Below are 67014 nucleotides of genomic sequence, written 5' to 3'. Positions count from 1 at the left end.
ACATTACATTTTATGAGAAAGAAACATCTTTCATGTATTTAAGCTTTACTCTTAGAACTGCATAAACCAACTTTCTCTTACTGAGAAAGAATATTTTCTTTGCTTAGTTGCATTAAACACAGCATTAGTGTTCTTGGAAAGTTTAAACTAGTGATTTTCTGCATTGAAACTTTAAAATGACTTCCTCTGCAAAAAGCTCCAAAGCATGAAAATCTGTCTTCTCTATTGCAAATAACATTACATTTCATGAGAAAGAACATTTAATGTAAATAACATTACATTTTATGAGAAAGAAACATCTTTCATGTATTTAAGCTTTACTCTTAGAACTGCATAAACCAACTTTCTCGTAGTGAGAAAGAAGCTTTTCAGCATGTGTTCCCCCGCATTCTCTTATATTTGCAATAAACACAGCATTAGTGTTCTTAGAAGCTTTAAACTAGTGATTTTCTGCATTGAAGCTCTAACATGACTTGTTCTGCAAAAAGGTCCAAAACATGAAAATCTGTCTTCTGCACTGCAAATAACATTACATTTCATGAGAAAGAACATGAAATGTAAATAACATTACATTTTATGAGAAAGAAACATCTTTCATGTATTTAAGCTTTACTCTTAGAACTGCATAAACCAACTTTCTCTTACTGAGAAAGAAGATTTTCTTTGCTTAGTTGCATTAAACACAGCATTAGTGTTCTTGGAAACTTTAAACTAGTGATTTTCTGCATTGAAACTTTAAAATGACTTCCTCTGGAAAAAGCTTCCAAACATGAACATCTGTCTTCTGCATTGCATATAATAACATTACATTTCATGAGAAAGAAACATCTTTCATGTACTTAAGCTTTACTCTTATAACTGCATAAACCAACTTTCTCGTAGTGAGAAAGAAGCTTTTCAGCATGTGTTCCCTCGCATTCTCTTATATTTGCAATAAACACAGCATTAGTGTTCTTAGAAGCTCTAAATATCGATTTTGTGCATTGAAGCTCTAACATGACTTGCTCTGCAAAAAGCTCCAAAACATGAAAATCTGTCTTCTGCACTGCAAATAACATATTTCATGAGAAAGAAACATCTATCATATACTTAAGCTTTACTCTTAAAACTGCATAAACCAACATTCGCTCACTTAGAAAGGAGCTTTTCAGCATCTCTGCCCTCGCATTCTCTTCATTTGCTTAGTTGCACTAAACACAGCATTAGTGTTCTTAGAAGCTTTAAACTAGTGATTTTCTGCATTGAAACTCTAACATGACTTGTTCTGCAAAAAGCTCCAAAACATGAAAATCTGTCTTCTGCATTGCAAATAACATTACATTTCATGAGAAAGAAACAGCTTTAATGTATTTAAGGTTTACTCTTACAATTGCATAAACCAACTTTCTCTCACTGATCAAGAAGCTTTTCAGCATCTCTGCCCTCGCATTCTCTTCATTTGCTTAGTTGCACTAAACACAGCATTAGTGTTCTTAGAAGCTTTAAACTAGTGATTTTCTGCATTGAAGCTCTAACATGACTTGTTCTGCAAAAAGGTCCAAAACATGAAAATCTGTCTTCTGCACTGCAAATAACATTACATTTCATGAGAAAGAACATGAAATGTAAATAACATTACATTTTATGAGAAAGAAACATCTTTCATGTATTTAAGCTTTACTCTTAGAACTGCATAAACCAACTTTCTCTTACTGAGAAAGAATATTTTCTTTGCTTAGTTGCATTAAACACAGCATTAGTGTTCTTGGAAAGTTTAAACTAGTGATTTTCTGCATTGAAACTTTAAAATGACTTCCTCTGCAAAAAGCTCCAAAGCATGAAAATCTGTCTTCTCTATTGCAAATAACATTACATTTCATGAGAAAGAACATTTAATGTAAATAACATTACATTTTATGAGAAAGAAACATCTTTCATGTATTTAAGCTTTACTCTTAGAACTGCATAAACCAACTTTCTCGTAGTGAGAAAGAAGCTTTTCAGCATGTGTTCCCCCGCATTCTCTTATATTTGCAATAAACACAGCATTAGTGTTCTTAGAAGCTTTAAACTAGTGATTTTCTGCATTGAAGCTCTAACATGACTTGTTCTGCAAAAAGGTCCAAAACATGAAAATCTGTCTTCTGCACTGCAAATAACATTACATTTCATGAGAAAGAACATGAAATGTAAATAACATTACATTTTATGAGAAAGAAACATCTTTCATGTATTTAAGCTTTACTCTTAGAACTGCATAAACCAACTTTCTCTTACTGAGAAAGAAGATTTTCTTTGCTTAGTTGCATTAAACACAGCATTAGTGTTCTTGGAAACTTTAAACTAGTGATTTTCTGCATTGAAACTTTAAAATGACTTCCTCTGGAAAAAGCTTCCAAACATGAACATCTGTCTTCTGCATTGCATATAATAACATTACATTTCATGAGAAAGAAACATCTTTCATGTACTTAAGCTTTACTCTTATAACTGCATAAACCAACTTTCTCGTAGTGAGAAAGAAGCTTTTCAGCATGTGTTCCCTCGCATTCTCTTATATTTGCAATAAACACAGCATTAGTGTTCTTAGAAGCTCTAAATATCGATTTTGTGCATTGAAGCTCTAACATGACTTGCTCTGCAAAAAGCTCCAAAACATGAAAATCTGTCTTCTGCACTGCAAATAACATATTTCATGAGAAAGAAACATCTATCATATACTTAAGCTTTACTCTTAAAACTGCATAAACCAACATTCGCTCACTTAGAAAGGAGCTTTTCAGCATCTCTGCCCTCGCATTCTCTTCATTTGCTTAGTTGCACTAAACACAGCATTAGTGTTCTTAGAAGCTTTAAACTAGTGATTTTCTGCATTGAAACTCTAACATGACTTGTTCTGCAAAAAGCTCCAAAACATGAAAATCTGTCTTCTGCATTGCAAATAACATTACATTTCATGAGAAAGAAACAGCTTTAATGTATTTAAGGTTTACTCTTACAATTGCATAAACCAACTTTCTCTCACTGATCAAGAAGCTTTTCAGCATCTCTGCCCTCGCATTCTCTTCATTTGCTTAGTTGCACTAAACACAGCATTAGTGTTCTTATAAGCTTTAAACTAGTGATTTTCTGCATTGAAGCTCTAACATGACTTGTTCTGCAAAAAGCTCCAAAACATGAAAATCTGTCTTCTGCATTGCAAATAACATTACATTTCATGAGAAAGAAACAGCTTTAATGTATTTAAGGTTTACTCTTACAATTGCATAAACCAACTTTCTCTCACTGAGAAAGAAGCTTTTCTTTGCTTAGTTGCATTAAACACAGCATTACGGTTCTTGGAAACTTTAAACTAGTGATTTTCTGCATTGAATCTTTAAAATGACTTCCTCTGGAAAAAGCTTCCAAATATGAACATCTGTCTTCTGCATTGCAAATAAAATTACATTTCATGAGAAAGAAACATCTTTCATGTACTTAAGCTTTACTCTTAAAACTGCATAAACCAACTTTCTCGTAGTGAGAAAGAAGCTTTTCAGCATGTGTTCCCTCGAATTCTCTTATATTTGCAATAAACACAGCATTAGTGTTCTTAGAAGCTCTAAATAGCGATTTTGTGCATTGAAGCTCTAACATGACTTGTTCTGCAAAAAGCTCCAAAACATGAAAATCTGTCTTCTGCATTGCAAATAACATTACATTTCATGAGAAAGAAACATCTTTCATGTATTTAAGCTTTACTCTTAGAACTGTATAAACCAACTTTCTCTTACTGAGAAAGAATATTTTTTTGCTTAGTTGCATTAAACACAGCATTAGTGTTCTTAGAAGCTCTAAATATCGATTTTGTGCATTGAAGCTCTAACATGACTTGCTCTGCAAAAAGCTCCAAAACATGAAAATCTGTCTTCTGCACTGCAAATAACATATTTCATGAGAAAGAAACATCTATCATATACTTAAGCTTTACTCTTAAAACTGAATAAACCAACATTCGCTCACTTAGAAAGGAGCTTTTCAGCATCTCTGCCCTCGCATTCTCTTCATTTGCTTAGTTGCACTAAACACAGCATTAGTGTTCTTATAAGCTTTAAACTAGTGATTTTCTGCATTGAAGCTCTAACATGACTTGTTCTGCAAAAAGCTCCAAAACATGAAAATCTGTCTTCTGCATTGCAAATAACATTACATTTCATGAGAAAGAAACAGCTTTAATGTATTTAAGGTTTACTCTTACAATTGCATAAACCAACTTTCTCTCACTGATCAAGAAGCTTTTCAGGATCTGTGCCCTCGCATTCTCTTCATTTGCTTAGTTGCACCAAACACAGCATTAGTGTTCTTAAAGCTTTAAACTAGTGATTTTCTGCATTGAAACTCTAACATGACTTGTTCTGCAAAAAGCTCCAAAACATGAAAATCTGTCTTCTGCATTGCAAATAACATTACATTTCATGAGAAAGAAACAGCTTTAATGTATTTAAGGTTTACTCTTACAATTGCATAAACCAACTTTCTCTCACTGAGAAAGAAGCTTTTCTTTGCTTAGTTGCATTAAACACAGCATTACGGTTCTTGGAAACTTTAAACTAGTGATTTTCTGCATTGAATCTTTAAAATGACTTCCTCTGGAAAAAGCTTCCAAATATGAACATCTGTCTTCTGCATTGCAAATAAAATTACATTTCATGAGAAAGAAACATCTTTCATGTACTTAAGCTTTACTCTTAAAACTGCATAAACCAACTTTCTCGTAGTGAGAAAGAAGCTTTTCAGCATGTGTTCCCTCGAATTCTCTTATATTTGCAATAAACACAGCATTAGTGTTCTTAGAAGCTCTAAATAGCGATTTTGTGCATTGAAGCTCTAACATGACTTGTTCTGCAAAAAGCTCCAAAACATGAAAATCTGTCTTCTGCATTGCAAATAACATTACATTTCATGAGAAAGAAACATCTTTCATGTATTTAAGCTTTACTCTTAGAACTGTATAAACCAACTTTCTCTTTCTGAGAAAGAATATTTTCTTTGCTTAGTTGCATTAAACACAGCATTAGTGTTCTTGGAAAGTTTAAACTAGTGATTTTCTGCATTGAAACTTTAAAATGACTTCCTCTGCAAAAAGCTCCAAAGCATGAAAATCTGTCTTCTCTATTGCAAATAACATTACATTTCATGAGAAAGAACATGAAATGTAAATAACATTACATTTTATGAGAAAGAAACATCTTTCATGTATTTAAGCTTTACTCTTAGAACTGCATAAACCAACTTTCTCGTAGTGAGAAAGAAGCTTTTCAGCATGTGTTCCCCCGCATTCTCTTATATTTGCAATAAACACAGCATTAGTGTTCTTAGAAGCTTTAAACTAGTGATTTTCTGCATTGAAGCTCTAACATGACTTGTTCTGCAAAAAGGTCCAAAACATGAAAATCTGTCTTCTGCACTGCAAATAACATTACATTTCATGAGAAAGAACATGAAATGTAAATAACATTACATTTTATGAGAAAGAAACATCTTTCATGTATTTAAGCTTTACTCTTAGAACTGCATAAACCAACTTTCTCTTACTGAGAAAGAAGATTTTCTTTGCTTAGTTGCATTAAACACAGCATTAGTGTTCTTGGAAACTTTAAACTAGTGATTTTCTGCATTGAAACTTTAAAATGACTTCCTCTGGAAAAAGCTTCCAAACATTTTTGTGACATCAGCTTCATGAACATTGTTAAAAATTTATGTTGCATACAACATGCAAAAATAGGCTTCTCTGCAAACAACTGGATTGTGTTTAATCTCATGAAATTTTAAATTGGTTTAATAAGCCTGTTGAATAACCAGCATTTCTAAACAAACATTCCACACAGTCACTTTAATTTATTTATTTAAGAATTTGTACAAACATATTCAAGAACATTCAACAGTAGGCCTATCTACAGTACATAACAATTAAGGCTAAGACATAAAAAACATATAAAAAAAAAAAAGATTTTTATCAATTTAAAAAAAAAGTATTAGAAAATGAATAAATAAATACAAATTATTTAATGTAACAGTTGTACTGTTCATATTAGACCAAAATTCTTTCCTGGATAGGTTATACAGTAGACTAGGTTGCAAATTACCCGAGTGAATTGACGCGACCAGACTGTATTGGTGTGCTCATACAATGTGCATGGGGCGTTGAACCTGTACGCTGTTTGCGTGCCCAATCTGGCTGTGTGAAACAGTTCAAGCCAAACAGTGACAACAGCGCCTCCTAGGGTCACAGAATACGATAGTCACAGAATTTAGTGTAAGTGGCGGGGATTACGGGGAAACGTAGTGGGCGTGGTCGACCTGTGACTTCAATCGAGAGTGACCAAATAGAAAAAGGCCTTTCATCCTGGTGGGTAAAGACCACCCACTGAGATACAGCTTCATGCGCAAGCAAAACTTTTAAACTCGCAAACAAATGTTTTAGACCCGCAAAAAAAGAGAGCAACATTTGTGGTTTCGTGATGAAAAGTGTTTGAAGTGCACATAGAAAAATATGATTTTTTTCAAAGATTTACATGCACTGCAAATTATTTTGTTTTCAATTTCTTTATTTTTTGAGGCTCAAGAATAATTTTTTTTGCAAACTTTTTTTTTAATTACAAAATGATTAGTTTTGCTCTCAAACACAGTATGTTTGATTGAATAAAAAAAGACACAAAATAAACTCCATACAAATGTCTCTGTTATGTTCGGGATCCTCGCAAATGCTCGTCAATCTTTAGCTCCGCCCACGGCGCGCCTCCAGGAGCTCGGCTTTTTTCGGAGAGAATCGTAAAGCTGTATCTTTCTTTTATAAATATGAGAAAACCAAAGACTTTTTGGAGGTATGCAGGATGCAGTACTACTCTATAGGTACTCAAGATTAACATGAGATTGGGTGAAACCACTCCATACAAATGTCTCTGTTATGTTCGGGATCCTCGCAAATGCTCGTCAATCTTTAGCTCCGCCCACGGCGCGCCTCCAGAAGCTCGGCTTTTTTCGGAGAGAATCGTAAAGCTGTATCTTTCTTTTAGAGAAAACCAAAGACTTTTTGGAGGTATGCAGGATGCAGTACTACTCTATAGGTACTCAAGATTAACATGAGATTGGGTGAAACTGTGTGTGTTATGCCCCCTTTAAAATTTTTACATTGTAATGTAGTGTAGGTCAAAAACCCTTGCTACAACTACTGCGTTAGATTTCATTTAGACCAAGTCGTTAGACTAAAATGCTAAAATGTAAATAAAGACATTAATTTATTCGAGACCTACTACAGCGCATGCGCGTAAAACATCCACTACGTAGTGGATATACTGTAGTCCAGCTACATCATCGCTCTATAGGCTGTGGCCCCAAAAGTGCTTGCCTACACTTATTTTTCCTTTACATATTTTAACAACAAAAACATCATCAGAACTATAAAATAGCACAAATGGAAGCAGATGGAAATAATGTGGCGACCAAAAATGTTCAACAAATCAATTTATTTGATCTGTACTTGAAAAAACATTTTAAAAGCGGTATTTCATGACAAAACACTATAACGTGGAAAAACTACACGTAAGAACCTAATATATTTTCTGTCCTACTAGCCAGACCTTTCTAATGTGTCATATAGCCAAGATCCTTGACAAAAAATATAGCCTACTATTCAGAAGGCGCATTCTATGTTTGTTCATCATATTCAAATCCTGCCATGTGTGTACTAGAGACGAGCTTGGCCGCGTCTCAAAACATTGTAAGCTGCCAACCAAGAAAAGCATTTAGAAACCTCATAAATGCGCGTTCCGATTGCTTTGTGAACAGGCAGCTCACTAGGTTTTGAGTCACAGCCGCGTGTGCATATGCCCACCCCGCCTCTATCCAGCTGATGCCCGCGCCCTGTCAATCTATATCCCAGCAGAGAGAGGACGGGGGAAACCGAAACATAGCGGGTCCGAGGGGGGAAGAGGCGCATGAAAACATCCATGGGTGGCTGTGTGGGCAGTCATCATGATTCTTCAGGCAGTTTAAACGAAAACTCGGACGGAACCGGAGGTAGGAAACAAAGCATTTCCTGGAAGTGCGAGTCAAACTGTGCTGTTTTGGGTCTGCGCGGCTTCCCTGTCTCCTTCTCGGCTCGTTGGTGCTTTGAAACATCGTGGTGGGGTTTGCGTCGTTTTGTAAGGCTCAATCACTCCTATCAGACCCGCGCCTGGCTATATGAATAGTTAAGACTAATTTTGTGATTATGCAAATATTTTCATAATTCTCCCCCAAAGCCCTTTGCCGTTGGTCAGTAAGTCGTTTTGTATAAAACACCTTCCTTCTAGCTGGTTAGCTTTAGCTGTGTTCTAGATAAAGAAGTGTGTTAGCTGCATGGCTAGTGTGGCTCTGGTTTTCCTTAAAATCAAATGTAGGTCATGATTTTGCCCTTGGATGTAGAAACACTTCGGGTTAATCTTGTATTTATAAATAATTTCCCACCATTAGGCTTTACACATCATGTCACACAGTTTCAGCTGTATTGGCATTGTTTATTTAAGCAAAGTCACACTCATGAGTGCTGTTGTACTGAATATTAACATGGCTGTAATTTGGTTGTAAAAATCTTAAAGCCATGCTATTATTTAGACCAACAGCACAATTGGAAGTGTGATTTGCTTTAGTATCCACAGCATTATTAGTACCTAAAACTTTAGTAGCTAAACAGCATTTGAGGGGAAATGTCACATGAATTGGAGTGAAGAAGATACTGTCTAATTATTTATAGTCCAACGTAAAGTCCATTTGAGAAAAAGTTAGTACAGGATGCTCAAGTTGTTATGTACACTAACACTTAACAGGTCACGTGCTGCCTTAGTCCAGACAATGACATCACACATACTGTATTAAGAATGTTAACAAGGGTTATTTACAGTGTGAAATGTCTGCTTATGAATACAGAGAATTAACCGTTAACCCTGGGTAAATTATGAGCAGTGCGAAATATGAAGCTAAATAATCCAGGATTCTGTTTACCTGGGGTTTAGAATGACCCTGGATTAACCATTAAGTGTAAAAAGGCCTTATAAGTGAAGTTGAACAACAAAGATTCCCCTTCCCCTGGAATACAATTTTTTCAGGATTTAAAGCGGCAGACTGTAGGGTGTATTTATAGTAAACAGAACCTTATCATCCCTTGGTGTGGATGCTTTATAGGGCCGCATGATAAAATAAAATAAAACTGAAATTGCAATATGGTTTAGTGTAGCAGTCTTCAGCGTTTTTCAGGGCAAGGACCCCTTAGGTGATAGAGACATGGAGTTCTGGTACATAATGTGCAGAGACACATTAACAAAATTCACATTCACAAATTTACATGTAGATGTCACTTCCAAAATTGTGTGGCGTGTAATTGGCCATCAGTCTTTTTAGCAGCATGAAAAACAATACTTTTATATAGCTATATATTCTTGAAAGTGTGAAAGACCGCTCACTTTATCACTAAAAAGCTGTAACTCATCTTAGTTCTTAATCTCACAACATTCCATTAAAATCACTAAAGTTGCCTACACTGTAAATTAATGTCTTTCTTACGAGGATTCGCGAGAGCGAGCGTAATTCGGCACTGACCAGAAACTCCTGCATTTTGAGTTATGAGTGGATTTGAACTTAAACACCTTGATTACCCATTGTTTTCAAGAGATCAATATATCTGTGATTGGCTACATTTCTCACCCCTGTAAATAGGAACATTTCACGTTCTCCAGAGCTAAAACTCAAAAACATAATGAAGCATTTGCTAAATCTGCTTTGCCAGGAATATTATTTCATTACGTTATCAACTGAGGGTGCTCGTGCTCTCATTTCAGGGTGCTTATATTTAAAATTGGCTTTGTGATGTTTTTCTTTAACCTATGTTTACATTTACATTTTGGATCTCTCAGGGTTTAGAACTTAATTGGAGTAAGTCATGTTTACTTCCCCTCAATTCTAAAATTGATTCTGTGTCCCTTTCTATATCTATTCCATTGGTTCAAAACTTTAAGTGCTTGGGGATAGATGTTTTTCCTTCCCTGCAGGAAATCGTCTAAAAAACTATAATGATATTCTAGCTAAAGTATCCTCCGATTTAGAAAATTGGTCTCGTCTTCCTACTTCTTTTCAGGCCCATATATCGGTGATTTAAAATTAATGTTTTGATTCATAAATTGAATCAATTTCTTTTCTTCCATGGTTCTTCCATGGCTACTGGAACAAACTAGATGCATGTGTTTCACGGTATATATGGGATGGGAAACGTCCTCGTATTAAACTGACTACCTTACAATGTTGTAGATTACATGGAGGTCTTTCTTTCCCTAATTTTAGACTGTATGTTCAAGCCTTTTCCCTCCACCCTTTAGCAGTTTGGTTTGATCCTGACACTTCTGTGTCTTGGAGAGCAATTGAGGAATCTATTGTTTATCCGTATAAATGGATGCATCTTGTTTTTTCGGGAGTTCCGCTTAGGCAGTGTAAATCTCAGTTTGGTCCCATTGTAACCCACCTCCTCTCCACATGGAGGGATGTTGAAAGACGTTCACAACTAGCTACAAAATGGCATAGGCATTCACCTATTTTCCACAATAACAACCTTTTGTCAGGCAGTACTCCATTTCATTGTCCACAATGGACTCATAGTAAAGTAAACAGTCTGGGAGATATCTATGATGATAGTGGTTTAAACTCCTTCCAGAATCTTAAAACTCAATATAATCTGCCAGGCACCTCCTCTATGTATTTGCGTATTCGATCGGCCCTACACGCATATGGGGTGCCTTGGATCTCTCAACTGCCTGTTCACCCTTTGCGCAAACTAATCCTTCCTTCTGAGGAATCTCCCTCCTCTGCTTCAGTAATCTATCTCTTTCTTCTTGAGCATTCATACAAACCTTTATCTATTACTACTGTTTGGGCTTAGGATCTTAATGATGATGTGCATGTTTTTATTTTCCGATCAGGTATGGGGCATGTTTAAATTGTCTTCTAAAAACCCTAATCACCAAATGATTTATTGGAAATTGCTGCATAGGGTTTACTTGACTCCAATGAAACGTTTTTATATAAATCTGTCGTCTTCTCCTAAATGTAATCTCTGTTCCCAAGGAGTTTTAGGCACGTTTTTGCATTTTTTTTTTTTGGGAGTGCCCCTCTCTCTCTCACCTGTTTGAACTTAGCTCTCACTGGACCTATGATATTTGTTGGGTACTGAGATATCAGATGAACCTGGACTGTGTATTTGTTGGACATTATCTCGATGGAACTCTCTACTTCTCGTATACATGGATCTAACGTGAAAACTGTTAATTCATGGCATTCAGCTTTTAATGTTGTCTTTTCTAAAATCTTTGTAAAAATTATTTTATTATTTATCTATTAATATTAATTAATATATTTTTATTATTATTTATTTTATTATATATATATAAGTCTACCAGGGGGTGAGTGTCACGTTCCCTCTCGGGAGACAAGGGGCGCGGAGACGAGGAGATTCCAACAATAATCCTTTATTGAAACACACACAGGACGAGGAGCTTGAGGAGAGACGAACACATCTGACGTTCAATACCGGACACGGGCAGGGAAACACAGGGCTTATAAACCCAAGAAAATCAACGGACACAGGTGTGGACTAATTAAACAGGGCTAGGGACTAATCAACTCATAATGACAGGAACAGGAAGGCAACATAGAGACACGGGAGGAGGGGGAAACAAGACACAGGACTGACATTACACCCCCTCCGCAGGGCGTGTCCTCACGCCATACCATGGGCGCTCTGGAGGCCTCCAGGGATCAGGGGCCAGGGTTACCGGCCTCCAGAGCGGGGGCCCGTTCCCAGAGTCATGGCGGGACGGGGGACTCGGGAGGCCATGGCGGGTCAGGGGACTCGGGAGGCCACGGCCCTATTTTCTCGGACCGCTCGAGGGGTTCTGTGGCCTTGGCCCTTGGCCTGGCCACACAGGCTGTGACCCTCTTACCCCCCCCAAATCAGACTCTGTCGGGCGCTCTTGCAGCGCGGAGCTGGACGGAACCAGCGGAGACACAGGAGGGCACGTGCGAGGAGCCGGCACTGGAGGGCGCTCTGGAAGCGCAGACACTTTGGGGGCGCTCTGGAAGCGCAGACACTTGGGGGCGCTCTGGAGGAGCTGAGCTGGACGGCACCAGCAGAGACGCAGGAGAGTGGGACGGCATCAGCGGAGATGCAGGAGAGTGGGACGGCACCAGCGGAGACGCAGGAGAGCTGGGCGGGACCAGCGGAGATGCAGGAGTCCACCTGCGAGGAGCAGGCAAAGGAGGGCGCTCTGGAAGCACGAGTTCGCGGGGGCGCTCTGGAAGCGCGAGCGGCGGCGGGCTCGGGAGAGCGCGGACGACGGTGGGCTGGCTCCGGGGTGGAGAATCGCCGCGTCATGGAGCTCCGAATTCCTCGCGAGCCCGCAGAACTCCTCCGTGTACTCCACCAATGGCAACCCGCGGAGTATCAGGGTGCAGAGGTGGGCGGCGAACTCCATCGCTGTGGAGGGGGAAAAAACAGGAACAGACAAAAACTAATTCAAAACACGGAAAACAAAATGGGGAGAAGCGCCGCTTATGTTTTGGGTCCGGTATTCTGTCACGTTCCCTCTCGGGAGACAAGGGGCGCGGAGACGAGGAAATTCCAACAATAATCCTTTATTGAAACACACACAGGACGAGGAGCTTGGGGAGAGACGAACACATCTGACGTTCAATACCGGACACGGGCAGGGAAACACAGGGCTTATAAACACAAGGAAATCAACGGAAACAAGTGTGGACTAATTAAACAGGGCTAGGGACTAATCAACTCATAATGACAGGAACAGGAAGGCAAGATAGAGACACGGGAGGAGGGGGAAACAAGACACAGGACTGACAGTGAGATGGGTTGGGGTGGGTTCTAAATTTGTACAGCTGCTTTTTGTTTTGTACTACTGTTCCACAGAATAAAATTCAATATAAACAGTTGTTAAAGAAAAAAAAAGAAAACCGATTTTCATTCAAGCAAGTCGACGTAAACTAGTCAATTCACCTTTATTTATGTAGCGCTTTTAACAATGCAAATTGTATCAAAGCAACTGCACAATATCAAAATAGGAAAATTGTGTCAATAATGTAAAATGACAAGTTTAAACACTCAATTTTCAGTTAAAGGCATTTCATTATTGAATTCAGTGATGTCATCATCCAGCTACACATTCGAGTTAATCGATTTATCACCCAGCCCTAATATGTTGTATTGCGTGCTACAGATTGTGCGCAGTTTTTTTTTTTTCTCTCTCTCTCTCTCTCTCTCTCTCTCTCTCTCTCTCTCTCTCTCTCTCTCTCAATTCAATTAAATTCAATTTGTGCTTTATTGGCATGACAATTGTTACAATGTATTGCCAAAGCATAGTGTTTACATTAAATATAGAACACACATGTATTTAAAAAATAAAATAAATAATATTAATAAATAAATGCGTGTGTGTGTGTGTGTGTGTGTGTGTGTGTGTGTATATATATATATATATATATATATATATATATATATATATATATATATATAAATTTAACAAAATAGAACACATCAAAACTCTCTCAATTCAATTCATATTGCTTTAATTCATATTGCTTTATTGGCATGACATACTTGGATACATATTGCCAAAGCATTGTACATAGCAGAATAAAAACAAGAGAAAAATACATATAATATATATCCATAAATAAACAAATCAAAATACATGTAAAATACATCCATATATATATTTATTTAAACATTAATGTTACTACTAATAATTATGTGTTCACTCTTTACTTCTTAGTTTGTGGCATTTATAAATATGTTGTGCTACCAAAGAGGAAGCAGGTCCTTCACCAAGTAATATTCTTAATTTTCATAGAGTGACTAGAACTCAGGAATAATCTGCTGTATTTGACAGTACAGTGCGTCTCTTAAGGACGTGTATTTGTCACAGTGGAGGAGAAAGTGTTCCTCAGTCTCAACTGATCCAGATCTACATTTGTTACAGATTCGCTCTTCTTTAGGTAACCACGTCTTTTTATGTCATCCTCTTTCTATGGCCAGCTGGTGGTCACTCAGTCTGTACTTCGTCAGTAAATGTCTGTGAGCTATATTCCTGACTGAGACCAGATAGTCAGCCAGACTGTACTCTCTGTTAAGTTTCAGATAACATTGGAGACGACTTTGGTCTTCGGTTTGTTCTTTCCAATGCTGTATGTATGTATTGTTCTCTTCATTCATAATATCTTTGATTCTTTCAGGTTTTTCAGGGTTGGTGATATTGAATGCTTTGTTAGTCAGATCTGACACCATTACACAAAGATTACTTTTTTTGGGCAATCATTTTTTTGTGTTTTTAGTGCTTTAAAATGAAGAGACTCTTCAGAACTAGAGTTTACGTGGATCCAGAACTTTAAAACTCTCTTTTTTTAAATGATTAGATTTAGGGGAAGACGGCCTAACTTTTTTTTTCTTTTTTTTTGGGGGAAAAAAAAGGGGATTTAATATCACAATTAAAACATTGAAGACATATTTTATAATTATTCCTTAAAAATAAGGTTTTAATCATTTTAGTAGACCATTTTAGTAGACGTACATTCTACTGAACAATAGGAATATATTTCTGCCGCAATGTCTACAATTGAAACCCGAATGTTTATTTTGACGGGTTGCTGCGAATACCTTTTACATTTCTGTGTATATGATATGAGGATATGTTTCCCCTGCCATTATCCACCCTAAGATAATGGCAGGGAAAACACTGGCTGTGGAGTTTATTCCCCTGTAACCCAGTACACAAGAGTTTTTGTTTGTAAATAATTATTTGTTATTTCTGAAGCAGTAGGTTGGAAATTGCCTTTTATTTTGTGAACCGTTTTCTCCAGGTTTTTGGCCAGCTAGGGAGTTAGGAAAGACTCCTGTATTTCTTTTGAGGATTTTCTTTGTTAGGAAATTTTAAACTTTTCTAAACCCTTAGTTAGTTTGAACTTTTGGTTTGTTATTTTGGCCTGGATCCCTTTCTGAAGTTATATGCTTCTACTAATTAATGATTTATAAAATAATAAACTTTTCAGCTTGTGAACGAACAAAGCCTCTATTGTGGTCATTGTGAGCTGGGACAGGAGAGAAGCCAGGCTATTCTTTCATTTTATTCTTGTCACTGGCCTTACCAACCCTAGAATGGTCAGGTCGTGACTAAATTTTTTATACTCTACCTCCTAGGGCTTAAATGCTACAAGTCCGAGCACAGATGTGTAGTTTGTTGCTATAGCTTTTCAGACTGATCAGACTTATGGTTTTTGTATAAATCATTTAAAAAAAAAAAATCTAAAATTACCCATAGACTTACATTTTCTGAGCAAAAAAACCCCTATAGAGGCCAATTGCAGTCCACTAGAGGGAGCTGCAGGATAAGAAATCTTTCAACTCCATGCTCTCTCTTAAAAATACTTACATTGACAAATAAATGCAATATTTTGCCAAGCTAAACCAACAGATCTTATCATTATCAGTTCAGGTCTCCACAATAATGACTGATAATGTCTACAATGATAATGTCTGATGGCCAGAGGCCAGTGTGAAAGAGGCTCAGGACAGATGACTGATCTGTCACTGCTCTGATAGTCTACTCCTACGCGTGCTGACGAAAGATTATCAAGGCTGCTCATGTTGGCTTCTCAAGCCAACATCAAAGTTTGTCCTCTACTAGTCACTCTGGTGTGCTAAAAAATGGAAATATACTTTTAAAGATATTTTACTACAAATAATTATGTACGGAAGAGGATTAGGGCCAAGCAATAATAAAAAAATCAAACCATCCCGAAATTAAAGTCATAATAATGTGAGAGAAAACTTATTAAAACTTGAAAATTTCAAGAAAAAAAGGCAAAATAAAATTGAGAATAAGCTTATTAAATTACGTGAAAAAACTTGAAAAAGTTGATTTAAAGGCTAGTTCACACCACAGGATTTTAAGCCCGATTTGCAAATTAACAAGCTCGCCGACAGTTCGGGCTGTAATCGGGGGAAAATCTGCAGGTGATCGGCGCTTTGCGATCTTTGTGTGAACTACACAACGATGCATCAAAGACGCTCGATGACGCGTCGCCTACACCTCGCCGACGCCAAATAAATATCTAGCATGCCAAATATCTGGACCGGTCGGCCGACTCGACATCACGTGGTGTCAGGTGTGGTGACGAGTTACGCCCGTTTCACATATACTCTGTGTGCAGTGCGTTTGCAGTGCGTATTTTTTTCCGTACCCATGTTAACAGGTTAGAGCTTTCACACTGCACGCGGTTGCAGTCCGTCGATCCGTTCCAGTTGCGGTGCGTATACAGCTGTGCAGCGATCGTTTCCGCACCGAGTCTATTTTTGCTGTGCTGCACCGCAGTGAATTAAAGTGGCAGCGCATTGTTCACATTAAAATAAACACAGATTGACAAGAAACTATAATAATTTCATCATATAAGCATTTATAATTGCAGTTAATGTGTTCTACAGTTAATAAATTACAGGGTCAAGAAGTAAAAAAAAAAGTAAAATCAGTATAGTCCCAAGAGTTGCAAAATGCGATCAGATATTACTATTTTTTCCCCTCAAGAAATACATAATATATATGTTGGGGAGGGGTTTGGGGGGAACACTCGCTGGCAATCACGTGACAGGCTGTCGGACAGAAAAGTACTCAAAAAGAAGGTGATATGGATGACACTCGTCTCATCGTGGAGGTGGAAAAACACAAAATTCTTTATGACCCACAGAATATGTTGTACAAAAATTTTTGAATTTGTTGCACACAGAAACTGCGGATCAGTAGCGCACTGCAAACGTGTGATGTGTGAAAGCACAATGGCTCGTCATGCTTCCGCACCGCATACGTACTGCACACGAAGTATGTGTGAAACGGGCGTTACAGCCAATGAAAGAGCAAGGCATGGGTTGAGGTCACTGGAAGAAAAACAACAGCAACAGCTACGCTGAAAGAAAATGCTTATATTTTTGCACATAAGCTTCTTACACAGGCTTTTGGCTGCTATATTTTTTTATTAACCACCAATAGTTACTGTTGCCATGACCGACAAACACTACACTACACTCCTGTTCTCACGCAGTGACAAACACATCGCAGAGCAAAGAGGAAACTGACCACACACTGACAGAAGACAGCAGGTTACTGCTGATATGAAACAAGGTCTCAGGACTCTCCGCGTTTAAATCGAGTAATTTTTAAAGAAATTCAAACAATAAATACCTTTTTGTGGCTCTTCAATGTGTCGTGACAGATCACTGTATTGCCTCAGTTCAAACAGGTGAACCGATCATCTTTTCATATTTACTTAATGCACGAAATGAACATGAATAAACATCAGAAGGTGTTTAATTTCAACCGCGGAACACCATTTTAAGTCCACCGAAGTTAATCTCCACCTGTCTGATTTGGGGTTAAGGCTAGAAGAGATACAGCTGCGGCTACTGGGCATGCGCATTTACATATTTTCCGAGCCCACAATATAACGTGAAACCTATGAAAATGGTTTTAAAAAGCACATAGCGCCATAGTTTCATCACTTTGCGAGTGTCGTAGTGACGGTCTTTTTGCAGTAAAGGACCTGTCACAGTTTAATGAGTGGAAGATGACATGAAGCTTGCGGTTAACCTGCATTGAAAACGGATGAGCGCACATGTGCATATACAGCTCCCGATCGGGGCGAAATTCACGGGATTTTGTCCACAGAATGATAAGAGCACACTTTTTTAACATATTATTTTATTATTTAACACTCAGCATTTAACTTGAGCGCTGCAAGCTATGCATACAGTGCATGACCAGATTTTCTGGTAAGCAAAACTGTACTTTTAAATACCTCAGCTTATTGCCGTTACCGTGGCAGCCAACAACAGCACAGTTTAACCCTCAGCACGTATTTATATTTAGTTATATTGAAAAAGTTTCAATTCAGTCGATCTTTTTCACCCCGTTTTAACATGTATTTCTATGAAGACTGGGCAGCTGTCAGGCAAGATGGCGGATAGCAGTGGTTCTGATTGGTCAGATCGCCTGTCAATCAAGCTCTTTGCGAACGGTAAATTCTCGCGTGTTTTCATGACAAAGCGTGGTTTAGGGACCGAATCCAGTAGTTGGGTGACAGAGTTGTTGTCAGCTAGTGTAGTGTGTAACCCCTGGTTGCACATAATTTACATAAGAGTCATGTAGTGTGAACACCACACTACATGACTCTTATGTAGTGTGGTGTTCACACTACATGACTCTTATGTGAACACCACAACGTTCACACTACATGACTCTTAGTGTGAACACCACAACGACTAAAAGACAGACAATCAAGTCATGTAGTCTGAACGGCACAACGATCTGCCGACGTGTAAAGTCGTGTAGTGTGAACTTGGCTTAAACTAGTTTAAAGGCAGCTGAAACAGCACTGACATTTTCAACAACATTGACGCGGAAAACAGGAGAAACGCTGTGTTTTCAATCTACAAATTAATATTTATAATGGATTTACTGTAGCCAGGGCCGGATTATCCATAGATGGGATTGGGCGAGTGCCCTGGGGCACCAGCCAATAGGAGGCTCCAAGTGATTAAGATAATGTCCAGACCTTAAAAATATTTTTCATGTTTTGTATATATATATGTTATTTTGCTGGAAGAGATACAGATACTTACAAAATGAACAGTTAATGATACAATACAGAGAGAATATAAAATGCATGCATATAATGAATTGCGATTGGGTCAGGTCACAGTGTATTTGCCCCCTCCACACAGGCGGAGTCGAGGCCAACAAATTAAAATATTAAATTCACAATGGATAGGTCTTATTTACCATTATATGGAGGGGGTAAGCAATTCAAATGTGCTTACCCTAGGGCACTACACTGTTAATTCGGGCCTGCCTGTAGCAACATTAAACCTATCCAATTAATACATTATTATTAAACACTCATCAAACAATTTATTTCCACGTTTCCGATGTGATATGCGATGAGAAAAGGAAGAAAAGCGAGCTCGGCAAAAGACTGATTCGAACCCTAGTCTATTGTATCATATGTTACAGTGGTGGCCATAATTGTTAGAACACTATTTTCACCAGCTAAAAATGGTTTTAAGTCAGTTATTTATATCTTTTGCAGTGTGTCAGTAGGAAATGTTAGTTTATTTTCAAACATTCACTTTGCCATTAATTCAAATAATCCAGTGAGATTTTTGTTTGCACAAGGAGTCTGACAACAGCCAGTGTTCCACACAGAGATCTGATCAAACGGAGACCGATTAAATCCAGAAGAACTGTGGCAATGTCTCCAAGATGCTTCAAGAAACCTACCTGCAAAGCTACAGTAGTCTTAAAGGTTTTAGGCACTTGTGTAAACATGCTGTAAAATGAGGATGCTGTCAAAAATAATGTCAAAAATAGATTTTCTTTATCAATTAACTTTTAACTAAATTAAATCAACATTTGGTGTGACCATCCTTTGTGTTTAAAGCAGCATTTGCCCTAGGTGCAGTTGCACATAGTTTTTCAGGTACTTAAATAATTTATTATATATATATATATATATATATATATATATATATATATATATATATCTTAAAGTTGCCCCAAGCCCTTGTTAATTTTCGACCGTGGTGCTAGTTTATTTTTTCTATTAATATGCAACATTCATCAAGTACCATATTTAGCCTATTTACCCACTATTCAAGGGTACAGTCTGGAGCTGAAGTTACTGACAGGCTGATCTTGCTGTTAACCCTCCTCCTTATTTTCACCATATCTGTTATACAAACACAAACATGGAGAGCAAATCATGCTTTTTCATTAAACACATTCAGTTTCTTCCATATGTTATCAGCTCATCAAGGATAACTTATATAGTTCTGTCTCTAAAATCGGATTGGTTAAGCCATGGAAAAAGTTATCATTTGACAGGCCTAATAAATGTATTTATCGAACATGTCTTTTGTTGTGTGGGTTTCTTCCGAGTGCTCCGGTTTCCCCCGCATTACAAAGACATGCAGCATAGGAGAATTGGACACTATTAATTGCCCGTAGGTTTGAGTGAGTGAATTTGTGTGTCTGTGTATGAGCCTTGTGATGGGTACTCGCGTCACCAGTGATGTTATGATATTTGGATCATGTGTCACTTAAGGTGTGGTTAGGAGTACATCACATAAGAAAGATTGGTGGGATGTCTAACTTGTAGAACCTCTTTTTGTATCATCAACACAAGGAAGACACAAGTGTAATAAAATACATTTAATTAATAATGAGAGATAGCCTAGAGTAATCACAACTACTAAATGAATACGATGAATGAAAAAGTAATAAAGTGCATAAGTGTAACGGAGTCAACGAAACGGGAGTCGAGTGGATCCAAGTGCAAGCTTTTATTCCTTAACATGGTCATAAAACACAGGCAAAGAGAGATCCAAGGCAGGCTATAAACTTCAGGCCATGCAGAGATCAGACAAGAAACGAGATACACAGGCTAGGATAAAGATACGAATGACTCAGGCAATAGACTAGATAAACTAGACTTAGACTCAGAAAACACGGAAGGGCTCTGTAATGTAGCTATCATTGAGAGAGCGATAAACGCTCCAATATTCGGCAGCTTGAGAACGATCTGAGTGGGTATAATATAGTGTGTGTGTGATTGACTGCAGGTTAGTCCAAATCAGTGCAATGGAACATGGGAAATGTAGTTCAGGATGATATGTAACAGTCTGCGTGGTGTGAGAGTCAATATGATGGAAGAGCGTCCTCTGGTGGCGAGTGGACGGAAGACCACGAACCGGATTCATGACAATAAGATGCATGAAATGCAAGCGATTCAGTTGGGTGTTGCTATGCCAGAGTTACATTATCTTAAGTAAAGATAAACTGTTGCTACTCTGAAACAAATAAGGTGAAGAACCTTATTATGCATCAGACTATTACGTGAAAGATTATTTGTTATCAATTGCAATTAGACATATAATATCTGATGTAAATTAGAAAAATCATATACTGATAATACACAACAATGTCAAGGTCTCTGGAAGAGGTTTGGATGAGTGATCCAAAGTGATCCATTCTCTGTGGTTGAGTGAGAAGTCCGGTGGCGGTGACTTCCACTGGTTGTGCTGATAATAATGCAATGTGGAGCAGGAATCTTGTTTCAACAGTCTTGAACAAGAAGCACTGTAGGATACTGATCTCCTGGAGCACCAAAGGGTCCTAAGATCTGGAACATGCAGATGTGGCCCTGCAGTAGGTGCAGAAAGTCCTTGCCTGGAACACACAAGCAAAATTACCTTGAAGTGAAGGTTTGCTCTCTGGAGCTTAACCTTGTTGCAATTGAAAAAGATTGAACTCATGTCATGCATGCATTCATTTGCCCATTAACAGCTGAGTTTGTGTAAGATGTTGCACTACACATCGCTGTCACTCAGAATACTTATTTCTCTATATAAATGAGATGGGTGTGTTGTAGTTTGCATCAGTTTTAAGGTTTGAAAACATAGTTTCCAGCTCAGACGAGCAGCCATCTGCAGCCTCTCAGCGCTAATCACAGACCCGCTTGTCAGAGTGGCAGTACAAAGCGGCAAAGGCGTTGGATGGGGGTTTGGGAGGTGAATGCATATCTGTATATAAGTGCGTATATGTGTGTGTGTGTGTATGTGAGTTTGTGTATTTGTAGGCCTGGAGATCCGCCACGCTGGTATTCAAAACAAGTTGTCTCAGTCCGCAGATTGTGATAGCGACACAGCAATTGCCATGGAAACGGCCTTGATCGGAACCCAGACGAAGTCGACAATCACCAGTTGTCTCTGGGAGGGGTCAGGAAGCAAGAGCGTCTCACTGCAGTGCTCTTCCGGGGGGTTGTTTTCAGCACGACCTTGTCCGAGGCAGTTCTGGTTGTTTAGGGAAGCCGAAAGAAGATAAGATTGCAATTGTTTGGTCTTGGTGCGAGCAGCTGCGTACCAATTTCACAGCTACTCTCTTTGTCCATTCTGGTCTCCAAGTCCATCAATTTTTCTCAGCAAAGCCGTGAGCTTCTCCGTGATAGAATCCATATTGCGGTTGATAATTTCAGTCTCAGTGCTGACCGCTCTGCCCACTGCTTCAATCATGACGGGCAGCCTTGTGAGGCTTTGGACAGCTGTTCCCGTCTTCTGAATTCTCTGATAACCCAGGGCAAATCCAATCAGCAGAAAACCCATTATCATGGTTCCGAATAGGTAGATGTCTTCAATGTCCTCCACGGAAAGAGCCGCCAGACACACGACCTGCCATCTTTCCCATGCGTCCATCGTGTAGCCAGTAGCGAACGTTCCGGCCGGACAATTGGGCTCCCCCGAACCCAGGGCTCTTGTAGAGAATATGGTGTCAATTGCGTTGAGAGACCAGTTGATCAAATCAATGATTTTTCGGTTTGGAGAGCAGTGCAGAAGAGTCTCTCAAGTGTTAGATAATAGACAAGACGAGAAGCAAGCAGGGAAGATAAGGGGAGGAAAAAGCGTCCACCTTCGCTGAGAGCCAAACGAGAAAGTATGTTAGTCCTACAAGATCCAATCAAAATGTAGCAAATCTTTGTCCACTATTGTGGTTAAAGAGGAATGTGGAATGTGCTGTCCACTACACTAGCATTTTATATAAGCCACAAGAACGGTTGCACTATATTACAGTGCTTTTACCAGAGTTAAGGAGGTTTCAGGCATTCACATTTAGATAATTTGCTTTATTACATTGTTGGCTACAGTGATTGTACATATCTTGGACATCCTATTGGATCTTGACCTTTTTGTCTCTGTTTTGCAGTTGCTCTGGGGCGAAACCAGCCCCTGAAGAGAGAGAAGCCCAAATGGAAGAGCGACTATCCAATGACCGACGGGCAGCTCCGCAGCAAGCGTGATGAATTCTGGGATACGGCACCAGCTTTTGAAGGCCGCATGGAAATTTGGGATGCACTTAAAGCGGCTGCCCAGGCCTTTGAAAGCAATGACCATGAGCTTGCTCAAGCCATAATTGATGGTGCCAGCATAACATTACCACATGGTAAGAGGCGCACGTCACAGATTCACAGGTGCTTGGCATGTATTCGGATGGTTTTATTAAAATCGTCTATATCATGGCATCGGATTGTTTTCCTTAAAGGGATAGTTCTCCCCAAATTTTTTTTATTTGTTTTACTCACCCTGAGACCATCCAAGTTGTATGTGATGTTTTTCTTGAGTAAAACAGTAAAGAAGATTTTGCCATTTTGATTTTACCTAAAATCATGGTCCTTAGTGATTCATAAAATATAAGTCAGCAGCAATTGTTTTTTGAGAATAAAAAAAAAAAAAAAAAAATTTCAAGGAACACAAAATTCATCGCCATGACTCCTGATGATATATTGAGGTTTTATGAATCTAAACAATCGGTCTGCGTGAGAAACTGATCATCATTTACATCATTATTACCTATAATCCATAGTCTCAGGCAATGGGAAAATCCGATTATTTTCAGTGAACTGGTTCTTCCAGACAGTTTGTTTCAATTAACTGGTTCAGTTCACCTGTTTGTTTACGAAATCATGCAATTTTGTTATGTATATACAATTATTTTATTAAAGCACCCAATAATGATGTGAAATGCGGTTGTTTTGTTGTGATGTCTAAACCATTTGAAGTGAATAAATATGTCTTCATCAGCTCACCTTTTACATAAACAATGTGAAACCATAAAAACTTTAATTTCACAGCTTCATTCAAGTGCTCGGTTCACATGTGCATATCACCATCAGTCTTCAGTCTGAGTTAGAAATATTTCCTTTGTTCAGAGTAATGTTGGAAGAACTGGAGTACTGAATGAGTTGGCAAAAAGCAGCATCATAGGATCATATACGCTAGTTATTTGGCTCATTTTGAATCAAAGTGACTGTCTGGCACATCTGAAAGTGAGTTTCGATTAAGTAACTTGCATATCTGTGCTGCCAAAGCCACTAGATGGCAAGCCTACAACCATTAGCCAAAAAAGCGTAATGGCTAAAGCTAACGCTTCCGGTCTGGCAGTACCTCCTTGGAAAGGAGACCAGATGGCGTGTTTTTTTTATGGATGTCAATGGATGAGAGTCTTCATTACACTAAACAAACAGCTTTTTAGAGGAAATGGCTCATCATTTGAATTTGAATTTATTGAAAGTATAGCTCCTTGAGATGTGACATCTCATTTTCAAGGGGGTCCAAAAAACTAAATAGTACAACATAAACAAAACAACCATACAAAACAAGTACACAAACTAGAAGACATGCTCAACCAATCCCCCACACCCACAGCAGGATGACTAAACAATCAATGTCATACATAAACAAAATCAACATAAGAAAACTTACAAGCATGAGAATGAGAAAATAGAAATGACCTAAAGCAATAAAGGGAAGTTACTGATCTCAAAGATTGGGGACGATTATTCCAATCGGAAGGAGCTTTATATTGAAAAGACCTACATCCGGCTTCACTAAAAATTCAGGAAACAAAGAAAAAAGGAAATTGCATACAGTCAGGTCCATAAATATTGGGACATCGACACAATTCTAAAATTTTTTTGGCTCTATACACCACCACAATGGATTTCAAATGAAACGAACAAGATGTGCTTTAACTGCAGACTGTCAGCTTTAATTTGAGGGTATTTACATCCAAATCAGGTGAACGGTGTAGGAATTACAACAGTTTGCATATGTTCCTCCCACTTGTTAAGGGACCAAAAGTAATGGGACAATTGGCTTCTCAGCTGTTCCATGGCCAGGTGTGTGTTATTCCCTCATTATCCCAATTACAATGAGCAGAGAAAAGGTCCAGAGTTAATTTCAAGTGTGCTATTTGCATTTGAAATCTGTTGCTGTCAACTGTCAAGATGAGATCCAAAGAGCTGTCACTATCAGTGAAACAAGCAATCATTAGGCTGAAAAAACAAAACAAACCCATCAGAGAGATAGCAAAAATATTAGGCGTGGCCAAAACAACTGTTTGGAACATTCTTAAAAAGAAGGAACGCACCGGTGAGCTCAGCAACACCAAAAGACCCGGAAGACCACAGAAAACAACTGTGGTGGATGACCGAAGAATTATTTCCCTGGTGAAGAAAACACCCTTCACAACAGCTGGCCAGATCAAGAACACTCTCTAGGAGGTAGGTGTATGTGTGTCAAAGTCAACAATCAAGAGAAGACTTCACCAGAGTGAATACAGAGGGTTCACCACAAGATGTAAACCATTGGTGAGCCTCAAAAACAGGAAGGCCAGATTAGAGTTTGCCAAACGACATCTAAAAAAGCCTTCACAGTTCTGGAACAACATCCTATGGACAGATGAGACCAAGATCAACTTGTACCAGAGTGATGGGAAGAGAAGAGTATGGAGAAGGAAAGGAACTGCTCATGATCCTAAGCATACCACCTCATCAGTGAAGCATGGTGGTGGTAGTGTCATGGCGTGGGCATGTATGGCTGCCAATGGAACTGGTTCTCTTGTATTTATTGATGATGTGACTGCTGACAAAAGCAGCAGGATGAATTCTGAAGTGTTTCGGGCAATATTATCTGCTCATATTCAGCCAAATGCTTCAGAACTCACTGGACGGCGCTTCACAGTGCAGATGGACAATGAGCCAAAGCATACTGCAAAAGCAACCAAAGAGTTTTTGAAGGGAAAGAAGTGGACTGTTATGCAATGGACAAGTCAATCACCTGACCTGAATCCGATTGAGCATGCATTTCACTTGCTGAAGACAAAACAGAAGGGAAAATGCCCCAAGAACAAGCAGGAACTGAAGACGGTTGCAGTAGAGGCCTGGCAGAGCATCACCAGGGATGAAACCCAGCGTCTGGTGATGTCTATGCGTTCCAGACTTCAGGCTGTAATTGACTGCAGGATTTGCAAGCAAGTATTAAAAAGTGAAAGTTGGATTTATGATTATTATTCTGTCCCATTACTTTTGGTCCCTTAACAAGTGGGAGGCACATATGCAAACTGTTGTAATTCCTACACCGTTCACCTGATTTGGATGTAAATACCCTCAAATTAAAGCTGACAGTCTGCAGTTAAAGCACATCTTGTTCGTTTCATTTGAAATCCATTGTGGTGGTGTATAAAGCCAAAAATGTTAGAATTGTGTCGATGTCCCAATATTTATGGACCTGACTGTATGTCTAAGTCAATTCGAAGATCTATATGGAATCAAATACTGTTTCAGATACCAAGGACAATCATAATAAACATTTAAAAATAAACAGAAACCAATGAAATAGTCTTCTTGATTTAGGGTGTAACCATTTAATCATTTCATACATATGACAGTGATGAGTACGATATGGACACCATAACACAAATCTACACAGAGTGTTATAAACCACATTAACAGGCTTCAAATAAGTATCAGAGGTATTTAAATAAACTATATCGGCATAATCAATAAGAGGTAATATAACCTGAGAAATAATTATTTTCCTAACTTGACATGTAAAACAATTAATTGAACGATAAAGTAAGCGCAAACAACCATATGTTCTGTTAACAATATAATCGATACGAGGCTTGAAAGTAAATTGTGGGTCAATCCAAAGACCAAGATATTAAAATGAATCAATAGTCTCAAGAGATAAAACATCATCAAAAGTAATATTCAAATCAAAAGAAAAGGAACGGCACCAACATGTGCCAAATAACATACAGCAAGACTACTTCTTGTTCAAGTTAAACAGGGTTGCAGCAATTCAATTTCACATTGTATATCCAGGAGGAAAAAACAAGAGGAAACAAAGCCGTATAAGCCCCCAACAAATAATGGATTTGGTGATACCAGTTCACAGTCAACAATCACACCGTGCAACCCACAAAAACTGGTAGGAGGTCTGTTTAATTAAAAAATAAATAAATACATACACACACAAATGTAGGAAGCTACCTCAGCTGCCTAAAAAAGAAAAGAAAAAAACCTTAAAAAAAAAAGTAAATACAAAATAATAGGGAAAGAGAGAGAAAAACATAAGAGAACAGTGACTAGTAATTATCACCAAACAACCTTAAAGGGGCACAATCAGACAAATACAAAATGGTCCTGAACTTATTCCATCAGGCAAACACATTCTTTACTTGAAAAGACATACAACAGGACACCTGAACCTGTACAACTCCTAGCTGGAGATTCTTGCAGGCAGTTGTCAATATTTCCTGAGCTGGACTGCCTGCTGTTGATTTGTAGGATATCGATTCGATTTTTGAACTGGAGTTTAAATAGCTGCTATGATCAGGTAGAACAGCATTAATAAATACATAGACATACATTAATAAATAAATATAATATATATATTTGTTTTTTTACGTTGATGCATTTAAAGTCTTTTTGAACTGGAAGTCGCTGCAGACTTTATTTCAGTATAGTGATGTATTTCTCAGCTGAACTGGAATATTGAATAGAGAGTCAAGTCAATATTATTTGTATAGCACTTTTAACAATGCATATTGTGTCAAAGCAGCTTTACATCAGCTTGAGATAAAGCTGGGTGGCTTTACATCAGCTTTACAGTATTTAGACGGGGAAATAGTTTGTCGAAATAGTGCCATTCTCCTCTGGCCAGACAAAATCAGCAGTTGAAATCTAGGCTGCGGCAGAGTCAGATTGTGCAAAGGACTCATCTGGTTCCTGTGGTCTTGTCCCGATGGCCGTCTAGGAGACCGGGTCTTCACTGGGGATCGGTCTCTGGTGCTCATCTAGTTGTCCTGGTCACCGCTGATGTTCAGGGCAGTAGAGGTCATCTCTAGGTGCTGATCCACCATCTGATCTGGATACAGACTGGATCCGGGTGGCTGCAGTGACCTCGGAATAAGAAAGAAACAGACTAATATTAGTGTAGATGCCATTTTTCTAGCGATGTAATATGTACATCGGGTGTTTTGGGAAGTGTTCCAGGTTCGGGTTTACCTAAATAATGCAGCCTAACAATCCTTTAACGGATTTGAATTATAGAAATGCAATAGTGTATTATGTGTTAAGAGAGACAGGTTAAAGAGATGGGTCTTTAATCTAGATTTAAACTGACAAAGAGTGTGTGCTTCCCGAACAGTGTTAGGTAGATTGTAGAGAGGGGGTTTTATTTTTGCACTCCTCCTCTCCATCTCTCACTTGCAGCAAATGGTTGGAGGGACGTGGTTAAGAATATTTTGTCCAAGCCAAAGCCCAAGCCATCAAACTGACATCATCAGAGAAGGAGTGCCATTCCAGAGCAGAAGCAAATGTTCAGATTTTGATTAAATATTACCAAGACAATTTATTTATTTGTATTTTTTTTCAGGTGATTAACTTGCACGGATTAATTGATCACCTCAAGACTAGCGATGGGTGTTAATATTTAAAATTTTTATTTCATGCTGCTTCGTTTTTTTTTTTGGTTTTTTTTAAATAGTCATATGGGTGCGAAGTTATGATAAATGGCAATGTATAACGTGCATTTCCAGGAATGTACTCTACAGCTTCCAACAATTTCACATGATGGTGGTCTTTTCAGAAGCATAAACCCACCACTACATCGGATGACCAGGTGATGTCAAACACTAGTGTCACATGAGATTTTTTTTTCAGCAATGTAGTCATAGTGAGCATCAGCAGTTGTTTCAGCAGCAGGGGAAATTCCATCCACAGTGGTTTTAGGGGGCTCTAGAGCTGCTCTGCATGTCATGCATTGGGTCTGTGGTAGTTTGACTTGCACAGCACTCAGAGAGCAGCGTAAGCATATTTATAGCTCTGAGATTCACGCACCAAAAATGTCACAGATTGTAACAATCCTCCACTTTCTCTTAAATCTGACTGGTTGTGAGTTGACAGAGATGGGTTTACATAGTTAGTTATTTTACTGTCTTTGAGTATTTGTGGTCAAGTTTATGTGAAGAGCAGTACCATTTGGTACCACTCTTTCTTTTTTTTTTTTTTTCTCAAATCACCTTATTGGAATTTAATCGCATTGTTCCCATAATATACAGACTGAAAACTTGGATATTTTAGAGCTCATTAGCATAGCAGAGCTCATTTGCATTTAAAGGGAAATGCACTGAAACGGCTTGCTGTGAAAAGACTTCTTTTTGACAGGGTAAAAAAAGTGTTGTTTTACACTTTCATTTAGAAATTTTAACCAAAGTATGTTCTAGACTTTTCATTAAGAACCATGACATCTTGTGGAAAATGGGCATCCGATGGCCCCTTTAAAAATTTCAAATGTAAACCGACTTCTGGCAGTCAGAATCAGATCAAGAATATCATCGTTATTTAAAACAAAAATTTACATTTTTATTAATTGTGATTAAAAACAAACATTTTTATTAATTGTGATAAATGTAAAATAAAATATAAATATTATAGGAAAAACTTAAATTACACAATTAGAAATTTTGTCTTGGCACTGAAAGACTGTCATGATCCCTGTCTTTGTGATTAGGACTTTTGTGTTGAAATGTTTTCTGTTCACCTGCTGTTTCTGTATTTGCTTCCTGGTTTCTGTTCCTGTTTGCCTCACTGCCTCTAAGTGTTGTTTTTGGCGGACTGTTTTAATTTTAGTTTTAGTCTAGTCTTTGTGTGAAGCTGTCATTTTAGTTTAGTCAAGTTTCAGTCAACTAAAAGTCTGAGCATTTTAGTCTTATTTTAGTCAGAATTATCCATGACTATTTTCGTCTAGTTTTAGTCAACGAAAACTGATAACATTTAGTCTAGTTTTCGTCAATGAAAATTGTATTTTAGTCTCTTTTTAGTAATACAATTCTATTTAACCCAGTCAATATAGTATAAGTACCTAGTAGTATAGACGAAACCAAAATTTTCTTTTAGCCAAACCCATTTCAAACAAGGTTATCTTATTATATTATTGTTACCTTATAGACTCAAGAATACATCCATTCCAGACACGGAAGACGCTCTGATTTGAATTTACAACATTTATTTTACCAACCAAATATGTTAGAAGTACACACACATCTCCCAAAGACGAACCCCGGCTGGCCGGCCATAGGTCCCTTTCTCAGTGTCAGACTTAACTTTGTTGTCATTTTCTTAAATAATGGCGCGAGTGGGGCTTGAGGAAGTGACGTCGCCTGCGTCTGCACAGTGCGACCTGATGCAGCCCCTGAAGTGAGACACCGGAAACAGAAATACTGCAAAATAATAATAATAACGTGACTAAACGAGACTAAATAACGTTATAACATTTCGTTTCGTCTCGTTTTGGTCAACGGAAATGAAGAGACATTTTAGCATAGTTTTTATTCTGTAAAACACATTTAGTCTCGTTTTTATTCGTCAACAATATTATCAATTTTAAATTGCATTATACATTTAATTATAGTCATCGTCACATGACCAGCATTTACGTTGCGTCTCGTTTTTGTCACGTGATAAAGGTTCGTTGACGACGATATTTAGTCATAATTTCCGTTGACGAAAGCAACACTACTGCCTTTAAGGCCTTTCGCACCGCGGGAACCTTTTCATAGTACCCGACTAATTGTGGAACTACCCACTTTTTGGCGTGTTCACACAACAGGAACTAGAAACGGTTTTAGTTCTAGGAACTCCGTTTGGAGGAACTAAATTAGCTCCTACTCCAGAGTAGGGTCTATAACAGTTCTAGGAACTGTCAGTGACGTAAGTGTACGCTGATTGGCCAAACGCACGCGAAACACCCAGACTTTTTAAAAAGCCATGTATACATATTTACTCCACGAACATGGAAAACAGCGATAACGGCATTTACCTGTTGTCAGCAGTGTTGTGTTCTTTTCTCAGCTTCGATAATATGTAACACTGCAAGTTGTCATTGAAATTTAGTCTCTTAGCCCAACTTTTTCCTCTTGCAATCGCGTAAATTGTGTGTTTACATTATCACGAAACCCACGACACACCACTAAAACAGCTCTGATCACCGCATCCTCCATTCACCAGTTGTTGACATTTGTTAATGTTCTAGTTCCAGGATTTAGTTCCTAGAACTACGTGGTGCGAAAGCCCCTGATGTTCCCTTTTCTGCCTTGTTTGTTTCTATGACTGTTTGTTGCTATAGTCACTAATTACTCTCACCTGTTCCTCGTCAGCCCTTTGTTTACCCTGTTTCCTTTGTTCAGTTGTCAGTTGATGTGTACTGATGTGTACTGGTTCATGTTTCCTATTTTCTTGTTTATCAGTGTTTGCATTGTTTTGTTAGTAAATCTTTATCTGTACATGGATCTGCGTCATCTCGCCTCTGCTCAGCTCCTAGCATTACAAAGACATTTAAGTTGAAGCACTAGCATTAAGTAAATTAAAATTAAAACTGACATAAAAATACACTAAACTTTAAAAAGTGATATGCAAAAAACAAATAAATAAAAAATAATAATAAAAGGGGGTAAATAAAAAATATACATTAATTTAAAATATAAATAAAAACTACAATAGTATATAAACAATACTGAAATAACACTGAATCAGACAATATTGGTTGCATTGTGGCCTATGTTTTAAAGGGGTAATGAACTGCATTTTTAGTGAAGTGAAGTGACATACGGCCGAGTATGGTGACCCATACTCGGAATTCATGCTCTGCATTTAACCCATCCAACGTGCACACACACAGCAGTGAACACACACCGTGAACACACGCCCGGAGCAGTGGGCAGCCATTTATGCTGCTGCGCCCGGGGAGCAGTTGGGGGTTCGGTGCCTTGCTCAAGGGCACCTCAGTCGTAGTATTGAGGGTGGAGAGAGCGCTGGACATTCACTCCTCCCACCTACAATCCCTGCCGGCCCGAGACTCGAACCCGCAACCTTTGGATTACGAGTCCGACTCTCTAACCATTAGGCCATGACGTCCCTGATTATTAGTTAAGTTTTAATTATTAATATTAGTTATTGCCTGTATGTATGTATATATACAAATACACACACACACACACACACACAGCTTTGAGGAAGGGGGGACAACAGAGAAGACTTGGAACAGCTCATGATCCAAAGCATACAACAGTGAAACATGGTGGAGCAGTGTGATGGCATGAGCATTGCTTCCAGTGGCACTGGGTTACTGGTGTGATGTGACGGAGAACAGGAGCAGCCAAAATAATTCTGAAGTGTATAGAGATATACTCTCTGCCCAGATTTAGTCAAATGGAGCAAAGTTGATTGGGCACTAGTACAAATGGACAATGACCCAAAACATACAGCAAAAGCTACCCAGCAGTTTTTGAAGGTAAAAGTAGAATATTCTGCAATGGCCAAGTCAATTTCCTGATCTCAACCTGATTGAGCGTGCATTTCACTTACGGAAGATGAAACAAAAGGCAGAAAGACCCACAAACAAACAACAACTGAAGTCAGCTGCAGTAAAAGCCTGGCAAAGCATCACAAAGGATTAAACCCAGTCTCTGGTGATGTCTATGATTTCCAGACTTAAGGCAGTCATTGACTGCAAAGAATTAATAATTTTTTACAATTATTTTCTGGTGCCATAAAGAGCCGTAATTATGAAAATTTTGCCAGTGTCTAAAATATACACGGACTTAATTGTATATTAGTCAATTATTAAAATGAATAAAAATACATCACGAGACTTTGTCATCTACTATGACTTAAAGTACGTAGGAAAGCCATCCTTTTCTATTCAGAAAGTCTTTATAGCTGTCAGAGGGCGGTAGGACGGGAATATGGGTTCCATCGATCAGCCCCATAATTTGAGGAATGTGGTACTTTTCTTCGAAACGTTGAGCACACTGCCTCATCTTCATTCGGTACTTTGATTAGATTTTTGATCTGTGATTTGACCATTCCCTTGCAGAAAAGATAAACAAACTTTTCACAGTACTTTTGTGAATTTCAAATTGATTGGAAATCACTAAATACTCTGTGCAAGAACCTAATTTATACAGGGCAATAGCAGCATGCATTATTGAAGGAATGGGGGCACACACTGTATATTTGGCAGGGCTCAAGTGTTCTTCCAGTACAAAAGAGATACAGCAAAAAAGAATGTTGCCATTCAAAATATTTTTTTCCATTCCACATATGTAAAGATATGGGTACACTCACATCTGGTCATTGAATGGGGAGGAACCCAGCGACTGACTAGCATTTTCTTTGCAGCAGTGAGAGCGGCTAAAAGGAAGTTTCTCTGTTGCGGAGACGGAGCCAATTCAGAGAAATAATTTAAGAAGAAAAGATCTGGAGTCAAAACCACATCCTTTTCTTATATGAATGATATGTCATGAGCAAGCTGAGTGCAGAGCATTCCCACAAAAAATTTAAATATGTACCGAGTGCATATACTTGTGGACATAAATTGCAATTTGGGGAAGGTGACACATGCATATAGAAGCATTTTAAAGGGGACAGATAGAGTCTATGTAGTAATTTCCAATGGATCATCTGATGATTTGTGTTTTTTGAGGATGATGTGATTTTCTCCTAAATTTGGTCAGAAAATAAAGTTTGTAAGTCACCACTGATATCCTTAGACCAGATAGTTGTTATGGATAATGGTTTGTATGATTGTTTAAAGAGTAAATAACTGAAGCAGAAATAACAGAATTATTAGTGGGGAGAATTACTTTCCGCAGGGGATGTACAGGTAATTGTGCATCCCAGAGAACTCCATATGCGCGAAGTGCTGACCTAATACGAAGATGCATGAAAAAGGAGGTTCCTGGTAGATTAAAGAGAGCCTTAATATCTTGAAATGATTTCAGTCCTTTATCATCATAATTGTCACCAAAGGAATTTACTTTACATTTAACCCATTGTGGACAGTAAAATGGGTTTTTACCTGATAAAAAAAATATTATTAAGGAACAAAGGTGAATGACGATGCCACCTCAAGTTTGGGTCTATCTTCCTGGTCACCGTTCTCCAAGTAGAAATAAAATGTGTTATGATAGGGCCAAAATGAAGTTTACATTGTCTAAGTGAGACACCAGCAATAACCAAATGCTCAATATTGTGTGGAGAAACAAGAGACTCTTCAATGCCTCACCATGAGGTTGACACATTTGGTTTAAACCAGGCTGACAGTGCACGAAGAGTAAAGGAGTCATATATATATAATTATATAATTTAAAATTAGGAAAGAACCACCCACCATCTGATCTGTTGCACTGTAAAGTAGATAATTTAATTCGGGGGCGTTTACCATTCCAAATATATTGAGAGATTACTGAATCAAGTTTTTTCCAATAGCCAGCAGGTGGGGGTAAAGGAATCAGAGGAATAGAAATTAACGCGAGGAAGGATGTTGATTTTAACAACAGATATTCTTGCATGGAAAGAAGTAGGACGATGCATCCAATTTGTTAGATCTGATGTGACTTTAGCCAAGTTTTTGTTCAAATTTTTTGGACGGACGGACAGATATCTACACCCAAGTATGTGAAAGAATGCACCACTGGAATAAAACCAGAAAATGTTGCAGACCCAACACAAAAATTGAGAGGGAGCAGATATGACTTTGTCCAATTAATTTTGTACACTGATAGATTACTAAACTGATTGAATAAATTTAAAATGTGGGGACTGATAGAACTGGATTGTCAAAAAATAGCAATATGTCATCTGCAAATAAAGATATATGATGTGAAGTGTTCTTAATGGATATAGGAAGTATACATTCTGACTGACGTACAGCTTGAGCAAGGGGTTCTAGAGATAAAGCAAATAGTAAAGGTGAAAGAGGACAACCCTGGCGGCTGCCTCTTCCAATTGATCTGCTATTGTCTCACCCTTGAAGGGCTCAGACTCAGAACAAGGAGTGTCTTTTGGAAAGGTACCTATTCTAGCGCTTCTCCATTTCCTGGCTGTGATTGGCTGTTTCCATTAGAGTGGGGGGACACGGTGTGGCCCACCCATCTTTCCTCCTGTGGAACTTATTTGCATAGTCAATACACACATTTAGAAAAGTGTCACACAAAAGCCCATACAGTAGAACCGCTTGCGGGAAAGTTGTGCAATTTGGCACACTGATAGAGGACAGAATCAACATTAACCATAGCAAATTTGGAGTCTCTAACTCAAACTCTCTAGCGCCACCACTTGTCCAAAATTCAAACATTGTAAGGTTTAGTTTATTCGCTATTTTCAATTGTTTGTAAAACCTACTTTTTCGAACACATCCTAGGCGGTTCGTCCTATTTTCACCAAAATTAGCTCGGATCATCCACAGACCATGCTGGCAAAAAGTTATGGAATTCAAGTCGATTAGTGAAACCTTTCTCTAATAACGCGCAAACAAATTTTACAAAAAGCACTCAAAAATGGATCTGAGTCCATTTAGGAGTCCATGTTTCGGCGCAGTGCCACCTAGTGGTCAGGAGATACGAAAAATGGCTATTTTTGCTTATAACTTCTCAATGGTTCTCAACTTCTCTTTAAATTCAGTGCGTAATGCAGAGTCGATCCATAACAAATTTTCCCATGTCGGCCATTTTGAATTTTGTAATCAAATGCTATATTTTACGAACACATTGACGTATCGTTACGAAACTTGGTATGGGTCATCAGCACGACGTCCTTAAGGAGCCTGAGAAGTTTCGAGCCAGCGCCACCTAGTGGTAAAATCAAATATTCACATGCTTATAACTTTGGGTGGGGTCGACTTATTTTCACGGGAGTCACCTTTTTGTAGACTCCTGAATCCTTGCTGAGTCCAGGGATACCAAACTTGCCAGGTTTTACCTTAATTCTAGTTAATCCCTAGTTAATTCTCAGCACATAGAGACTCCTTCACCTAGATATCACACTATAGAGACTGTGTCTGTTCCCCGAACTAGAAAATACAGAAAACATCCAAACCAAAGTAAGAGTAACAATTTAATTGATGTTCAACAAATAAAAAACAGATATAATACAGATAAACAAATGATAAAGCTTGGCTTATTGAATATTAGATCCCTTTCTACAAGAGCACTTTTTGTAAATGATATGATCACTGACCATAAACTAGATGTGCTTTGTTTGACAGAAACCTAGCTAAAACCAGATGACTACATTACTTTAAACGAGTCTACCCCCCCAAGATTACAGTTACAAACATGAACTGTGTCCAAAAGGTAAAAGAGGAGGCGTTGCTACAATTAATAGCAATATTTTCAGTATTTCTCAGATGTCGGGTTTCAAGTATAATTCATTCGAAGTAATGGTGCTTCATATAACGTTATCCAAAGAAACAAGTGTTAATAATAAATCCCCTGTGATGTTTGTACTGGCTACTGTATACAGGGCACCATACATTATTAAAGAATTTGCTGATTTTCTATCTGAGGTAGTGCTGGCTGCAGATAAAGTCTTAATTGCTGATGATTTTAATATCCATGTTAATAATGAAAGGGTTTCGTTGGGATCAGTATTTATAGACATTCTTAACTCCATTGGTGTTAAACAACATGTTTCAGGACCTACTCATTGTCGAAATCATACTCTAGATTTAATAATGTCATATGGAATTGATGTCAGTGGTGTTGAAATATTGCAGCAGAGCGATGATATCTCAGACCATTATCTAGTTTTGTGTATATTCCATATAGCTAAAGCTGTAAAGCCAACTCCTTGTTACAAATATGGTAGAACCATCACTTCTACCACAAAAGACTACTTTATAAATAATCTTCCTGACTTATCTCAATTCCTCAGCAAATCCAATAGCTCAGAACAACCTGATGATGTAACAGAAACTTTTGACTCTCACTTTTCTAGCACTTTAGATACGGTTGCTCCTTTATGCTTAAGGAGGATTAAGGAAAAGAGTCCAACACCGTGGTATAATGAGCACACTCGGGCCCTAAAAAGAGCAGCCCGGAAAATGGAGCGCAGCTGGAGAAAAACAAAATTAGAGGTATTTTGTATTGCTTGGCGGGAAAGTACCCTATCCTACAGAAAAGCATTACAAATTGCTAGATCTGCTTACTTTACGTCTCTTTTAGAAGAAAACAAACACAACCCCAAGTATTTATTTAATACAGTGGCCCCTTACTTTTCACGCTTTACATGTTACCCTTGGGAGATATCATTAGGAAACATGGTGTTAGCTTTCACTGTTATGCTGATGATACCCAGCTCTATATTTCTTTGTGACCTGATGACACTTACCAATTTGCAAAAGTAACGGAATGTATAGTTGATATCAAAAACTGGATGACTAGCAATTTCTTACTGTTAAATTCTGAAAAAACAGAGGTGTTAATTATTGGACCAAAAACGTTTGCATGTAATAACCTAGATCACTGTCTAATACTTGATGACTGCTCTGTAAATTCTTCGTCATCAGTTAGGAACCTAGGTGTACTTTTTGATAGCAATCTTTCCTTCGAAAAACATGTTTCTAGCATTTATAAAACTGCATTTATCCATCTTAAAAAATATCTAAATTATGACCTAAGCTCTCAATGTCAAATGCAGAAACATTCATTCATGCGTTCATGACCTAGATTATTGTAATGCTTTATTGGGTGGTTGCTCTGCAGTTTAATAAGCCAACTCCAGCTGGTTCAAAATGCAGCAGCTAGAGTTCTTACTAGAACCAGGAAGTATGACCACATTAGCCCGGTTCTGTCAACACTGCACTGGCTCCCTATTAAACATCGTATACATTTTAAGATCGTGGTAATGACCTATAAAGCCCTGAATGGTTTGGCACTTCAGTATTTGAGTGAGCTCTTATCGCATTATAGTCCTTCACGTCCGCTGTGAGCTCAAAACTCTGGCCATTTGATAATACCTAGAATATCAAATTCAACTGCGGGCGGGAGATCGTTTTCCTATTTAGCGCCCAAACTCTGGAACAATCTACCTAACACTGTTCGGGAAGCAGACACACTCTGTCAGTTTAAATCTAGATTAAAGACCCATCTCTTTAACCTGGCTTACACATTATACACTATCGCATTTCCATAATTCAAATCCATTAAAGGATTGTTAGGCTGCATTAATTGGGTCAACCGGAACACAGAACACTTCCCAAAACACCATATGTACTTGTTAAATCGTTAAAAGAATGGCATCTACGCTAATATTAGTCTGTTTCTTTTTATTCTTAGGTCACCATAGCCACCCAGATCTAGACTTATCCAGATCAAATGGTCACTGCAGCCACTCTGATCCAGTCCGTATCCAGATCAGATGGTGGATCAGCACCTAGAGATGACCTCTACAGCCAGGACACCTAGATGATCCCCAGTGAAGACCATGTCTCCAAGACGGCCATCAGGACAAGACCACAGGAACCAGATGAGTCCTTTGCACAATCTGACTCTGCTTTAGCCTAGATTTAAACTACTGATTTTGTCTGGCCAGAGGAGAATGACACTTTCAACAAACTATTTCCCCGTCCAAATACTGTAAAGCTGATATAAAGCCACCCAGCTTTATATCAAGCCGATGTAAAGCTGCTTTGACACAATTTGCATTGTTAAAAGCGCTATACAAATAATATTGACTTGACTTGACCTGGATGATGTGAGGGCAGCCATATTGCGCCAGAATGCCCACCACACACTAGCTTATTGTTGGAGAGGAGACAGAGTGATGAACCCAATCAGTGTATGGGGATGATTAGGAGGCCATGATGGTCAGAGGCCAATGGGCAAATTTGGCCAGGATGCCAAGGTCACACCTCTACTCTTTTTCGAAGGACATCCTGGGATTTTTAATCACCACAGAGAGTCAGGACCTTGGTTTAACATCTCATCCGAAGGATGTTAGGACCCACACAGACTGCAGGGTGAGCACTGCCTGCTGGCCTCAATAACACCTTTTCCAGCAGCAACCTAGTTTTCTCATGAGGTCTCCCATCCAGGTACTGAGCAGGCTCAGCCCTGCTTAGCTTCAGTGGGCAACCAGTCTTTGGCTACAGGGTGACATGGCTGCTGAATAACATGCATCCTCTTATAATAGTTTAAAAAAATCTAGAAAATGTATCTAAAGAGCCAAGTAATGCTTTTGTCATGAATATAAACACTTAGCCTAATGTAACACCTTTCATAGTCATTTTTATGTTAAGTTACCATGGCAAATGAGTTTATGTACAGGACATCAAAAGGCACCCTACAGTGATATTGAAATCATTCAGACTGTGACAGAATTACTCGGAGAAAACACTGAAGATCCAAATGCAGTTTAATCAAAGAAACAATGATCCAAAACAGGGCAACAGGCAGAAACAATAGCAAAATGTAGTCCACAACACAGCGTAACAGAAAACAATACTGAAGTAAACAAGGACTAACAGAACATGGCATATATATGGGAGCTAATATAACTAATGACACAGCTTGGAACAATAAGAACTAATAGACAGAGCAAAGGGTAATGGGAAATGAAGTCCAGATCCAAATGGCAATGATCCAAGTGGAGTGCCCTCATGTGGCTGCCATGGACACTCCAGCAGAAGGCTGTGACAGACAGTTTTTGTTAACTGGACCAACAAATTCTTTGACAAATCTCAGCACTACTTCTGTCATGAACTTTGATGAAGAGTTTGGAACAACATATGATGGTTAGTACATGATTGTTTCATAAACTATTCTTTGATCTGCTGAGCAGTAAAGAGTTTCACCAGAAAATATCTGAAGCATTTAATAAAATCATTGTCTTGTAAAACAAAACCTACTCATTTAAAACAAAATTTTAATTTTAATTTTAAAATCATGATAGTATGAATGTTAATTTTTTTATTTTATTTTTTTTACTCAATTCCATGGAGGTGTAGCTCATTATGATTAAAATGACTTACTTCCTCTTTGGAAGAAGCCAGTGATGTAATCTTATTGTTCCTCTGGTGTGAACCCTGTCTCATTGTCATTGATTCATTCCTCCAACTTCCTCTTAGGTTGAAAAGTTGACAGGTCCACAGTTAGTCCCTGTCATAAGCAGCATGCTCATCATGTGATGTTTGTTTGTATTTATTTTATCAAGTAGTATTTCAAAACAGCCTTTGTAGCTAACACTATGCATGCTTAAGGTAAAAATATGTAGTTACAAAATACTAAGTGTATTTTTATTCGTTAAGCAAAAGAGCCAAGCCTGTTCCACAGAATCAAGAGCCTGAAGGAATATTATTATTATGCTTAAATCATTCATTTAAGTTGGCTCTGATAGCCTCATGGGCAGTGCGCCGATATATGGTGCAGTTACGCTTTGGGTGTCCTGATTTCAAATCCTGCCTTGTGGACCTTTCTCGATCCCATCCCCCTGTCTCTCTTCCACTCACTTTCTGTCATATCTCCACTGTCATATCAAGAAAAATGCAAAAATAATAGTGTTAAATATGTGCCATAGTTTGTGCCAATGTATATTTGATGGGCTTCCCCATCTGAGTCCTGGTTCCTCCAAAGATTTCTTCCTATCTACTTGAATATCTTCAGTTTTCATCTGTACAGTCCACAAAACAGACAATGTAGGCTCATTTCGGAACAGTCCTATATAAAAACTGTACCAACATACCCTGATTTTAAAACTTATTTACTGTTGCATATGGTAATAAGCAGGTGTAGTGTACTGTTTGTCGGTGTGTTCTGTGACTTTTTTGTAATTTGTTATTTGCTTAAACTTTGTACAGCACTTTGGCCAACAGCTGTTGTGTTTAAATGTGCTTTATAAATAAATATGACTTACTGACTGACAGTATTTTATTGTTTTACTTGGGAGATTTCATTTCTACATAACACATTAATGTGATTGTCTTTACTGATGTTTTTCTATTATGTGTCTGTCTATAAATATGCCAAGAGCTGCTAAACTGTTGACATGTATATCTATTCTATTCAGATTGTAAGGATTTTTCCTTGCCACCATCACCTTTGGCTTGCATACTGTCTAAAACACTGTTGTTTTATAGAGATACTTTTGTAAATACGTATGTAAGGTGTTGATTGTGAAGGATGCACAACAATTGATAACCATATCGCCATCATAAAATAAAATGGAAAGTTAATGATTTTCTTTTTTCTTTTTCCTTTCCTTTAAATTTAAAATTTCATCCAGCAATTTGAGATTGATTCAAAGAACATCTTGTGCTTCAATATAAGCAAAGAAATCTGATCTTTAAATAAAGGAGTTCACATAATCATTGTCATAAAATGGCTAATTTTGACGTATATAAATGCTATATTACAATTTCATTGTACACTGTATCAAAACATTAGATAAGTCAACAAAAAGAGACTGAAAATGTGGCTTAAATGCTTCTTTTGTGTCATCTCCAGGTGCTCTGACAGAATGCTACGATGAGCTGGGGAACCGCTACCAGCTGCCTGTCTACTGCCTCTCGCCTCCTGTCAACATGATTGAGGGAAAAAGCGAGTCGGAGACCATTGAGGTCCCAGAAGCTCCAGCTAGCGAAGGCCAGGAGTGTCAGTTGCGTCTGCGTCTCTCCACGGGACGAGATCTACGCCTGGCCGTCCGCACCAGCGACAATGTCCAGCAGATGAAGCGCCGTCTGCAGACCCAGGAGGGTGTAGTGGCCACCAGCCAGCGCTGGTTTTTCTCAGGCCGACCACTCACCGACAAGATGAAGCTGGAAGAACTGAAGATCTCCAGAGACTATGTTGTCCAGGTGATCGTCAGCCAGCCTCCCACAACCCCACCACTACCGCAGAACCCCACTCCTGTGGAAAACTAATGACTCGTTGGGGGTATTAACCACCACACCAAGTGTGTAAGTGAGAGGATATAAATGTGCATGGGCCACAAGATTTTTCAGAAGATTTCTCTATTTTTGGATTGGTCATTCGAATCTAGAATGAACCTCTAGAGGCTTTTCCCTTCAAACACTCACTGCCTTTGATTTATAGCTTTTCTAAGGGAGTTGAGACTCAGATTCTCTGTTTAAAAGCCTCAGGTCTAGAAAAAAGGAGTCCTGAATTGAGGGGTCCAAAAAGTATGGTTTTGGCAAAAGAAACTTAATAATGCTTTATTTTAAAGACTATGGAGTTATAAGCTTCATATTCTTTTCTCCTTTTTTCTTGTGACGAGATCATATGTCTGCAAGGCAGACCGGAAGTGTGGACCTACCTGGGTCTGTTAGAACTTGAATTATAAAACAGAGACAATTGGGGCCAAAATGACATTTTAAACTGCTATTGGCATTCAGGTACAGGAGAATCACTTGTTGGACTGTTTTCTTATTTTTCATTTTTATTAGAAACTCTGTAACCAAAAATATATTAAAGATTTTTTAAAAGAGACTGTTACATGTCACAAAAACAATGTCAGTTTTGTTTTTTTCCAATTGTCCAGAATCTTTAATCTGTTTTTTGTTTTGTTTTCCAGATAAACTTTTGATTACATGAATTCTCTAAACAGCATTGATTCAACTCTTTCATTTCAAAAGAGGGTAAGATTAGTCATGTAGACAAGTAGATCAGCTGTTTGACATTTGCCTCCTTTTTAAACGTGCTTTTAGTGGAGGTGGTAGTTGTCATTTTTTGCAGATAGATTTCAGTCTAGACAAATATTCCAATCGATTTCCTACAACAAACAAATCTGATTTTCTCAGTCCCTGTAAAACTGTTTGCAGAAAAGTTAAAAATTGGAATGGGGCAACTGTTCGGATTCCTTGTAATTCAAGGTGCTTTTAAGAATTTATTCAGCTCTGCGAGGTTGCGCATTGTTTCGCACATCCTGAGGATATATAAGGTTGATAAGGGGGTCATCATGTAATAACTGTGTGTATACATGTGAATGTGGAAGCTACTGTATGAGTAAGTGATATAATGGAACGAAAAGACATGATGTAATATCTGAATGGAGCTGAATGTGGACTTTCTTACAGTTAATGCTATATATATATATATATATATATATATATATATATATATATATATATATATATATATATATATATATGTATATATGTTTTCCTTTATGTTGAGAGGCATAGCAGGGCAGGAAATGACGAGGAGCAGTGATATATAATTTTCTAATGGGAACCAGACTCAAAACCCCATCAATGCCGTAGTATGTGCGCTAAGTACTATCCCATTTAAATGGATTCAGGACTTTGTCCTATTGAAAGAACTGAGTTGAAAAGGGAAAACAAAACTGTTGCATATTTTAATGATAGAGAATGTTTTTAATTAAAAGTTGATGAAACATTTGTACACTTAAGTATTTCTGTCTGATTTTGTTGCAGTCTAATCAGCTAATTAACTCAAAACACCTGCAAAAGCCTTTAAATGGTCTCTAAGGCCCCGTCCACACGAAGACACGTTTCTCTGTATACGCATACATTTTTTACCGTATAGGCGTTTCGTCCACACGAAACCGGCGTTTTCGAAGAGTGAAACCGATCATTTTTGAAACCGGGTCCCAGGGTGGATAAATTTGAAAACGCCGTTTTCATGTTTTCGTGTAGACGGCGAATCCGTATATATTTTCTAAAACGATGACGTCATCAGCCCACGTCTCGCCCCTAATCAGACACCGCTGCGTCACATAACAGCGACAACAACAACAACAATGTCAGACTACGTGCCTGTGTTCGTGCCTTTGTATTCAGCGCGCAAGGTTTACGCACATGGTCCAAGTCTTCTTCTCTGTTTTTTTTGTATCTCTGTGGCAGAATTACAGCGCCACATATTGGTCTGGCATGTGTACTACATCGTTTTCAGTCGGTTTCAGTGATTCTGTGTGGACGCAGATATTTCCTGAGACGACTCCGTTTTTACGGAATTTTTTTTAGAGCGAGGCAAAAAAAAAGATTGGATACGGAGAAACCCGTCTTCGTGTGGACGTAGCCTCAGTCTATTGTGTAGGCTACACAATCATGGGGAAGACTGCTGACTTGACAACTGTCAAAAGACGACCATTGACACCTTGCACAAGGAGGGCAAGACACAAAAGGTCATTGCTAAAGAGGCTGGCTATTCACAGAGCTCTGTGTTCAAGCACATTAATAGAGAGGCGAAGGGAAGGACAAGATGTGGTAGAAAACAAGTGTACAAGCAATAGGGATAACCGCACCCTGGAGAGGATTGTGAAACAAAACCCATTCAAAAATGTGGGGGAGATTCACAGAGTGGACTGCAGCTGGAGTCAGTGCTTCAAGAACCACCACGCACAGACATGGGTTTCAGCTGTCGCATTCCTTGTGTCAAGCCACTCTTGAACAAGAGACAGCAAACTCGCCTGACCTTAACCCCATAGAAAACCTATGGGGTATTGTGAAGAGGAAGATGCAATACGCCAGACCCAACAATTCAGAAGAGCTGAAGGCCACTATCAGAGCAACATGGGCTCTCATAACACCTGAGCAGTGCCACAGACTGATCGACTCCATGCCACGCTGCATTGCTACAGTAATCCAGGCCAAAGGAGCCCCGACTAAATATTGAGTGCTGTACATGCTCATACTTTTTATGTTCATACTTTTCAGTTGGCCAACATTTCTAAAAATCATTTTTTTTGCATTGGTCTTAATTGATATTCTAATTTTCTGAGATACTGAATTTGGCACTTTCATTTGTTGTCAGTTATAATCATCAAAATTAAAGGAAATAAACATTTGAAATATATCAGTCTGTGTGTGATGAATTAATCTAATATACAAGTTTCACTTTTTGAATGGTATTACTGAAATCAACTTTTTCATGATATTCTAATTTTATGACCAGCACCTGTATAATTCAAACATTTTGTGTAGTAATACAAAATATCCACATCACGTTTTGTGCAGAAGTCTGTTCTAGGTACAAAGGCTAATTTATTTGACCCCACTTATAAGTGTTATCTTGGTTGAAGCCTAGGGGTAACCATGTTTAATGAGACATTTGGCTTGGATTTGTGTTTTTCCACGTGTGTGATGACCTGTGTGAACCTCAGGTCTAACTCACAAGTTAAATATATGCTTTATTCAGCCTATTCAATCAGTCTTCTGTGTTACGATGGCAAAGTCACAGTTCAACCTTTTATAGATGGGTTTTTATAGAGGTGTTGCTATTAATAATAAATAAAATTAGAACTGTTAGAGCTATACAGAAGAATAAAAGTTATATAGGTACAATAGATATTAACCAGTGTTTTGAGAAGAAACTGGTTACTCTTTACTTACTGTTACGTACTTTTAGTAGAATGTCTTTAGTGGACTATCATAAAGTGTTACTGAAACTGTGGATACATTTATGATGTGTAATGGTAAGATAAACTATTAGGTTATCACCTTTCAAGCATGGCCTTCAACTCAGCTTGATTCTAGAGAATTAGTTAACAACGGACCGATTTAAAATATCCCTTTTCTATAGAAAATAATAGAAATAGTGGTATCTGCAAGGAATTCCAGTCAGGGTTTAGACCATTTTATAGCACTGAATATACAGTATATGACTTTTCACTGGTACGCAGATGATGCCCGATGAAGCATACCAATCCTGAATGCATATAAAAGTTGATATAAAAAAAATGTATGACCCTCCACATATAGCCTACTGTAATAAACAAGAATACTGCTTATGTTTGATGCATATTTTACGTCAAGGCTACATTATTGTAATGCATTACTGGGTGTTGCCCTGCAGGCTTAATAAACAAACTCCAGCAGGTCCAAAATGCAGCAGCTACAGTTCTCACTAGAACCAAGAAGCATGATCATATTAGCCCAGTTCAACATTTCACTGGTTCCCTATTAAACACTGTATATATTTTAAAATTATGCTGAGAAGCCGTGAATGGTTTAGCTTGTAAGTACTTGAGCAAGCTCATATTGTTTTTCACGTCTCAAAATTCCGGCCAGTTGATAATACCTAGAATATCAAAAATTTACTAAATCGACTGCAATAGAGCAGTTTACCCTTTATGTTTATTTACCACCACGTTTATCTCACCATATATCTATTTTAAAGCTAGTTAGTCCTACTTAATCATGTCATAAAAATACATACAGGCTTTGTGGCTTTAGTTTAATAGTGGCTTTCTCACGTTATGCATTTTCATTGTCGTATAGTCATGGTATTAAGTATTTTGGAATTCCCATTAATTCTATTACTGAGTTTTGGTTTGGGGTTACACACTATGATGATAAAGGTGTGCACTTTCTCATGTTCAGCGATTTTTCCCTAGAATGTGTAACTCATATCAGGACAGTGACTGTGGTGTAATGCACAAATGTCACTACCACCTAAATATCTGGATGTTGCAATCATGTATCGTGCTCTATATTTGCATTTGGCAGCAGTGACCTAATTAATGTTCAAAGTTAGCTTCACCAGAAAGAGCATGTATATTTATTGATGTCTTTCAAAGCTATATAAAAATGTGTGTTGGATCAGTAAGATTTTTGTTTTTTTTAAAGGCTTCATTTATTTGATAAAAAAAATAATAAACAGTAATATTGTGAAATATTATTGCAATTTAAAATGACAATGTTCTAATTTAATATACTTTATATAATTCATTCCATAATTCATCAGCCATTACTCCAATCTTCAGTGTCACATGATCCTTCAGAAATTTAATATGCTGATTTATTATCAATGTTTTTTAAAGGATTTGACGATTTGATGAATAAAAAGTTAAAAAAGAGTTCAGAAGAGACAGGTAGTGTGTATTGTTACAAAAGATTTCTATTTTCTATCATATATATATATATATATATATATATATATATATATATATATATATATATATATATATATATATATTATTATTCAGCACATCTGTTTCTAACATTGATAATAAATCAGTGTATTACAATGATTTCTGAATGATTATGGGACACTGAATACTGGAGTAATGGATTATGTAAATTCAGTTTTTATCACAGGAATAAATTATGTTTTAAACTAAGTATATTAAAATAGAAAACTGTTATTTTAATTTGCTAAAATATTTCACAATACATTTTTTTCTGTATTTTTGATCATATAAATCCAACCTTGATGAGAACAGGCGACTTCTTTAAAAAAACATCTTTAAAATAAATCTTACTGATGCCAAACTTTTGAACAGCAGTGTAGATATGGGGATTTGTGACTGAAAACAATAGTGTAAAAACAACAAACAAAAAAACATAACAGCATTCAAAACATGAATCACAAAAAATAAAAAAACCTAACAATATATTTCACTCAGAGGAAATGATTTAATTGTAAGAGATGACCTGTACATTCTCATACACAATTGCTCCTGTTAAAGCCCCTAGCACATAACAAACTCTGTTACATAGCTCATGGAAATCCCAAATGAAAACTGGCTTAACCACATTGGTTTCCATACCCCTTTGTTTAGAACTTGATACTTCTGCTTGCTGGAATTTCACACTTCTGTATTACATACATATATAAATGTTGCTCAGGTCTAATACTACTACAGTGAAAGGGAAGAGGAGAGAGTCACCACAACTCATTAAGTTCTCAAGGTAAGATTCAAGAGAAGCTGTCTATCACAATGAAATATTATACTATATATATATATATATATATATATATATATATATTATAATACTGTTATAATATATTATATTATATAATATTATATTTACTTAAATATGAATGTTTATTAAATATGTATGCAAAGTAATACTATAATTGTTTCATTTATTTTATAACAATTGTTCATATCATTACAATTTTTACTTTTTCTTTAGATGAACAAGTTTGTCTTTATTATTCTTCAAGCTGCTCTTCAGATGGCAGGCAGCACTTCACTGAGGTTCATCAAGCCAAATGGTGACTATTGCTTAAATCCCATGTATTTGTATTATACTCCGCAAGGATACATTGCTTAAAAGTGACATTAAAAGACATTTATATTATAGACACTTATAATAAAGTAACAGTAAAAAGACAACACACACACACACACACACACATATGTGTGTTCAGAAAAGTTATCATAGTTTTAGTGACACTGACATAAATTATAAACCAAGTATGAAAAATTACCCCGCCTAGTAAACCACCTAGTTTTACCCCACCGTTTTTCAAACAAAGCAGTTGCAGCTAAATCAGAGTACAGGCAGTTTTAGCTTAAAATAAAAAATAATATAATCAATAATTACAAAATTAGAATAGCCTATTTGAAAAACATTGTTAGCTGATGCTAACTGGCTTGCTAACTAGCTACCTGATGCTAACTTGGTCATTTTTAAAATATGAAGTCCAAATATTTTGATTCAACTAACTACTTAGAATATATTTGATGGAAAAGCAAAGGATTTGATGTTCAGAACAGAGTAACTACAGTAATTGCCCATTGCCCCATGGGGGCGTTTTACCCCACTGACTTATGTTTGAGAAACAAAAAATGATGTCAATCTGAAAATATAATTATATATTTTTATTAAATAACACGTACTCCCTTTCTACAGGCCCAACTGTTCTCATAACATATATAACTGATGTTCCGCAAAACAACAAACTTTCAAACACATTTTTCTTACTGCTGAAAATTATTTACTTTCTCTTCAGTACATCACCAGTGTAAGCTTCATGGTGAAAACTTCAACATCACTCTCGTCAACGTAGTCTACAGTTACAATACAAATTGATCTTGACTCTATCTTGTGGATATTTGGGGAAAAACAGTAGGGGGGCGTTTTCCCCCACTGTACCCTACATTATAAAACAGTATGCAACAATAACATATTGAGTGTAAATTATAATTTTAATTAAAATTATTAAATGGTTGTCACCTTATTGGGACAACAAATCCCTCCCTACACCTACCCTAACCCCATCCACAAGTTTAAGTTCAACTTTTAGATTATTTCCTTCATTATTATTGAAAATACATGCCTTTCCGACGTGATATCTGATTTGAAAAGGTAGGGAGGAAAAAAGTTTGGCAAAACGCGGATTCGAACCCCGGTCGATCGCATCAAAAACGACTTCAACACGTACTTCATCATCTGCGCCACTGGAGCTGTTATTGAAAAATATACTTCTGTAATGCTTTGTAATCACACGATAGTGGGCGGAGTTAAAGTAAATAACCTCTGCCAACAAGGTGGCCTATTTGTAAATAGACACTCTGTTTTTTGTTTGTGAACAGATGTTCAGCTGTTCTTTTTAATAGTCAACTTATTTTTGGGTCATCGTCATAAAAGCCCTGTCACAAACATTGTCACAGGCACGAAGATACATCTTTCATTTCATCAAGTTGAATGCTCACTAAAAACTGACAGTCATCAAGTTTTCAAGTCTTCAAACCTTGTTACCTAAACTCAGTTCCTAGAGGGCCACAGCCCTGTAGAGTTTAGTTCCAACCCTTCTCCAACACACAAACCATATAGTTTCCAAATAAGCCTGAAGGACCTGATTAGCTGGATCAGGTGTGTTTAATTAGGGTTGGAGCTAAACTCTGCAGGGCTGTAGCCAGTGTTGGGGAAAGTTACTTTTAAAAGTAATGCATTACAATATTGCGTTACTCCCTAAAAAAGTAACTAATTACGATAGCTACATTTTATGGAAAGTAATGTGTTACGTTACTTTTGCGTTACTTTTAAAATATGAGCAGGGCTTGATTGTTTTTAATGCAAGAAATTATATTAATACAAATGTAAAGGGCACCTCAGTCATGGTATTGAGGATGGAGAGAGCGCTGGACATTCACAGCACATAGTTGGTGCTCCAGTATAATCGGTCCGCCGAAACTCATCCAGTGACAAACGTTCCGCGATGCAAAAATAAGTGCGGTTAAAATGCGTTTAAAAATTTTTTTTATGTGTTATTTTTGTGTAATTAATTAATCTAAATTAACGCGTTAAAGTCCCGGCCCTAATATATATATATATATATATATATATATATATATACACATACACACATATGAATTTTCAGCATGCCATTACTCCAATCTTCAAGGTTTTATGATCCTGGCATACAATATCCTCATGGCATCTTAAATGCATGTTTTCCTGTGTTACCATAGATAACTCTTGCCTCACTACATCAATAAATACTTAAAAAGATGATTAAGAACAAGAGTAAAAAAAAAATCAATAAATACAATAAAAAGGATCAAATGAAAATTTGCACTAGCATTTCCATAACTAGCTAAAATTAACATACCCCTTCAGGTTAGTGCTTCTTTTGAAGGCCATGCCCACTCAGTTAAACTAGGAAATAAAACCGCGAACTCCACATATTATAAAATAAATCCACAGGATATGTTTTTCCTGTTTATTTCAGAGGATTTTTTTTCAGGATTCTATCATGAACAGAAAGTTTAAAACAACATAATTTATTTGAAATATAAATCTTTTGTAACAGTGCATATGTCTTTACTGTAACTTTTGAACAATTTAATGCATCCTTGGTGAATAAAAATATATGCCTTGTTGTAAAACACATTATTTATTTAATGTGCTATCAAATCAAATGATGAGTCTGATAAATAAACTTTACTGTTATAGTTGTGGCTTTGGAGGTATCAGATCTGTCCAGCTTTGAGGTATTGCTTCATTGTGGAGAGCAATATAAAGGAGAGGAAATTTACTGGGAGAGGAATGGGGAAAGCATCTCTGAGACAGGGAACCCCATCACTGTTACAATAGATGGGCTGCATGGGGGAAACTTTACATGTCACAGACCAAACAGAGATCTTTTAAATTACACACTACTACTGGTCCATCCATTTGAGTTTCCTAAAGGAGGAGTTCTTATACAATCTAGTGACAGAGGTAAGTATGAAGGTTAACACTTACATTTGTATTACTTTGTTTTTTTAAATACATTTATTTCATGCTAATACTACAAATACGTTTTCATATTTATGTACTTAATAAAATGCCATGCAATTGCACTTTTAGTATACTAAACCGCTATACTTAAAGTCTGCTAAATTGGAACAATGAATTTTGTACTTACTACACTTTAATTGTGCGGAAGTAATGCTGAAGTTCAATTAAAGATATACTTAGTATATTTATTGTGCTAAAGTGGATCTATTACAAGTACATTTCAGGCACACTTTAAATATTTTGCATTTAAAGACTGATATTATTCAAAGATCATGCAATCCTCCTCAAAAGTGACATTAAAATACATTTTAGACTTAATTATAAGAAATGTGCATTGTGCACAAGTAGTATGCCAAATAAAGTTTAATTATAATTTTTATATCAGTAAGTCTGGAGTTATCTGACAGTAAATATTTTAATAGATCTTAACTATACTTTTAACAGGGTATATGTGACAGGGATTCTTATTAGCTGTACAGGGCTTGACATTAACTTATTTGCTCATCAGCCACCCCTAATGAAAGAGAGAAAGAGAAAAAAAGCTAAAACCAGTCTAAGCTGGTTGGATGGTTTTATGATCTTAGCTGGTTTAAGATTAAAGTAGCTGGTTTTAGCTTGTCTCCCAGCCTGGCTAAGCTGGTCAAGCTGCTTTTAGCTGGTCAGCTAGTCTCCCCTGACCAGCTAAAGAATTGGCCAAAACCCCTCTAAAACCAGCCTGCTTTGACCAGGCTGGACAACCAGCTATAACCAACTATAGTTTTTTTTTTTCTCAGCAAGGATTGTGGCTTTTTGAAGTCACTAAGCATTTTCACTGGCTACAATTTTGTTGTTGGGAAAATACATTTTAAATGTTTAAAGCTGACTATGGCATGATAAAATTTACCCTAAGTAGATTTACTTCTTCACAGCAACTTATTGGTTGCAGTGTCATGTGACATCGGTCACTAGCACGCGAGCTCAGGTTCTATCAATGAATATTGTTCCAAAAGAAGTGCTGATTCCAAGTAAGAATAATTTGATTGAATGAATCACAGTCACTTATAAAGACTTTCATTCATTAAGGCAAATCACTACAGGCAAAACTTTCTTTTTTTTTTTTTCTTTTTTTTTTTGAAGCTATTTTGCTTCAATAACATGTCTTCTTGTGAAAAGAACATCCAAGTTTATTTTAATGCACTTTATGTATTTGCATCCGTAGATTTTAAGTACAATACATATCTTTAAATACCATTCATCCACCCATTCTCCAAACTGCTTATCCTAATGGCGAAACCTTTATAGACTTTTTTTCCAATGAGTTTTTTCTCAAGCACTGAGCCACTGCTAACATACACCAAACTTCCCAGTTTTATTCTTAACTATATTCTTTTTCTGACTGTTAGCTGGATTTTCTGATTTATCGAGTGATAAAAAGATATATGTAAAAATCCTTCATTTGTTAACAATGTAACAAGAATTTAGAGAATAGCTTTATACAATGTTTATATTGATGTGTGCATATTTAATTAGATAAAGCATAATTTGCATAATTCAACAATATATTTTTTTCTAAAGATCTTAATGGGGAAGTAAGGGGATATCTATTAAAATATGTTTATTTCACCAGTTTTCACCAGTGTTATCTTGCTTAATTATTAATGGAACTGTGAATAAGCCAATAATTCAGTGATTCACTCATAACTCAAGTCAGTTGTCGCAGACTCGCCACCTAGGCCTACTGTTGTTCTTATTGCTCCTGTAATTCTTTAAATTTACATATGTAACATGAACATGAATGTAATGTATTAGCTATCAGTATTTCTCATTCTCATTGTGGCCACTGATCTTAAATAAAACTGCTGAACTTTTTATCTGCCTAGAATTAATTTCTTGCACCGCAAGAAACTATAATGGACAATTTCATTGCTCTTGGAAATGGCATCAGGAACGGATCCAAAGAGCTGTGGTATATTTCACAGCAATTCGGTAATGATTATTCTTATTCTGGATTAATCGAACTTTATTTTATTTTGAGTTGGGTTGGAAATAATCATTGAAGTATAGGCCTAAGCATTCAATTTATTTAGGCTTATCTTAAAACAGCAAATCAATGCTAAACTGGCCTTGTTTTTGCACAGAAACTCTAGTCCCATCAACTGCACTCTGGACTCAGATATATCAGGGCTGACTTGTATTGACAAGGATTACTGTCAGTACTCCGAAGAGTCTAGGAGCATCAACCTCACACTGTTTGTCAGAAATCTGTATAGACTGGAGGAGCACCACAGGACTTTCCTCATCCGAAACATTGGTAAGAGCTTTGTGTGCCCCCAGGTGGTCGCTACATGCAATGCACATCCCTGCATTACAACTCATGCATTATTAGCCTGTGTAAACTCCCTTGTAAACACTTTAGCATATACTTTTAAAAAGTACTTATTACGATAAAATATATAATAAAATAATATATATGTGTACTGAATGTAATGTTTTCAGACATTTGCATGTTATTTACAACTTAAAATTATAATTTAAATAAGAAAAACAATTGCTCACTTAAGTAGACCTTAAATGTATTTTTATTTGTAATTTCATAATTCATAAAATACTTTAATGCCATTTCTATTGAAACTTGTATGTCATATATGTAAATGTATTTGTAATTTCACATTTGTAATAATGAAGTTGCAATTTAGTACATTGTAAATATACCTCAATTATAAATTCAAATGTAAAATGTATTAACACACTACAGTTAAATTAGTACTTTACATGCAAAGTGCATTTAAAAAAAAAGTGCACTTAAGGAGATTACACTTTCAGACTTTTAACACACTTAAGTACACTTAAGTGGACGTTTATTGAATTAATATTGTTATTTGCAAGTAGGCCTAAATACAATTAATCACACTTTTTCACAAGGGTATGAAGTCGTTTATGAAAAACTAAATAATCAGAACTGAAATAAGATTGTTAGTAATAGTGTTGTGGGTAACGCATTACAAGTAACGTCTCGGTTACGTATGTAACCCTCGTTCCCTGAAGGAGGGAACGGAGACGTAACGTCAGTGTGACTGACTAATGGGAACTCGCTCGAGAGCCCAATCATCTTCGAGTGTTAACAAAACAAGCCAATGACAGTTGGCGTGCGTGTTTCGCCACGCGCACCCCGCCCCGCAGTGCGGGTATAAAAGGAGAGCGCGTGCAAACGCACATCAGTTTTTCGCTGAGGAGCCGAGACTGTGTGCCCCGGCCGTACAGCGGTGGTACAGCAACTATGGCGACGGGACGTTACGTCTCCGTTCCCTCCTTCAGGGAACGAGGGTTACATACGTAACCGAGACGTTCCCTATCAGTCAGTCACGTTCGACGTAACGTCAGTGTGACTGACTAATGGGATCCCTTGGAAAACGCCACTATTGCTGACCCCCTCCAGTGCCCTGCGGAAGCCGGCAAGTCCCCCCACACCAGTTGGGGTGGAAGATAGGACAAGGCTTAGGCAGGGATGACAGCCACTGCTGTTCCGTACAGTGGGTATGGATAACACTGGGAAAGCGTACCACAAGTAGGGGAACGCTACGGAAGCCACATCCTGCGTAAGGAGGTACCACGTGGCAATTACACATATGGACTGACCAAGGGCAGTACTACATATGGAAGTCTCTGAGGTAGACTCAGCCAGCCTGGGGTGAGATAACAACACAGCAGAGACGGCAGAAGGTCTCTGCCAGGGAAAGACACGGGCTCACCGTGAGGGGAACCGTACCGTGGAAGAATACACATGTGGGACCACCCGAAGGGGAATCACTACACACGGGCACCTAGCCCAGCACAAGGGCTGACCTTGGGCAAACACACGAGTGCTGGACCTGGCGTCTGGCGTTCCGCCACGCCTGACTGCCGAGGGTGCGGGAGGAACTTCAACAGGGTTCGCCATGGGGAACTGAACTGAGAAGCAACAAAGCGCACGTATCCGGTCCGTAGAGGGGAATGGCGCAGCAAGCGGGATTGACACCGAGCAGTGTCCCAGTGCTACTGGCCGTCTGAGCCAAGTACACGGGAGGACACGGGCTCTACACGGAGATTATAAAATCTCGCAAACGTGTTAGGTGCCGCCCAGCCGGCAGCTCTACAAATGTCTGCTATCGAGGCGCCCCGCGCCAACGCCCAAGAGGAAGCAATGGCTCTTGTAGAGTGTGCTCTCACACCGAGGGGGCACGGTAAGCGCCGGGCCTGATAGGCCAAGACTATAGCCTCGACTATCCAATGGGCAAGTCTTTGTTTGGAGACAGCCTTCCCCTTCTGCTGTCCCCCGAAGCAGACGAAGAGCTGGTCTGAGGTCCTGAAGCTCTGCGTGCGGTCCACGTAAGTGCACAAAGCGCGGACGGGACAAAGCAGAGCAATGGCTGGGTCTGCCTCCTCCCGGGGCAGCGCTTGCAAGTTCACCACCTGATCCCTGAAGGGTGTGGTGGGAACTTTGGGCACATAACCAGGCCGGGGTCTCAGGACAACGTGAGAGTCATCCGGCCCGAATTCTAGGCACGAATCGTCGACCGAAAATGCCTGCAGGTCCCCTACCCTCTTGACCGAGGCCAATGCAGTGAGGAGTGCTGTCTTCAACGACAGAAACTTAAGCTCTACTAACTGCAGAGGCTCAAAGGGCTCCTCCCTCAAGGCCAACAGGACCAAGGGGAGATCCCAAGAGGGTACCAGATGAGAGCGCGGAGGATTTAACCTCCTCGCCCCTCTGAGGAACCTGACGACCAAGTCGTGCTTCCCTACAGACTTACCGTCTACTGCATCGTGATGTGCGGCAATAGCGGCGACATACACTTTGAGGGTGGAGGGAGACAGCCTTCGCTCCAACCCATCTTGCAGGAAAGAAAGCACGACCGCGATCGGGCATCCCCGGGGGTCTTCCCGGCGGGAAGAACACCAATCGACGAACAGGTTCCACTTCAGCCTGTAAGCGTGTCTTGTAGACGGGGCTCTAGCTGAAGTGATTGTGTTTACTACCGATGGAGGTAGCCCACCTAGAACCTCCGCGTCCCGTCCAAGGACCATACGTGGAGATTCCACAAGTCTGGACGCGGGTGCCAGAGGGTGCCCCCTCTCTGAGAAAGGAGATCCCTCCTCAGAGGAATTTGCCAAGGAGGGGCTGTCGCGAGGAGCATGAGTTCTGGGAACCAAGTCCGACTGGGCCAGTACGGCGCCACCAAGAGGACCTGCTCCTCGTCCTCCCTGACTTTGCACAGGGTCTGCGCGAGAAGGCTCACTGGGGGAAACGCATATTTGCGTAGGCCCCGAGGCCAGCTGTGTGCCAGCGCGTCCGTGCCGAGGGTACCCTCGGACAGGGAGTAAAACATTTGGCAGTGGGACGTGTCCGGGGAGGCAAACAGGTCTACCTGAGCGTCCCCGAAGTGTCTCCAAATCAGCTGGACTACCTCGGGGTGGAGTCGCCATTCTCCCGGAAGGGCGGGCTGACGTGAGAGCTCGTCGGCTGCACGATTGAGCTCGCCAGGGATATGAACGGCGCGAAGCGACCTCAGATGCTTCTGACTCCAAAGGAGAAGATGGCGAGCGAGTTGCGACAGGCGACGGGAGCGTAGACCACCCTGGTGGTTGATGTACGCAACGGTCGCAGTGTTGTCCGTACGGACCAGTACATGCTTGTCGTGTAGCAGCCCTTTGAAGCGGCGCAGCGCAAGCCATACTGCTAGCAACTCGAGGCAATTGACATGCCACTGCAACCGGGACCCTGTCCAGAGCCCTGCAGCTGCACGCCCGTTGCACATGGCTCCCCAGCCCATGGCAGAGGCATCTGTTGAGACAACAATGTGCCTGGATACTTGCACTAGGGGAACTCCTGCCCGAAGAAAAGCAAGATCCGACCACGGGCCGAAGGTCTGACGGCAGGACGGGGTAACTGAGACCCGGTAAGTGCCGTGTCGCCATGCCCATCTCGGGACCCGGTCGTGAAGCCAATGCTGAAGCGGTCTCATATGAAGCAACCCGAGCGGCGTGACAGCGGCTGCGGATGCCATATGCCCCAGGAGCCTCTGAAAGTGTTTCAGTGGAGCCGCTGTCTTGCGCTGGAAAGACTCCAGGCAGTTCAGCATCGACTGAGCACGCTCTACTGAGAGACGTGCTGTGAGGTTGACCGAGTCCAACTCCATACCGAGAAAAGAGATCCTCTGCACAGGGGAGAGTTTGCTCTTTTCCCAGTTGACCCGAAGCCCCATCCGGCTGAGGTGGCCAAGCACCGTGTCCCTGTGATCGCACAACAGTGCTCGAGACTGGGCCAGTATGAGCCAGTCGTCGAGGTAGTTGAGAACGCGAATGCCTGCTTCCCTTAATGGAACAAGGGCTGCCTCCACGACCTTGGTGAAGACACGAGGCGACAGGGATAGCCCGAAGGGGAGGACTTTGTACTGATATGCTCGTCCTTCGAACGCAAAGCGGAGAAACGGTCTGTGTCGAGGCAGGATTGAGACATGAAAGTACGCGTCCTTCAGGTCGATCGCTGCGAACCAATCGAACGGACGGATGCATTGAAAAATGCGTCTTTGCGTCAACATCCTGAACGGGAGCTTGTGAAGGGCCCGGTTCAGGACGCGCAGGTCCAAGATTGGTCGTAACCCACCGCCTTTCTTGGGTACAATGAAGTACGGGCTGTAAAACCCCGACTTCATCTCGGCTGGAGGGACCGGCTCTATCGCGTCCTTCGCCAGCAGGACCGCGACTTCCGCACGCAAGAGAGGGGCATCCTTGCTCAACACAGAGGTGAACCGAACGCCCCTGAACTTGGGGGGACGCCGGGCGAACTGAATCGCGTAGCCAAGTCTGATGGTTCTCATGAGCCAGCGAGACAGCCTGGGGAGCGCTAGCCAGGCCCCCAGAAACCGTACAAGCGGGACCAAGGGAGCCACGGACGTACCCACGGCGGGGCAGCGAAGTGGAGCGCAGGGGCCCGCCTCGGAAGGCAGTGCGTTCCGAAGTGGGGTCTGAGTGTGCAGTGCGACACTTACCTGGCTCCAAGGCTGAGCAGGGGGCGCGGGAGAAGGCATCGCGTCCTCGGACCGGACCCTGCTGCTCATAGGCGAAAGGAGAGGGGGACGGGAGTGTGGAGACGGGGTCTCGTGCACTGCCATCCTCGCCCTCTTGGGACCCGGAGAAAAAGGAAACTGCTCTTTTTTTGAGGTTTTGGGTACCACTGGCTGGAGAGCCAGTGGCGGAACAGAATAAAAAGGGAACAAAAGATTCTCCACCCGGCCCTCCTCCGGGGGAAGGAGTGGTGCAGTCACCATCTCCTGAAGAGCAGGATCCAGAGACTCCGGGTCGCCCGTCTCAGGGCCGCCGCTTGCCCTGGCGCTTCACAGATTTGGCAGGGGCAGAGACGGGCTGCGCCGCTTTCCTGCGGCCAGCTCCACGCTGCGGCCGTTGTGAAGGCTGCTGCTGGGGCCGAGCTGGAGCGGAGGTGGAGGCCGCAGGAGGGCGCCCTCGGCGACGAGCAGACGGAGGAGCTGCAGCCGGCGGTGGGGTGGAGACAGCAGCGGACCGCCGGGGCAGGATGTGTCGAAACGCCTCTGTCTGCTGCTGTGCGGCGGAGAACTGTTGGGCAAAGCCCTCCACCGCTTCGCCGAATAGGCCGGCCTGGGAGATCGGGGCGTCTAAGAAACGGTGTTTGTCAGACTCCCTCATATCCGCCAAGGTCAGCCATAAGTGGCGCTCCTGGACCACCAACGTGGACATCGTCTGACCCAGGGCCCGCGCCGTGACTTTCGTCGCCCGTAGGGCAAGGTCCGTCGCTGTGCGCAGTTCCTGCAATCCGGCTGGGTCAGCACCACCCTCGTGCAACTGCTTTAACGCCTTGGCCTGGTGGACTTGCAGGAGGGCCATGGCGTGCAGGGCGGAAGCGGCCTGTCCAGCAGCACTGTAAGCCTTGGCCGTCAGAGCGGACGAGAACTTACAGGCCCTGGACGGAAGGCGTGGATTACCCCTCCAGGCGGCAGCGCCCTGCGGGCAGAGCTGCATTGCAATGGCGCGCTCAACTGGGGGGATCTCCACATACCCTTGGGCCGCCCCACCGTCGAGGGTGGTGAGGACGGAGGAGGCACTAGGTCTGTTTCGGGCAGAAAAAGGTGCCCTCCAAGACCTAGTCACCTCCTCATGCACTTCCGGGAAGAATGGAACCGGAGGCGGTTGCCTGCGATCGGCCTGCGCCCCCAGGAACCAATCGTCCAGCCTTGAGCGTTCGGGAGAAGGAGGAGGCCTCCAGTGCAGCCCGATGCTCTCAGCGGCCCGGGAAAGCATAGCAGTCAGTTCTGGATCTGACTCGGTCAACGCCACTCTTCCTGATGGAGGCAGCGCAGCCGAATCATCATCTCCAGAACCTAGCTCATCCCCCGATGCAGTGACCGACATCCTGTCATCTGCTGGAGCTCCGAACGAGATGCTGGGCCCCGCCCTGTCCGAGGACTCCACAAACTCGTCCGGAAACCCCAGACGGTGCGATGCGCTAGAGGAGTGAGAGGCCCGCGGAGACGCACTCGACGGGGAAGCTCTCACTGTGATCCTCAAGTCACCCTGACCATGAGCCGAAGTAGCCCTCCGAGAACCGGAGGAACTAGAACGGGGCATGGCAAGGGGGATACCCCCCCGCTTGACGAGGAGGTATCTGGAGCGCAGCATCGCGATGGTCATGTTCCCACACAGAGAACATGAGTCATCCACGAGCGCTGCCTCAGCGTGCTGAAAGCCCAAGCACGAGACACAGCGATCGTGACCATCAGATGAAGCCAGGAAACGGCCACATCCAGAAACACACGAGCGGGAAGCCATCTTTAAAAAGACGCCCGTCGCTCGTGGAGCTCTTTCAGAATTTGCTCTTTTTTGAAAGAAATTCTCTTTTAGAAAAAGTGTTGAAGCGCCCAGGAGAGGTCGCAGCGCGACCGCAGAATGAGAGCTGCAGCACGCCGAGATGAAGCAGCAGCACTGGATCGCAACCTCCGCTGACGCGCCGTAACACCAACACTCGTCAAGCTGTCTTGTACACTCTCGGAGATTCGCAGCAAGGCTCGGCTCCGAAGCGAAAAGCTGATGTGCGTTTGCACGCGCTCTCCTTTTATACCCGCACTGCGGGGCGGGGTGCGCGTGGCGAAACACGCACGCCAACTGTCATTGGCTTGTTTTGTTAACACTCGAAGATGATTGGGCTCTCGAGCGAGTTCCCATTAGTCAGTCACACTGACGTTACGTCGAACGTGACTGACTGATAGGGAACGCGAGTTACGTAATCAGACTACTTTTTTCAAGTAACTAGTAAAGTAACACAGATATTTTCTTAAAGTAAATTAAAAAGTAATGAGTTATTTTTTCAAAAAAGTACTGTGCGCTGTGTGAACATGATGTTACTGTAGTTCTAGACTAAATGTGACTGTGCATTAATTCATCTCACTCACAAAAAAAAAACTCAGAATATGATGCAAACCTCCAATAATTAAATGTTAGATAAAACAAATGTATCTTATCCCATTTTATTAATCAATGTATTTGCTGCTGATCTATGATGATCCAGTTCAACCATACTAATAAGCAAAAATGACTTTAGATAAACTAGCAATTATGCTTAATTTTTTTTATTGCTGAAGAGTGTTTAACTTTCTTCTCCTGCGTTCTACTGTACAGACGTGAATTTACTCTTCCTTCAGCCTGAGGTTTATTCATTACAGTTTTTGATGTGAAAGGGCTTTTACATTTGCTATAAATAGAACTTATATTAAAAACAAACTATCAAGCCCTGCTCATATATAAAAAGTAACGCGAAAGTAATGCAAAAGTAACGTAAAGCATTACTTTTCATAAAAAGTAACTAAGTAACGTAATTAGTTACTTTTTTAGGGAGTAACGCAATATTATAATGCACTACTTTTAAAAGTAATTTTCCCCAACACTGGAATAGTTAAATGATACTAGATCACTGGAATTCAGGATTTCAGAGGTTTTAAATTAATTTTTTCACTTATGATCTCAATCAATCAATCTCAGCCTCAGGGCATCCATTTTAAATCATGTTGAGGCCCCCTCGTGGGTGCCAGCCCCACTATACTAGACTGCTGATTAAACTGTTATTTCAAACCCTCAGTCAAGCCAGATAAAGTTAGTATCACCAAGATCCAAGATGATGTATTTGAGTGGCACCCCACTGAAACATGGAGTTTCCCCTGCAGTTTCTTTCCCCTCTCTTATGAAGTGAAAGTGGTTCCCATCAATCATAGCTGTGACTACACAGGAAGTCGTGTCGAAGTAAGACAATTTTTTGTTTTTTTGTTTTGTTGTTGTTGTTGTTTATTAACATCACAATATATGTTAATTCCTCAAAATAGAAAAATGAAACCAACGAGACACATTACAAGGTGAAATTGAAAAAAGCATACACTTTCTGCGTCCGAGCACAGGACTCACTAACTAAAAAAGTTTGGAGTGACTGGAGTCACCATCATCAGTAAGTACAGTTTAACCTACAGTATTATTATATATTTTATGAAAATATTCCCCTTTACATTCTACATCTATTTTTTAACAGGAGAAAACACCGGCACACCTCCGAAAAATAAAAGGTGAGTATTGATTTGTGTTTTAATTACCATATTGGTCATTTTTAGTTGTTCTATGATACTTGATGCTATTGTTCTGACATTTGTCAATTCTTTGTTTTATAAATGCAGGTCTAAAGGGAACAAACCCCTCTGCTTGACAGTCTGCTTTCTATTCCTGACTAAATATTACAATTATTCATATTTATACATATTTTGTATTATTAAAATATGCCATGGTGAAATTTATTTGTGCAATAATTTTCCAGATCATTAAAAATATATTGGATGGCCTTTGGGAATGCCTTATTGAATGACAGTTGTTCTATATTACTATATATTATTTTATAGTGTTATGTAATAGGGTCCGTAAAGCACTGAGAATTTAATTCCTAATGGTTCTAAACAGTACCAGATCAGGGTTCTTTGGCTTGTAACAACAGCAGAACCTGTAAATAGAACCAAGTTTCGGTGCTGTATATGACATTAATAGTGTTAAAAAATAGTTTATTTTAATATTATTATTAAAATATATTATTTATTTATATTGTCTTTTTACCCTTCTATTTGCTTTGACTTATAATGTCTCGTAGCCCTTACATGAAAATACTTGACAGTATGTTGTGTCAAGTAAGTACTTTTTTATTGACTTGAAATTGTAACAAAAATTACAACGCTCTAACAACAGTTATTAGCTGAAAATAATAATAAAATGATAATTGACACTGAACTTGAATAAATACATAATGAAGTACAACTAGAAAAAAATAGAAAGAGAAAATAAATTCCAGTAAAATATCTTCACAATCAACTATGATGCCTTTCTGTCTATAGTTATGTGTATTTTTCTGCAATCCATTTGCAGTTTTGTTTCTGCTGATGAGGTTATATGATGCGAGTAGAAGCAGTAAAATTTGTCTCATCCATTTGCTTACATAAAAAAAAAAAAAAAAAAAAACAACAAAAAAAACCAATTATGTTTAAGAAGGCCAAAAGTAGCCATTGTGAATAGAAAGTAGCTTTAATCTGTGTGTGTGTGTGCGCGTGCGTGCATGTGTGTGTTTTATGGACTTGGCATGTCTGTGTATCTTTTTTATGGACTGAGCATGTACCTTAAGTAATAATTTAAAATTAGATTTAACAATATGAATCACACCAACAATATCAATCACAAATCTATCAATCCAATATTTCTGTTACTTTGTGGAGAAAAGGATAGAAGTATCTTCAGCTTTAATTTCTCAGTAGTTGGATTTTTCAGGTCCAGAAAATTATTAATAAAATGTCTTTGACAGTTAGATTAAAAAAATAAATAAAGAAAAAAAGGTGGGAATAAATAACCCTAAACTGTAACATAAAGAACGATTTCAACATGAAAGGGTTCTTCAGGATGATACAGTTTTAAATAGTCTAACAAAGTGTAAAGACTGTAATGAATTTAAAAATATAATATAATTTGTAATATAGTATATTCTAGTGTATGAAAGATAATTCAAGGGTTCAAGTGTACTACAAGTAACTAAATACATTTTTAAATACAGAAATAGTATGTTAAAAGTACATTTTAGTTAATATTCGTGGTGTCCCAAAATAGCACAGTTGAGTACACTTAGATGATCTTAAGTGTATCATAAGAAGTACTAAAGGATCATTCTTAACATATTAAGTACAAAATTAGTGCATGAAAATAGAGCACTTTAAGTACATTATGGAAGTGCACTTTTTTCACCTGGGATATGTCATTGCAACACGATATTATTTTGTGGTTATGTCATATTAATTCATGGAAACATGATAACTGTCACAGTACAGTGTTATAAACGCACAAAGAAGATGAATAAAGGTAAACAATCTTTAATTAATTCACATAGACGTAATCAACGAAAGGCAGGCAGGAAACACACCCACAATACAACGTTAACACTGGACAAAGGCTGTGTCTGAAATTGCTTAAGGTACTTAATTTCAATAAGTACGTACTTAACGAGCGCTAAAAGAGTATGTACTCTAAAGCCAAATCTCATTGAGTATGATGAATGCGATCTGCCATGTTGACGTTATCATGTGATCTATGATGTTATAACAAGCGCAACAACTTAAAAGATATGAGCTACAGGTTTAATTGATCTATCTGTAAATATTTTGATGTTGATGAAATTTGCAAATTTTTGGTCTTGTTGAAGAAACAGCTGCCCTTGTGACTATAATATAACCAATACATTTTGGGTTGATTTAAGTGTTTTAATATTTTAACTCACAGTTTAATCCTTAAAGATGTTATTTTGTATTACGAAAAACCAAAATCATTATCTCTTGAATGTGTTATTAATTTCTTAATTGTATTTGCAAAATTGCTCATCCACACACAAAACTGTCTTAAATCTCCTGTTTTCTTCTTTTTCTTGATGAATGTCTCTCTCATTTAATCCCTGAGGCTTATAAATAACAAAAACAACGAATGCAATTTTTAGTGCATTATGATTAGATTAATTTTATGATTATTCAAATATATTTAATCTTTTTTCCTCTGTATATAATCTCATACTATGACGTACACAAACCCATTATAGGTACGTGTTCTGTTTTTTGTCACTATGATTGTTGATTGTTAAAGATACTACCATCTTTCAGCTTGTATGTAATTATAAGTTCTGCAGTAATAATAATAAAAAGAAGATAAGAGCAACAGGTGCACAAACACCTCAAAGCATCAATAAAACCACAACCCTACCTAGTATGTTTTCCTCCATGTTTGCAATATTTGTAATATCTGCACAAAGGAGACGTCGGGCAGCTGCTCAAAGGTCTCGTCTTTGTAGAAGACTGTTGATTTTACACTCAAAAAATGTAATTGTTACTACTTAGAAATTAAGATTACCTCAGAATGCATTGATAACCCAACACTTATGAACAATAATAATGATAAATTCTGACCAATAACTAATGATATTTTTTGTAAAACAAGCAAAATGTAATTTGCTTTTTCATATGCCATAGCTATGCATGAATACACACTACTAGACAAATGCAACCAAGGTGAATACATCTCAGTTTTCAGTCAAGTAATGAATTAATGCATATATTAATGAAACAATTATATTTTATTAACTGATGACAAGAAACATGAATTTTTCATGTTTCTTGTTGTTATCAGTTAATGAATATTTATTCATGTTTCTTGTTGTCATCAGTTAATAAAATATAATTAAGAGTAAAATAATAAAAAGTAACCATGACAATAAATAAATAAAGTCAACGACACATAAAACAAAGCTTTATTCAGATTTATTGTTCTGACAATCATTTATTTACAGGCGGTGAACCCAAATCCTAATGCCATTTTAACACAGCTGTGCCAGTTCTGCAGCTGACCACCGTGTCCAGAGGACCTCTCCTGGACTAACAACACTGTAGCACTGGCCAAGAAAGCACAGCAGCGTCTCTACTTCCTCCGCAAACTCAGAAGAGCCAGAGCCCCGACCCCCATCATGTGCACCTTCTACAGAGGCACCATCGAGAGCATCCTAACCAGCTGCATCACTGTGTGGTATGGCGCTTGCAACGCATCCTGCCGCAAGTCACTTCAGCGAATAGTGAGAGCAGCTGAGAAGATCATTGGTGTCTCTCTCCCCTCCCTCCAGGACATTTACAGCACCCGTCTCACCCGCAAAGCCCTCCGCATTGCAGGTGATCCCACCCACCCGACACACAGCTTCTTCAGTCTGCTGCCATCAGGGAGGAGACTGCGGAGTCTCCAGGCGAGGACCAGCAGACTGAAGGACAGCTTCATACATCAGGCTGTCAGGAAGCTGAACTCCCTCCCGTCCCTGACCCCCCTCCCCTCTTTTTACCCCATACAACACTGAACTCTGACACTATGAGACCCCCCCCCCCCCTCCGGCTCCCCACACCCCCAGGACCAGCCACCCCCACCTACTTACAAACTGTGACCAGCACCTCTGTCAGTCCAATGATCAGTCCAATGTGCAGCATTGGACTGATCACTACCTCATCCAGCATTGACTGCAAACTACCTCCTCGGATAGTCTCATAAAAAGACTGTTCTCCTGTCAATTTAACAGACTGACAAGCTCTTTTTGCACTACACACATATCTGCACAGTTTTTGTTTTATTTAACTGGTTTGCACTCTATCTATTCTGCCATATGTCACTTTATCTATCTTTTTTATTTTTCTACAATGTCCTCAGACTGACAAGCTCTTTTTGCACTACACATATATCTGCACAGTTTTGGTTTATTTAACTGGTTTGCACTCCATCTATTCTGCCATGTGCCTTATGTCACTTTATCTATCTTTTTTATTTTTCTACAATGTTCTCAGATTGATAAGCTCTTTTTGCACTACAAATATATCTGCACAGTTTTGTTTTTATTTAACTGGTTTGCATGCGTATCTGCATATCTGCCATGCGCCTTATGCCACTTTATCTATTTCTTTCTTTATTTTTTCTACAATGTCCTTACTTGTATAGCTATAGAGTTGTATGTACATATGTTTAAACCGTATTATCTGTATTTGAACGTGTTTAATGTTAACTGTTTACACCAAGGGTCTGAGGGTAACGCAATTTCAATTCTCTGTATGTATGTGCTGTACATGTGGAAGAATTGACAATAAAGCAGACTTGACTTGACTTGACTTGTCAGCATTCCATTTCTTGCCAAATTTCATTTCACATTTACAATTACATGCTAATTTTTGATATGGCTTCATTAATTGATTACTGTGGTGTATTGAACTGGCAGTGTTGGCAAGGTTGCTTTGGAAATATAATAGATTACAGGTTACAAGTTACCATACTTATGTAATATGTAGTGTAACTTTTCAACTACTTTATTAAAGTAATGTAACTGATTACCTTTCGATTACTTTTCTAAATTTCTAATGTTTTCAACTGTTAATCATTTTCAAACATGTAAACCAGGCAGGGTTAACCTTACAGAAGTACTGAACGCTGATTACTGTCAGACTTTTGAAATTCTTCATCGCTTGAATTAAGATTATAATATTTCTGACACTGACATTGGATGCAAAATATCTTAATTTGCATATAAATGTGTCTTAGCAGTGTGTGGACACAACCTTCTCTCTTTTTTTTTTATCCCCTAAAAACCTAAACAGTCTCAATTATCAAGCCATTTTGATTTCCTGAGCAATATGATATTGCTCTGGCCCCTGCCACAACCGCTGACGTACTGTTGGCATATTTCCGCACTCAACCAGCTGTACGAAGTCTGTCATTTTCTCCGCGTTCAAGCAGCTGTAGCGACAACAATGTCTTGTAAGCAATGCAGGTGTTTTGTAGTTGGATGACATCAGAGCCACTGAGGCACTGATATTTTAATAGCTATGATACTGTTTTTGAAATCAAATCTTTGCATAGCTATGACAGGAAACACTGGAATCTAACAGTGCCTTGGAAAAAACAGTAGACCTTAAAAAATAAAGCATATACAGGCTCTCACAGAAGTGAGTACACCCCTCACATTTTTGTAAATATTTTATTATATCTTTTCATGTGACAACACTGACTTTACATTGTAGCAAAGTGTAATTTCTTCAGTGTACAATGTCCCCTCAAAATAACTCAACACACAGCCATTAATGTCTAAACCGCTGGCCAAAAATGTGAGTACACCCCTAAGTGAAAATGTCCAAGTTGGGCCC

General features: G+C 39.0%; 2 protein-coding genes across 4 annotated transcripts; both read left to right on the top strand.

Moving 5' to 3' along the window:
- The first annotated feature begins 7827 nt into the window (after nt 1–7827).
- On the top strand, nt 7828–42763 carry LOC306855939 (ubiquitin domain-containing protein 2). Of its 2 annotated transcripts, XM_079394910.1 has the most exons (3): nt 7828–8037; nt 22857–23093; nt 41280–42763. In XM_079394910.1, the coding sequence occupies exons 1-3, from the start codon at nt 7956–7958 to the stop codon at nt 41693–41695; spliced, it is 735 nt and encodes a 244-aa protein (XP_079251036.1). In that variant the 5' UTR covers nt 7828–7955; the 3' UTR covers nt 41696–42763. The 2 variants fall into 2 exon arrangements, with proteins under 2 accessions (XP_079251036.1, XP_079251037.1); XM_079394911.1 differs by lacking the exons at nt 7828–8037; nt 22857–23093 and adding an exon at nt 39349–39571.
- A 4612-nt stretch (nt 42764–47375) lies between these two features.
- On the top strand, nt 47376–61635 carry LOC306855562 (interleukin-12 subunit beta-like). 2 transcript variants are annotated; one of them, XM_079394326.1, is made up of 9 exons: nt 47376–47425; nt 47654–47735; nt 50423–50689; nt 52609–52714; nt 52867–53039; nt 60873–61033; nt 61114–61232; nt 61314–61347; nt 61456–61635. In XM_079394326.1, the coding sequence occupies exons 2-8, from the start codon at nt 47654–47656 to the stop codon at nt 61342–61344; spliced, it is 939 nt and encodes a 312-aa protein (XP_079250452.1). In that variant the 5' UTR covers nt 47376–47425; the 3' UTR covers nt 61345–61347; nt 61456–61635. The 2 variants fall into 2 exon arrangements, with proteins under 2 accessions (XP_079250452.1, XP_079250453.1); XM_079394327.1 differs by having other exon boundaries at nt 47685–47735; nt 61456–61617.
- The last annotated feature ends 5379 nt before the right edge of the window (nt 61636–67014 follow it).

The sequence above is a fragment of the Barbus barbus genome (assembly GCF_936440315.1).
Source record: "Barbus barbus genome assembly, chromosome: 36".
NCBI classification, from domain to species: domain Eukaryota; kingdom Metazoa; phylum Chordata; class Actinopteri; order Cypriniformes; family Cyprinidae; genus Barbus; species Barbus barbus.
The sequence above is the reverse complement of the archived record's forward strand: the minus strand, read 5'-3'. Positions and strand labels throughout refer to the sequence as shown.

Excerpts from the sequence above, each read along its gene's own strand:
- LOC306855939 (XM_079394910.1), top strand. The coding sequence starts at position 7,956 with ATGAAAACATCCATGGGTGGCTGTGTGGGCAGTCATCATGATTCTTCA. Across the intron at positions 8,038-22,856 it reads AAACTCGGACGGAACCGGAG|TTGCTCTGGGGCGAAACCAG; the intron begins GTAGGAAACAAA and ends TCTGTTTTGCAG. Across the intron at positions 23,094-41,279 it reads CAGCATAACATTACCACATG|GTGCTCTGACAGAATGCTAC; the intron begins GTAAGAGGCGCA and ends TGTCATCTCCAG.
- LOC306855562 (XM_079394326.1), top strand. The coding sequence starts at position 47,654 with ATGAACAAGTTTGTCTTTATTATTCTTCAAGCTGCTCTTCAGATGGCA. Across the intron at positions 52,715-52,866 it reads GTATATTTCACAGCAATTCG|AAACTCTAGTCCCATCAACT; the intron begins GTAATGATTATT and ends GTTTTTGCACAG. Across the intron at positions 61,034-61,113 it reads ACACAGGAAGTCGTGTCGAA|AAAAATGAAACCAACGAGAC; the intron begins GTAAGACAATTT and ends TCCTCAAAATAG.